We start from the raw sequence: 58,625 nt of genomic DNA, 5'->3' as shown, positions 1-58,625 counted from the left end.
TTTCTAGTCCTATATCTAGGCCGATCACCTGCGTCTATATTGACTTTGATTTATGTCCCATCTAAGGCACCCAAACAACTCTTGAATCATTTTCATCTATTATCTATTGAATTTTCTTATATGGGTTCGGGTTTTTTAAACAACAGCATATGTAATCTTAAAACATAATTCAACATAGAATGGAATTGTCTACCAAGTGTCTCTCCAGATCTTGCCACTTGATGCTTCATAATCTTATTTTTTGTATGATAGACAATAATGTGAAGGAAGCTAATTACTAGTTATTCTATTGACATATGTCTAAATGACTATAACCTCCCTTTTGTTTTAAGAAAATGAGATAATTTTGCAAAAGCCTTCCTGTCTATTTTAGTATGATATAGACACTATACATCACTCTAAAAACCATTGTGTTTAAGTTTAACTCTCTAATACTTAACTTATCGTAAGATGTTCCACCATAAACTAGTATACATCATTTTCTTACATTAATATTTAACAAAGTTACAGCAACAAAACATAACAAATGCAACAATGTCTCCATTTAGTTCAATTGCATCATAAGTAATGTAACTAATCTTATCTTTTTTCTTAGTGAAAACCCATCCATAACTGTTTAGAAGAAAGAATATTGTTAAAGTTGAAAACATAATAGAAAGCAAATCTTGGCATATGGTATATGGAATCTCACGAATATCATCAAATAAAATATAAACCACAAACAAAATATTGGAAGATTGGAAAGAGCTAAAAAATTTAACCATAAAACAAATAATATATATCAGAAATGCCTTTAATCTAGAGCTAAACGACATCAAAAAAATAAAAAATAAGTTCATTGGAAGGTAATATGGATTATACATTATCAATCAGAAAATATACTCATCGTTTTGTATAAAAAACGACAATAAACTTTAACAGGACGAAGATTAAATGACGAATGAGGAAGCTAAAATTTTTTCAAAGAGATAAGTAAATGTTATGAGCTAAGATCTCTTGAAATATAAATAAAAAATGTATTGGTCATTGAAACATGATGAAGACATCGAATAAGGCGTTCCATATATCAAACGCCATATTTGATATTTGTATTTATTAGCTCTTCTGCTTCACAATTAGATGTTAGAACGTTCATATTGTCAGAACACGGTCATTAAGAGGGAAAACAAACTTTTAATATAGGACAATTAAAGCAGTTGAAAGAAGAAGCACCTTCATTGATAACCAATTAAGGTATTTTTTTCAAACACACGCCTTAATCGTTTATTTATAGGCATATATGAAAAAAGATCATATTATAAAATTTTGATCTATGAATATAAAAAGATTAGTTTTTAATTATCAAATAAAGCTTTTCAATTGGAAAAACGCCTTAAGTAATTGATGCAAGAATTAATTGGGGTGAAATGGGAAGAATTAGACCAAATTAATTGATTTATTAAAGGCCTTTTTTAGGAGAAGATGCTTTAAATAATCTTGTTCAATTTTTTTGAGATTATTTAAGGAGTTTTCTGATAAAAAAATGACTTAAATAATCTTGTTTAATTTTTTGGGATTATTTCAGGCATATTTGACTAGAAAATGCCTTAAATAATCTCCTTAATAAATTGATCAGCATTATTTAAGACATTTTTTGGTAAAAAAAATACCTTAAAATAATCCAAAAAAAAAATGAACAAGATTATTTAAAGGCATTTTTGGTTAGAAAACGCCTTAAATATTCTAAAAAAAAATTCATCATGATTATTTAAGGTATTTTTGACTAGAAAACATTTTAAATAATGCTGGTCAATTTATTTAGGAGATTATTTAAGATATTTTTGGTCAAAAATACTTTAAATAATAAAAAACAATTGAGCTCAATTATTTATACATTTTTTATGCCAAACATCATTATTTGTAATATAAAATAAATTTTTTTAGCAGCATAAATCTACAGTTGATTTGCAGTAACTTTCAGACATGCTTTTTAAAATAATAACAACTATTTTATAATTTTTTATTCAGATCAAATTTGAAAATAACGTAATTTTTTTTTTCGGAATTTTATAATACTACAGGGATATATGAGTTTTTATTCCGAAACTTTGAGTATTGTTAGAAATCTATCATTTTTTCTTTGAATCAGATTACTTTAAGCCAAACGTTGAAATTAAATACTTAACATTAAGATTTTGATAGAAAATACATAGATTCTTCTTAACAAAACGCCCCCTAAGGTAAACTGCAACCTCAAATGGTGGTACTCTTTTTGTTAATTATGATTATAAGTGCAAACAAAAATGACTTGTAGTGTTTTCATGGTGAAATGAAGGCTATTCTTGGTGCGGGACCATGGCTTTGGCTTTCATTTTGGAGTAATGCTCAATTTGCTATTTCTGAAATCTGAAATCCTGAAATCTGGTGCCTCGTGGGATGGAACAGGTAGAGTCGTGGACATTTTGAATTAATCAAACTTCGTGATACATATTCTTGTACGTACGTTGGGTAATGCTATCAGAATAAGTAAGATCATCGAAGATGATGGAAGTCAATTGGGAACTGAGGATGTGGCTAATTGTGAAGAACAGTGAACAAATGATGAACTACTCAAAAAGGTTAAATGCCCGAAATAAGGAAAACTTGTTCAGTAATCTCATATCAAATCCGTCTGGCTGCAAAAAAAAAAAAAAAAAATCTCACATTAAATCCCACAGCAAATTGATATACTAGCTAAGCTACAGTCTGATTCAGACTAAACCAATGATCCTATAACTAATCCTGAGATTGATCCCATTGCATGCTCTATCATGAATTTGATTAATTAGAATTAGAAAAAGATGCTAGAAATACGAACTCCAATCATGAAACAGCATATTCGTTCCCCCTTTTTCCTGTCATTAGCTGACAAGCTGAAAGTAAAAGGCAAGGGAAAGGTAGGAAAGGGTTATTAATAAAGTCTTTTTTGCACTGTTTCCAAAGTATAAAGGCCAAAAAGATGCAATGGGAAGAAGGTTTTGAGGGCGACAAGCCCTCCCAGAATCCATTCTTTACTTTGCAATGCCCACACAGTCCCAACTTAAACTTGATATAAATAAACAAAGTGAAAAGCACCATCCGAGAGTTATGGAAAAGACACCAAAGTTTTATTAAAATCGAAATTGAAGAAAAAGAAAAAAAATGAGGAAAGTTAGCATTAATGGTTGCCTTTACTACACCGGCTGCTATATTTTTTTTTTCCTTCAAATTGGAGTGTATTCCACGTATACTAAAGGCCAAAATAACGTTATAATTAAACTCAGATAAGATTTATTCTTTTTCTTTAAATAATGTATAATATTTTAAATATTTTAAATTTGATTTGAATCCATAAGACATTATCTTTAAATTAAATTTATTTAAATCAAAATTTATTTTTTTATTTAATTTATTGATGTAAAACACTAATATTATCATATCGCAATTTGTGTTCATAAATTAAAATTAAAATATATTTTTGTAATTTTTATTAAATTTATATATAATTTTTGTTAAAATCTAAACCTTGTACTTTCATATTAAAGTTCACAGTCCAATTTTAAACTTCTAGCTAGTTGTCAAGCCTTGATTCTATTATGCTTTTGATCTCAAATGTATTAGGAATAGTGAATTCAATCTTATAATAGATTTATTTGAGATTAATTATATATTATTTGATGGATAAAAACATTTATAAAAAAATAATTTTAAAAAAAATAGATTTTTAATAAGTAAGTTTATATGTTTATAAATAGATAAAATTTTTATAAATTTAAGTATGAGAAAAAGATGTAAGAGAGATAAGATTTTATAAGATAGACATTTCATAAGACTATTAAATATTTACATCTTATAAGCATATATATTTGAATATTTGTTAGTAGATTAGAGGAGAACGAAAGGGTTTTGTTTGAGTTGAGAATATTTTATAAGATTAGAAGAGATTGAAAGTTTTATAAATATTAATTATTAGTGGTTGAATTGCTATATGTTTGTAATTTTTCACATCTAATACATTATTTTTTCATCTATAAACATAAGTTAATTGATTGAATCACATTAAATTATTATTTTTTGTATAATTAATTAATCATTTGATTTTATTTTTATTGGCATGAATGTTCAATTGGATTAGAGATTTTTTGCGCAACAAAATGCACATCCTAACCGAATGTATCTCACTGACAATTTCTTTTATTCTAATCTTATAATTACCAAATTAAAATAAAAAATTACATAAAAATCTATTATTTATAAATATAAATTTCATATAAAATATTGATATACTCTTGATAATTTTAAATTTTGATTGATTAATTATAATAAAATTATTGTCCTATCCTAACCAGAGTTATCATTGATTTCCGAGAATTGGAATCGAATTGATTGGAGTTGTCCAAATACAACGAACTGTTTTGTCGGTAATGGACTCTGGAAAGATGGGGAACAAAGATAAAGGAGGTGAGGACAAATGTTTCTTAACAGGGTAAAGTGTTTCCAAACTATTTTTGTTAATTGAAGGACGTATTCATGGGTTTTCATATTCGAATTTTGGTCACACTTTGAATAATGTTTTCTGTTGGCCACATTGCATTTTCCTTGTGCAGGATTCGTACTACAATTAGTAGAATATTTTGATCCAATCAGAAGATTTTGCACAAGAATTTTCAATTCAAGTAACACGTTGTTGGTTGCAATTTCGTGAATAAAAAATTCTGGTGCAAGTTTAGCAATCTGATGATAACCCAAACACAAGATTGCATTATTCCACCATGTGGCTGCAAGCTTTGCATAAGTGGAGTCTGACCCTACCATAAATGAATTTTGGTGAAAGTTAAAATTTTAATGGTGAATATATTAGTCATGATTTTCAACCTTGAAGACAATACAAGTAATCATTCTAAAAAATGGCTTTGAAATATAATTTCTAATTCAGTAAGCAAACAAAAATTTTTTTTGTACAAAAGAAGCCATAATGTGAAGATAAAAAAAATTATAAATATTAAAATTTGAATTCTAAATTTATTAATTTATTGGATGTCATTTATAAAAGTAATTATATAAATTAGTTGAATTAAATTTTAGACGAAATTTTTGATTGTTGAAATATTCTTGTATATGTACATTACTTCAACGCCTGCCTATTTTATCCCCCTAATTATACCTTAAATATTCACAATTTTTTTAGTTCTCTGCTATGTGCTTTCCTGCAACGGGAGAGACTGTTCCAATGAGTCTGCCTGGCTGCAGTTAACCGTTTTCTGCTGTGTTTTAGTCAGGCAGTGCCTGCATGTAGGGCATGAAGAATGTGAACTAAGCCACTGATCGATACAACAAACATGAAATCCGTGGTTGCACTTCGGCAAAATCCGCAGACGTTCCCCAGCAGCAAATTCCGACAAGCATATAACACAAGCTTTGTCCAAGCCAGGCAGTTTCAACTCGGTTGTGTATTTTACGGTTGGGAAGGCCTTTAAGGTTTTCTGCGCAACTCCTGCATTAGATAACTTAGCTGAAGGGTTCGCATCAGATTCAGCAGAACACTTGACAATTAAAAACAACCCCAAAGAAGAAATCACGCTGCATATGAGGACTGAGAGCACAATGATTACATTTGTATGGAAGTTGTTATTGATCAAGGTGTAACTGTTTTCTTGAGCTGGGGAAATTGCTGGGGATTCTGTTGGATAAAGAGAGGAATGTGGGAGAAATTTTCTTGGATGAAAGTTTTCGAGTAACTCTTGGGAGACTTGGATGGGTGTTGAAGAAGTTGACATATTTAATTCCGTAGTGTTTTATTTCAGATGGCTGAACTACTTGTTCTACTAGTTGGCTCCATTGAAGGATTATATATACATGAAAAAGTTAATCAAAAGAAGGGCCAGAGTCTTGTATTTTAAGATTAAGGGAGCCATCAGCCAAGTAAGTCTGAGAATAATTCTTGAAACCCACTCCAAAAAATTATTTTGGACTTGAACAAGTTTGATCCCTACAAGCTTTTTGTAGATCAATATATTATCTTTTTCTAATGGAAAAGGCGAATACAACTTTTCCGGAGAGCAAAAGGTGCCACGTGGCAGTTCCATCCATTCTTCTCATCAATGGATGCTCAATTCTGATGACCCTTCGCCAAACTAAAGAGATGACTTTGGAAACTAATAGACCCTTTCTCTGCATTCCTCAAGAGGACAGGCGTTTTGATTTCATTATTTGGCATTTTCTATTAACTATTGATTAATCTTGTTAAACTGATCATTGAGGTAAAAGTTCTCTGTAAGAGATTGGATATGAACTTCATGCCCCTTTCTTCTTTTTTTTTTTTCGCTATGTATGGATTTCGAATCTAGAGATATGAATCTTTACTGCTGTAACACGTAACTGCATAGATGCAGAAGGAGACAAGTAGGTATGATAAATTTTGTATTTTTGTTATATAAAATATTGATAATTATATATTTATATATATTTTGTATGAAAATTATATGTTATAATTTATATATTTTTATACTGTGTTATTATCTTTTAATTTGTTAAATCTAAAGATAAATTTAATAAATTACAGAGTACCATAAGTCTTTTTATATTTTGATATTTAGTAATTAATTAATTTTTTAAGTGTTACTAAGTAAATTAATTAAAATTGTATAAAGTTGAGATAAAAGACGAAGATACATGATTTGACAATCAAATTTAAAGACTCGTATCAACTAATCAAAATTCGTGAATGAGTAATTTTTTGTAGCTCTAATTAATTTAATTAAAGATAAAAAAAAAGATGATTTATAGTCGAATCTTGATTAGTTGAATTATTAGTTTTTAAATTTTAATAGATCAAATTATGAGTTTTTATTTTGATTTATCAAGTGATTTGATAAATTTTTAATTAATTTATTTAATAACAATTAAAAAATACAATTAATCACCAAATAAAATTAAAAAAATTAAAAGGACTTGTATCGCTTTGTAATTGAACAAAAATTTTCTTTATCGCTTTGTAATTGAACAAAAATTTTCTTTCTTTCTAGAGTAGCCACAGGAAACTTTGGAATATGTGGAACAAAGGGTGTTTATAAACCTGATGAAGCCAAAGCACCGAGCACAATGTTATAAATTTATTTTGAATCCTTAAAGGACCATGATAGGGACAGTAGCGGAGTTGGTTTCTAATCAGCAAATAAAAAGTACTATTTGCTGCCATTGCATATTTATTCGATCAACTTGTATGGCGTTGTGCAGGCCAGGTTTACAACCATAAATTAACAAATATTTTTACAGGGAAAGCTCAGCAACCCTACCTGTCACCGATGTATAGGTCAATGATGCTCGAATATATTACAACGCAAGTTGGCTTTTGCGATGGTTCGTGTTAGCAGTTGACTGATACAGATTGCTTGCACTTTATATTAATTTTTGGTGTGTCATCAGAAATCTACAGCCAACTCGCTGGCGGATAAGATCGATGTGGGTTTCTAGATCCATGTTCTTTAATTTGTTTATTTTGCTATCACATCAAGTCATTATCTTTCAGCCATGCAAGTAGTCTGATTTCCTTTGCTCAGGAAAAGAACTAAAATAAATCAGCTTTTACATGTGGCTCCAATTAGAGCAGAATTTCCTGTGAGATCTTTCAAAAACACTAGTGTTATTATTTTTATTGCCAACTTGGTCCTCCATGAAAGCAATAAAAGGTTAAAAAATCTATCAGGAAACAGCAGTTGTTACTTCGGAACCGTCTATCCAGCATGTAAAGTACAAGGAAATATTATAGATTTTGGACAAAAGTTGTCAAAAGAAAAGTGGGAATACTTCTTTCTTTACTTTTCTACCATGTTTGTGTGTTTATATAAAACTGATCAAGGATAGGCTAATCCTAAAGCGCGGATTTGTTTCTGTTTCATGCCAGATGGACCACTAAATGAATCCATATCCTGTGGGTTGGATTGCACAAAAGTTGGAGAGAGAAAACGAAAAGAATCACGTTTTATTTGGATATCTGTAAACAAATATTACATGTTACAAGTGGCCATGAAGTACTACATGAAAATTGAAGTGATGCTATTTGCCAGCAAATTTGGAGTAGATATCCAAAATTAATGGTTGTGCTTTCTACAGGAAAAACACCATACTATGGATGTAGTAGGTTCTTCTCATCTGTTGACTCACAACAGTCAAGAAATGCTGAGTACTTGACCTGCAGTCAGTCCAAGGACTTGGTGATCAGTTCCACAGAATCCGAAATCATCATGTGGGCATACCTTGGGGCAATTAAGTTATCGTTTCACCTTACGTACTTCAGTAACAACATCGGATTTGGTTAAAAAATATCTTCTTGGCACATGTTTTTTGGTAGTTCAGTCTAATGAAAATCATTTTCCCTTGCAATATGCTAAATTTAAACAATTCTTGTATATATGGCACAAATCTGGCCATTAGTTTTAGCAGAAAACAGTCCTAAGTTTTAGGAGGATTTGTTTGATCAATATGTTTTGGGGGTATTGCCTTGGAAAACATGGATGGCTTTAGTTTTTTTATTTAAACATGCGCTTCAGGATCCAAGTCTGAAAGCATTTCGAGAAGGGTCCTATTTGTCTCTTTTGAAGATTAAAAAAAGCAAACAATGAACAAGATAGAGCATGCTCTGGTCTTTTTATTCTTTTTATTTTTTTATTTTTTATTAAAAGCAATGAGTTGGATAATATCATTTGAAAATATTCTAGAAACAGATACCTGTAACATGCACAGTAAAAGGGAAAATTGCATAAAAACATCTTCTAAAAACATCTTATGGTTTGACGCAGATTGAAAATACCTTATGAGATTTAAAATCTGGCACTTAATCAGCCTATGTTGTGCTTCCGTTTTTACCTACATCGATGACGTTAACTCTTAATCACCTGAGTACGATAGCTAGAAAAACTTTAATGATCAATCGATTTTTTGTTTTTGCAAATAAAATTGATGCATGGGTTCAGCAAAGGTATGCTTAAATCAAGTTCTACAGTTTTTAATTGCATTAAAAATGGATTAAAACGTGACAATTATGAAGGAAAAGCAAAGAGACCCCAACGGGTCAAATTGTGTATCAGTCAGGTAGAGCACAACCCGGTTAGAGGTAGAAGAAGACTGGACAAGTTTACCTTCTTTTTAATTCCTAATTACCTTCTATTAATGTTCCATAAATCTATAACACTATCCTCAATCTTCCCAAGACCAACAGCGCCATTAATCTTGTTCTCAAGGACAGCTTGAAACCCAGCATAATAATAATATTCCCATGAATGACTCATCAAGCAAAAATTTTGGATTTACAGTAGCGGGATCAATTCCAATAGACATCAAAGCTCTATCTCTTTCAGCTGCAGAAAGATCCAACCGGAGACACTCAATTTCCAATTTCATTGCTTCAAGGAAGTCTAGCTTTTCCACATTGATAAAGAAGCAAGCAGCCGGTAAGAAAACATTTTTCCAAAAATTCGCCTGAGCCATAAAGAATGTGGTGGAGTGCTACCCATCAGTTGCCATGTTTGAAAGTCAAAATTTATTTTAGCTTAAAAATTTTCCTGAACCATAAATAAGCAGGCAACGGGTAAATTTTGCTGGAGCACTTTTACTTAGCTTATGCCCATCAGCTATCATGTTTGATAAGGAAGGAATGAAGAAAATAAAAAAAATTAAAACAAAATGGAAAGTGAAGAAGACAATCACATGACCCTCACGTGATTAAGAGTTAATGGCATCCAAGCGTATGCTAACAACGCATATGATTAGGTGTCAAATTTTAAATCTAAATAAGTACTCTACTCTGCCACAAATCACATGATGATTTTATATAATTTATCGATTATAAAACCATAATAAAAATTTATAAATTAGACGAGACTTATATTAAGATTTTTAAGTACAGTTTATGAAAATTTCATTAAAAATAATTTAATAAAAATTAAAATCAAAAACTAAAATCAAGATTTAAAATTGAATTGATAGAGTTTTTAAAAAAGATTAATAACATATAAAAAAGAATTAAAGTATCATTTATAATTTAAATTTGATGAGTAATTATTTAAAAATAAAAATTTTATCAAAAATTTTAATAAAATACTTATTTAAAAAATATATTAAATTTTTTTAATTTTTTTTAAATTTGCACGCTTATTTATATAATAAAATCTTTCTATCTATGAATTTTTATTTTTAAATTTAATTTTTATTAAATCATTTTTAATAAATAATTTCATAAATTTTACCCAAATCTTTCTCCGAAAATTGGTGTAAAAAATGCGGAAAGTTGCTTTAGCCAACAGCTTTAGGAATTAGAATCCCTCCCAACTCCCATTCATTATCATGCATGAACAATCTATGAAATTTCAGGTCCCTTTTGTTATCATTTAATTGATCGCTTTACATGTACTCATTCATAACCAAGAATATGGTCCGAATGAGGAGATCAAATATGCAATGGAGGCGGCCAATTCCAGACAGATGAACTTCCGATGAATTAAATTGGCAAATTAGTATTTAAAAAATGAGATAAATTTAAATAACAAGTGTTATGAGCATCTTATCTCTCTTTTGGTGCCTTCGTTTTGTCGTTGGCATTGGAATTTATCTCGCAAGGCTCAAGATAAAGCAAAATAGGGTCTCCATAATACGGTTAACTAAAGTTGTGTTTTCAGTTTCTTTGCTTTCCCTTTTGCTTTTCTGCTGGGGCCTTCTTATCAGGCATCTCTAACTAGTCTTGCACACTAATAAGCGAGAGGGAACTGTTTTTCTTTTTTTTTTTTTTTAATTTGAAATTGTCAGGATTTGAGTTCTGATTATTAGAATTAAGAGTTGAGTAGTCTATCAACAAATAATGTGACTTTTTAATCAACTTTCCATCATCAAATGTCTTTCTTAACGGAATTTTAAGGGGGGGAGGAAGATTATTAACTGTAGTAGAACAAAGTCCCTTTGAAACGAAGTTCATTATTGATATATAGTACACAACAAAATATCTTACAGTAAGTTGATCATTAAACTAGCTTAGATGAAGGGAATATTGGGCAGATCCCTTTATTGTATTTGAAGATTGAATAACTCAATATCCCATTGGCTCAATGAAATTAATAATGGAAAAAAGAGCGTTTAAAAAGGTTGAACTTCAGGTGAAGCAGCATCCATGAAAATGTTGGTGGTGAAAGAAGTTGATTCAGATCTCTTCCAAAGTGATGTCTGCAATTCTCAGCTTAAACTATGTTCACAGCAGCTTGTTTTTTGTTCCTTGGCAAGTTAGGTTTGCTTGATAAATTGAACTTGCCCAGGCCACTAGCGATAACAACAATGTTGTCAGTTTAGTGCCTTTTAAACTCCAAATTGAGCCCCCTTATAGAATATAGAACCTTCAGAGTGCCCAAGGGCTTTCCATTGGCCAAAAGAACAGAATCATACTCATCTAACGCCCCTATAATCACGTACCATACTTTCAGGTTCCAGTGGCAAAAGATTTACAATGCTTTCCTGAGCTGGAAGACATGATTCCGATGAGCCAGTTTGGTTACACCCCATGATTTTTTGGCATGTTTCAATCAAGTAATGCCTGCATTTTGGGATGAAGAGTGTGACTTAAGCCACTTATCAATGCAACAAACATGAAATCCATGGTTGCATTGGCACAAGCTTGGATAGGCATATGACACATTCCGTGTCCAGCCCTGGCTGATTCATCCCTGCTGAGTAATTTACCACAGGAAAAGTCTTGAGGGCTTTTTGCTCGATTCCTCCGTTGATTGTTGCAGCTGAAGGGTTGTCATTGGACTCGGAAGCTGCCCTGGTTGAGCACCTTAACGCACATCTGATAATGAAGTTCAACCCCAATGAGCAAATTACGGCACAGAGGAGGACTGATAGTACCATAAAAACATTTTCATCTAAGTTGGTGTTCTTAAGAGTAAGTGGGAGGTGCTGCTGTGACTGGTTGGTTGGGAGGTTTGTAATATAGCAGTAACTTTCTGGGTGAAAGTTTGCAAGAAAATCTTGCAAGAGTTTTGAGGACCTAGAAGAAGTTGAATTCATCCTTTTAGAGAGTTTGGATAAAATTAATTGCTAGAGCAGTCAAACGATGGAGATTTTATATGAGGAGAGGTAGTGTTCAACAGATCATTGATTTTATCTGTTACTTTTTCTATATATCAGCATCCAATAAGCCTCTGCCTGTTTCCAATTCCAAATCAGAACCCACTAAGTAAATGACTATCCTAAATATGCCCTGGAGCTGGATATCATGTCACATCTTTTTGTTATTATTGATTAATTTGAATTAAATCTTTTTCCCAAAAATGTGACAATTTGACAATTTCCTTTTTTTTTTTGTTTTCCTTTGTTATATATTAGAAAAAATTTTCATACACACTAGTATAAAGATATGAACTCTATATTTATTAGATATCATCTTTTAATAGAATAAAATGATGCACATTAGAAGTATATATTCTACAATACTTAGTATCAAGCTCGAATCACATATATGCTTGTTGTTGTTGGTTTTTATCCGATCACAGTTAGACACTATGATGCACCCCAGGGTCCATTTCTAACTCTCCAACATCACACAACCAAACAAAAATCCTTTGCATTTTCCATGAAATCAAGTTTGTGCTCTTCTCGCTTTGCAAGTAGTCTGATAGCCATCTGTTGAGTTCCAATTACAAAAAGGCCTGTCTTGTGGCCTAAATTAAAGTGGCATAATCTATGAGATCTTGCAAAAATCTGTGATACAATAATTAAGAACAATAACTTAGTTTAAGATTTTGAATTAAAAACAGTCAGCTATCCATAATCTCTCTGTTCACAACTGAGCCAATACTAAAAAAAAAATACTCTGCTTTGCAATAAGATTGATGCTGCCACTATACATACAAAATTAAAGTACGAAAACATAAAGGAAAAAGGTATGTAGCATAGTTTCCCCTTTTAATAATCCATCTAACAACAATCTTAAGCCATAGCCGAATCAGGTGTGTTTTGGACAGTCCATTTTTTTTATACAAATTTAATTAACAATGATAATAAGTAGTAAGTTGTAGAATATGATTATCATAATCAAGAGTTTAATTAAATTGATTTATATAATCATATTTAAAATATGACATTTAATAAGTCTAATATTTAAATCTCAATATTTACAAATATTTTTAAACTATAGCATCAGTAAATATATATATATATATATATTCCTTTTCTTTATCTAACATTGAAATTATCCTTGGAAGATTTATAATTAAGTCTAAGTGGACACATTAAAAGTGTATAAATATGCTGTAAAATTTTTAAATTCAACTACTGCCTACTCATGTTTAGGATTATGATACAAGAACTTATCAAAAATCAAAGTTGTACATTGTACATTAATCTATAAAAGGAAAACGCTGGCATTGAGTTTTGAGAGAAAATATAAAAGAAAATGATAGGAGAAACCATAAGAAAATACAGTCTAGGCTTGGGCTTGGGCTTGGGCTCACAGTTGTAGAAAAAGATCCCTAAGGGCTAAGGATTCCACAAATATTCTTCATTTGGGTTTTTTACATGTCTTGTTGGATTTCAACTCCAAATTAGATTTTGAGTTATAATTCTATTCTTCATGGGAGGGATTGTATATGTCTTATATAAATAAATAGGCAAAGGTTGCTACTTAGTTGGACATCAGCAACAAATTCTAAGACCCTACAAAAGGAAGGAAGAAGCGTGAATCCACTTGTGAGTGAGGTACCTAAATCTTTGATCTATAATTTTCTTATGATAAAATCCTTTTCTTTTCTGTTGAATAATAATTGTTGTTATTAGATTTCAAATTCAGTAGGAGAGAGAAAATTCAATAGCTCCAAGAAGATAATAATCAAACACATAGACACACATACACACACAAAAACAACTACCAATGATTTGGGCTTTGTTTATGCACACAAACCAGAACTAGGACCAGTCCAATTGGGATTGAAAATAAGGTAGCCCAGATAAAATGAAAACAGCCTCGCAACCAGGAGGAGGAGCTGACCAAGTAAGGAGGGCGCAGTGATAACGTGGCACGATCAAGCTGGGATGTTAGCTTCCGTGGGGTGGGGCCCCATCCTCTTCCCATGCTACTAACTTCACCAAGAAGAGCTCTTTTTCTTTTCCTTTCCCCTTAAAAAAATAACAAAACCAAAAAATTTTACAAAACTTCACTATTTTTACAAAACAAGGAGAGAAGCCACTCAAAAAGGAAAAAACCATGATTCAATTTTCCCTCTGTTAACAAACTGGTGAGTTGGCTTCCCTTTCAGTTTCCTTTGCCCTTTTTTTTTTTCTTTTACTTTTAATGTTGCTTTGTTTTATATTTTTCTGTCTTGCTATTTTGAGCTTTGCTTTGAAAGATCTTCAATCTTGCAAAGTTGATTTCTGGGAACAGTTTGACGGATGACGAGAAGAAAAACCCAAAAGGCAAAAATAAGATTAAAAAAAGAAAAAAAACGCACGCGCCCAAACGTGTTTCTTACACAACCAGGCCAGGTTAATTATAGAGAACATAAGAAAGCAAGAGTCTAAGCTGTTTTTTTTTTTTTTTTTTTTTAATTTAGTTTTCCCAGTAACTTAGATTTATGTTTAATATAATATTTGTATAGCTGCTTGTTGTATGTATTTTTAGCTACTTGAATTGCTATTTTCACTGGTTAATTTAGTTCCTTTCAAGTTATTTCTTACTGGGTTTTTATCATGAATGAGCTGTTCATTGTTTCTTATGGCTTTTCTATTTGCAGTGAGATGCTCTCCACAGGTGTTTCAAGTTTAAAATCTCAATTTCCCTTAAAAAGTTTGAGTGTTCCACTTTTAGCTAATTTTAAAATATATATATATGGCATCATCTCATATCAATACTCACACTAAAGCAGCCAAAATGGAGCAAGTTATCACTGAATTCTTCTATAAAAGTCTTCTTATAATACTTGAATCGAGGTCTCCTTATGTGTCATCACGTAATTATAGTGGTGAACAAATTGTGTTGTCTCCGTCTTCATCCTCATCGTCTTCGTCAAGTGTGAGACCTAGAGATAAATGGTTCAATTTAGCTCTTAGGGAGTGCCCTTCAGCACTAGAAAATCTTGATCTTTATCGCCAGAGTAATTTTGACCTGGTAGTGGTTGATGTTATATTGGAGCAGAAGCCACTTGATTGGGAACCTCTGACTGTTTCCCCCAAAAGGGATCTTGTTAGGAATTTGTCCTCAAAAGATAAGAATTCATTTTGCTGGAATTCTGATCAAGAAGAATTAGGCACTGAGACAAAAAATGAAAAGATTATAGAAAGATGGTTTGTTCAGCATGAAAGTAGAAAGGGCAGGGATAGTAGTTCAGGGAGTAGAAGGTCAAGTAGTAATAATTTGAGTATGTTATATAAGAAATTGATATTGCTGTTGAGGTCCTTATATGTGACTGTTAGGCTTTTACCTGCATACAAGATTTTTCGTGATCTCAATTCTACTGGTCAAATTTGTGCCTTTAAGCTTGTTCCCAGAGTATATTCTTTTGTTGAACCCTTCACTCCTAAAGAAGAGGCAGAAATGCAACGATTTTGGTTCACCCCAGTGGACACTTCTTGTGGAAGGCTTTGCCTTTCAGTTTTGTACGGTTCTTCAATTTCAGATATAAGCTCTAAGCCATCAACCCCTATGACCCCTCAATTTATACCAGATTATGTTGGAAGCCCTTTGGCAGACCCACTGAGGAGATTTCCCTCTCTACCTGTGTCGCATGGCTCTCCATCATCTTTGCCATTCTCAAGAAGACATAGTTGGAGTTATGACCATTACAAGCCTTCACCGCCTTTGGTTTCTTTCTCACCATCACCAACACATTCAGAATCGCATGCTTCAATTTCTAACCCAAGCTCTCGGCATTTGCCACCTATGAGTTTACCTCGTCATCCTCATGAGGCATCACTAGCTCATAAGAAGAATACAAACTTTGATGAGTATTGTCCTTCCCCCAATTTCTCCGCTTCCCCTTCCCCCTCCCCCTTACCATCACCCCCCATCCACTTTCCTGGAAGTCATATGTCAAAAGCTCTTTTACGTTCTGAAAGTGCTCCTGTTAACATACCTGCTCCTATTGCTAATTTCCCGGCATTGTCCTGCCAGAGAAATTTGCCACCATCGCCTACCCATAAAATTACAAGAGCTGGTACTTCTAGGACTGATAATAATATGGGTCCAGTTCAAACTGGTGCAACTATTGAGAAGGTTTTTCTTATACACATCATTGGTATGTTTTTATATCTAGTGTATCTTGTTTTGCTCCTTGGAATTTATTTATCCTTTTGTCTCTTGCAGCTGTTCTCTTTCGGAAAAGAAGACTGTCAGAAATATTCTGGAGTGAAGGTCTCTTCCAACAGTTCACCACGAATTTCATTTTCCAGAAGTTCCAGTAGGTCTTTACAAGATGATTTTGATGACTCTGAGTTTCCTTGTCCATTTGATGTGGAGGATGATGATATGGCAGACCCTGGTTGCAGGTAATGCATAGAACTCCTCATGTAAATTGTATTTTTAAATTAACCCTTTTGCATCTTTTGCGGATGATTCCAATGCATACAATTAAGTTACGAGTTTTACTTTTAACTACCTAATGTTATTTTTATCTTGGTGTCTTGAGGGTTTGACATCTTTCTGATTGTTCTCATAAATTTGAAAACCATGGCATCTTTTTTTTTCTCTTTGGGTCTTAACAATTATTGGTTCAGGACTTGATTTGGTTTTTTTAACTTACCCTGGAGTAATGTCTCTATGCTGCTGTGTCCTATTGCTCAAAATGGTATAAACTTGGTAGAAAAATAAGCCATCATGTGCATGCTAAGAGTAATAATTCTCCTTTTTGTGTGAATTTTGTCTTCAACTAGTTCTGATCTCTCAAGACAAGATGTTAGCATTACAATTGATGAACTTTCTTGGAAACTGAATGATCATTCTTCAGTGAAGAGACTGCATTATAAATATCAATAACTAGCTAGTAGGAGTCTAGGTAGTGGAATCTCTGGTTTAGGAATCGGGATAAGTATCTGTTTATCATCTAGGGAGAGTTACCAAATAAAGTTTGCTTTCTAGTTTTGAGAAAGACAACCTGGCTGGCATTATAAATTTCAATGTCTAGTCTAGATAGTGGCTGTAGTGAAATATCTGGTTCAGTAATAGGGACAAGTATCTGTTTATCATCTATGGAGAGTTGCCAAATAAATTTTGCTTTCTAGTTTTGAGAAAGAAAACCTGGCTGGCATTATAAATTTCAATATCTAGTCCAGGTGTAGCCATAGGCCCGTAGTGGAATATCTTGTTAAGGAATAAGTATAGCTAACTGTTTATCATCTATGCGGAGTTACAAAATAAAGTTTGCCTTATAGTTTTGAGAAAGACAGCCTGGCTGGTTAACTTTAAGATATTTAATTGATAGAAGACGTTCAGTCGTTTTACGATGCTGAAGTTTATAGTGTCAGTTGTATTTAGCAAAAAGCAGTGCTAATCCTAATTCAGCTGCTTCTTGTAATGTGCAACCAGTATTGGTGTATGAATCATATTTGTTTGTATATCTTTAATTTAACAATATTTATATAAGGAAAGTAGGAATCTGTCTTTGGGTTACAAGGTAGGATTGGAGGCCAATTTTTGTATGACTTGGCCTTGCTGTTGAGGAAGCCGAAACAAAAGCTGCCTTACTTATTCTCCTTGTTCATTGGTGAATAAATTAAATTATTCTAAAGATGGGTCATTAAGAGGAGGCCAAAAAAAAAGATGGGTGGTTAAGAATTTCGTGTTATTGACTGAAGAATGTGGTGGTTGCAGAAATGTTCTATATGTTCCTTCTTGCTTGTCAGTAATTTGATCCTTTCAGTTTGTTATGAGTTAAAGGAAAGCTAGCTTGTTAAAGGACAAAATTCGTTTGAGTTAACCTACATGATATTCGAATTAGGGAATAACTTAAATACTTGTTAGTTTCTCGGAGTTTTTTAATTATTGAGATGTGGGGCTTATGGATAATTGAAAATTTTATATTTTAGTTATTGGAGTTGGATCTTTCTTTCGTTATTTCTCCTTAAGTTCTTCTGTTTCTTTCACCTTTCCTTCTGATTCTCCATTTTTCTTGCTTTCTCCCCTTTCCGCATTCTTTCCAATTTCAGAAAATCTTAAAATGACTGATTGGAATTTGGGACATTTTCTTTTCTGCAATTGTTAGTTGGGAATGTTCCCTCAAGAAGATCCTTTAATCATTTAACTTAAGTAGGGTCCTTAATGGACCATATGTTCTCTATCATGGTAATTTGTCAATACATAATCTTAATTGGTACTGATTCATTTTGCTGGAAATGGCTGGATCGTCTTGTTTTACCTCTAAAATGAATTTGCTGCCTAAATTTTTTGAATTATTTGGGTAAACTGAATTGACCTGTTTTGCATACTATGTAGACCCGAGTCTTATGATAGAAGAGCACATCCGTCTGATCCAAATGAGGCAGGACTGTTTATGAATAGAAAATCCCAAGTTGCTGCAGTTGGTGCTCTTGTACGTATGCTGAAGAAAGCGCCTCCTCTTCGCCAAGACATCTCCAGTTCAATTAATTTTTCAGAAGCCTCCAGGCCAGAAATGTGGAGCAACAGCATGCAAGAGCAAAACCAGATCTCAGAGGCTGTAACTGTTGAACATGCTGCTTCTTCAAGTATTGCATCTTCTAGGCTTGTTGCATCAAAGACAACGGCTGATGCATTAGAGGAACTTCGAGGTTACAAAGAAGTGAAAAACCTGTTGCTTGGTGAAGGTAGTAAGTCGTGCACCTCTGCCAATTATGCCTCTGGAGCTGAACATTCCAGCCAAGGTCCAAGAGAATTATGAACTTCCACAATATTGGTATATTTGCACATATGTACAGTGCTGTGGTTCGAGGAGATCTATACATGCTTTACTGCTGAAGCCAATTGCCCCCTTATGTGTAAATTAAAGTATATATGATACAAGTTTTTGGATAAGATTTATACTCCAACAGAAGTGTCATCTGTTGGCCTGGAAGACTTTGTAAAATGAACTTTTTTTTTTCTCTAATCCTACATTAGTGTATATAACTTCTAGATGTTGGCTTAGAGCGACGCATACAAACATACAGGCTACATATGTACATGGTAGTACAACAAACATACTATTATCTTTTACTTGCTCACTGATGCTGTCGTCCATATTATTTCCCTCCTTTCATTTGTTTTTCTCCACCATATATAGATTTCCGGCAGGATGCTTTAGCCTTTTGTGAATTCCATGCACAACATATTGCACCTTTGAATGTCAGTCCATAACGGAACTGTAATTGCCCGACTGTCAAAATGCCTGACCAGCAGAATTGAAAATCTCAGTCCGCTGTCTTGTATATATATATATATATATATTACTTTCTTTTTAATACAAATGAGGCCACAATTTGAATATAAAAAAAAAAAAGTCGTGGGTGTTGTGATTTAAAATCCATATGTATGGAATGTTATCTTGTACAAGTAATTATATAAATTAATTAAATTAAATTTTGGAGTTCATATTTTTTACCCGTTTATATGCTATATCTTTTACTTATTTATTTGTAAGTAATCCAAGGGGAAATTGTTGTGCTCCAATATAATTGTTTTCCCGAGTTTGCTATTGAATCTTGTTTAGGTGTTTGATTTTGTTTGTATTTTGATAATTTTCTAGATTTGAGAAAATCTTTCATGTCCTAATTCAGGCAAACATCAACCTTTTCAATAAAGAACTGATAATAAGTTCAAATTTGTCTTTGGTATAAAGCAAACAGCAGCATAATCCAAGGGGAAATTGTTGTGCTCCAATATAATTGTTTTCCCGAGTTTGCTATTGAATCTTGTTTAGGTGTTTGATTTTGTTTGTATTTTGATAATTTTCTAGATTTGAGAAAATCTTTCATGTCCTAATTCAGGCAAACATCAACCTTTTCAATAAAGAACTGATAATAAGTTCAAATTTGTCTTTGGTATAAAGCAAACAGCAGCATAACAGACATTCCTTGGCTTCCATAGAAAGGAAACGGAAAACGTTTTTAGAAGGAAACTCCCGTTACGAAATTTATGGATTTTTCCGGCAGTATAAGGCTGTAAATGAACTCTTGCTCTTCTTTAAACGTTTTAATTAATGAGTTTTAATACATTCCACTTTCAAGTTATCAAATAGCTAAAAAAAAAAAAAAAAATGGAAAAACCAGCACAAAAAATATTTTGAGAAGTGAAAAACAAACGATTCTGGAAATTTTCTTTTCATTTGACGTTGTCAATGAAAACCAAACACAGAATTGTACCTTCATTAACTTTTGAAACATTTTTTTCAATCCAGTTCGCGAAGAGTCTTGCTTTGAGGGAAAGAAGCAATGCAAATTGCAAATGGTATGGATAACTTGGTGAAAAAGGGCAATTCAAAAGATATAAGATAAAAATCATTTACCGCATTACAATCGTATTTCACGTGTAATTTTTTTTATTACAATCCTATAATTAGCTAATTATAACAATGAATTATATAAGAGTCCATTATTTAAAAGTATGGACGTTATATAATTTTTTACAAATTTTATATAATATTAAATTATAATTGATTAATTACATTTTCAGTTGATATATTCCTTTAAACTACGTAATCAAAGTTATGAAAATATTTTATTTGTTATATAAATAATAATAATAATAATAATAATAATAATAATGATAAATAGAACACAATAATTTTATGAATTTTAAATAATTAAAAATATAATAAGAAAATTTTTTAATTAATTTTAACTTCAATAAATTAAAATGAAGATATGATGTATATTTTTATTGAAAAAATTTAAATCTAAATCGCATTGTTCATCTGATGACGAAAGCAACTCTCATGCAAAGCTGAAATCTGATTTGTGGCTCGCTTACCAAACAGAGGATCAAAAGCCAACATCGAACTTGATTAAATTTGGGGATTGCAACATCTTATTCTTTCATTTGATAGCTTCAAACAAGCACAGAAGTAGCTTTATTAAAATAAATTTAGGTGAACGATAAAGAAGTATTCAGCCCTGAGGATATCCAAGCACAAGTAGTTATGCATTTTACAAAGCAATATAGTGAAAAGTTCTTCCCTCGAGCTTTTAAAGGATTCAACTGCTAGTTCAAGAAATTCAGAGATGACCAATTGATGTGCTTATATTTTATACGTTATTTTTTTACCTTCTAACTTAAAATTTATGACATTTTATTAATTTTAAGTTTTGTTTAATGGAGAAATTAAAGAAAATTTGAGGATAATTAGATAATTAATTGTTTTATCTTAAATATTAATGAATAGGAAAATTATTAAATAAACTTATTTGTGGAGGGACGTTCAGGGTTGGTTATAATTGAGTCTAAGAAGTATGAATTAACCTTTCATCTTTTAATTTAGTAATTAAGAGACTTTGATGAAGACACGTGGGAATGAATTTTAACTCCGCCACCCCCGTTTCCTATAAGGATTTTGTTATTCTATGAAAAAAAAAAAAAAAAAAGGAAGCATTAATTAATTAATGTGGGCTGGGATGTAACTTGATGACGTCACTCGTAAAGTAATTTAGTTTGGATCGTGATCACTTCAGCTCGATTTTATTATTTTCAAGCTGAATAGTGATCAAGCTGCTCAAGTAACAATCAAGGTGAGTTCAAATGTTTGTAATACAAACTTGTTTTCAGCAGTTGAAGAATTATGAATACTTTTTTAAATTTTTTAATGTTTAATACGAATAATCAAAATTTAATATTATTTTTAATTTTATTTGAATTTTGAAATAGAAAGTTAGTATTTATTTGGTCAGCTATTTATTATTTTTTTAAATAAAAGGTTATCCGCGTATGTAACTTTTTACATTAAAATTCATAAATTTATTTTATTGGTGTTGCGATGTTATGATCTAAATCCAGAAATTATATATCATGAGTGAAGAAACCGACTGGCTAGAAGAATATGCTGGGAAGTAGCAAGCAACAGAAGATCACATAAAAATGTGAAGATATGTCAAAGGGAGAAAACTTAAAATTTTGAATACTACTCATAAACTTGTTTAAAATTTTATGAAAAAAAGTTAAAGGATTAAGTAAAGAATTTACAAAATCAATGGAAGCAAGTAAGAATAACAAAGAAATTGAATATAGGGTTTGACTTAAATGATTTATATAATCATTTATAATAGGTGATATTTAACATATTTAAAATTCAAATTTTACATTCCTACAACTCATTTAATTATTATTTTCAGGCTATGACCTCCTCTATAAAATTAAATAAATAAACTTGAAAAACTTATGAGATAAAATAAGGTTTTTCCAAAGCCACAAGGGGACCAAATATGCACACTTGCCCGAAAAACAGAAAAGGATAATTCAATAATTTATGCAAATAAAGTAAAAATTTATATTTGATGCATTATTTTAGTATATAAATTTTATATATTATTAATCAATTATATAATGCTATCTTATTAATGAACAAACATAATTTTTTTTAATCTTTAAAATAAATACACAAAAATTTAACTTTTGTATGCTAATTATGCATTAAATATAAATTCACAAAATAATGATGGTAGTACAAAAAATATGTAACTTTTCTTGATTTCTTTTCATATGCAGGTAAAAATTTGTTACATTGACCTTTTGTTTATATGGAAGCATTTCATTTATAATAATTATAGTATAATTAATTAATTATAATTTAGAATTATGTGCAATTCATCACAATATTTATAGATCTTATACTTATAAGTGATGGAATCTTACATAATTTTTATTGTATTTGACTAATTATAATATTATAATAAAAAAACTGTAAATGATATGCTCTCTGTCTATATTATTAGTGCCAAAATTTTAATTCTACTCGTATAATTAATTTTAATTCTTTTAGAAGATTTACTTATATTAGGTTCTCCTTCGATATTCAAAGCAGAAAAAAAAAAATAATAATAACGCAGAATTCGGAATAGGGATTGCATTGCAACACTTACTATTATTATTATTATTGTTATTATTATTACAAAAACTACGAAAAAAGGAAAGAAAAAAACACTAGCTACTCTGAAGTCAAATACTCGTTGCCCTCAATTTTTATCGCCTGCGTACAAGTAGTCCAGCAAAACCGAGAAACGGCCAACGAGTACGGATATATAGTATGAGGCATGTAAGTGGCAGACTTACTGATTTTCCATGCCTCTAAGGTTTATTAATTAGTTATGTTTTTTAGGAGGGTAGAAGTCATTGTCATGACATGGCGGGCAGTCCTCACGAAAACGACGACCCTCGCAGTAAGGATCAAGAGGAAAGCATCGTCGTCGTGGAGGCCTGCGTCGCGGTGGTGGTGGTGGTGGTGGAAGCTCTGGAATAGGTGGCGGTGGAGATAATTCAGTGGGCGGAGGTAGCGGTGGAGATAATTCAGTGAGTGGAGGTGGCGTGCATAATGGAGCTGATGGCGGTCATCTTGGTATAGGTTGGGGTTTGGGTTCTGGTGGTAGGAGGCGTCCATATCTGGTATCAAGTGGACAATATATGTGGTGTGTAGCTGAGACACTGGGCAATAAAGCAAGATAAACAACAGCAACTACTACTACTACTACTACTAATACTAAAAGACTACTAGTTTCATTCCCTGATCTTTGTCTTCCCATATCAATTTACTGCAAATTAAGTTTTGGAAATACCGTAATGCTTTATATAGGCAAGGCAAATCCCTAGCCCTGGGGGTTCTTTCTATTGTGTCGTGTACAATACTGATTTTCAAAATCTAAGTGCGTTTTAGGATCAGGCCTCCTTGTTTGAATAAAAAAATGAAAATCAAATGCTTGTCATGGTGGTGCAAAGTGTGGTGGCGATCACTAATTTTGATCCAACAATAACAACTGAAATTGGCTTATGTGTCAAAACCTACAGCCACAGATGAGTATGAGGTACTATTACTATCAGTGGCGTGTCGAGTAATTGACTCTTCAATTATATACTCGGGAAATAATTACTAGTCTGATTTATGATGATTATGTGGTTTGGACTGTATTTACCTAGATAATAATGAGAAAAAGAAATTAGACAACTCTTTTTGTATTGAATTAATGTAATGTAATCTGTCATAGACACAAAAATTGAAGTCTTCACCAATTATTTTTTTTATTTAGATGTGATTAATCATTTATGTGAAATTATTTTTTTTAATATTATTCTAAGGGAGCATTTGATTTAAGAGAACTGAGATTTTTTCCAAAATCTTGCTTGTGGGAATGTAATTCTCATGTTTGATTCATAGGTATATGATTCGTGGAGTTAATCTTAGATTCTTAATAATATTCAAAAGTTCTAAAATAAAAAATCTACCTCCTACAATTTTTTAAAATTTCGGGTAAAAATTTATTATTTTAACATATTTATTTTGAATAAAAAATTATATCATTCTATTTTACCTTTTTGAAAACCAATACATGGAATGAAACACAATAACAATTTTTTATTTAGACACGTTATATTAAAAAATAAATAGCTTAAATACTGCATTTATTGGAAACTTAACTTTATATTTAAGTATTATTTTTTTTTCAATGTCAAATACAACATTTGTAGGGAACTAAACACCCTAATTGTTGATTAATTTTTTTTATCATGAACAAAACAAGCAACCACATCACTTTCCATGAACAAAAAGTCATAGTTACATTCAACTATGATCTTTTTCATGAACAAAACGTCGTAGGTGCTTATAAAAAAAAAAAACAAACCATTTACCATTAACAAACTAGGAACCATGACATTTTTGTTTTCAAGATCGCATTTTTGACATAAAAAACGTGATAATTGTTAATAAAAACCCTTTTCAGACAATAAAGACCACTTTCAAAAAGTCAAATAACTCTTTTTAATAACGAAGACTACTTTATCTTTTTCAGACAACATTGTTGAGCTCTAATCAAAGCCTTTTCTTTTTTAACCAAATCAGCTTCAACCTTCGTGATTTCATCTTCGTTCTGTTCATTTTATCTTCTATTTATCAGTAAATGATCAATTTACTATCTATTACAAATGCTCCATTCTGCATTATTTGTTTGAATCAAATATCTTCCTATTTTGTTTGTTTAGATCTCACTTAGATCTTGACAATATTGATGTAGATTACGATGTTTCTATATTCAGAAATGATGTAGTATTTGATTTAATTTTTTTATATTAATTACAATATTTCTCTATTTAGAAATGATGTAGGAATTGTTTTAAACTTTTCTATATCAATTATAGTGTTTCTATTTTCCGAAACAACATAATATTTATTTGATAATTTATATCATTTTATTTTATTTTATTTATTTTGTTTAATATAAAATACTATATTTGAATTCAAATATTGTAGGTCAAACACTACTATTATATTTAACAAAAACTATGTATTTCACATAGTTTGAAGGATATTATTATAAAAAAACTTTATTAAGTAATGTGATTTTCCTCCCAACTAAACAAAGGAATCTAATAATCCCATACCATATAGAATCACCTCTTGCTAGGAATTCACATGTTCTTGAAAATCACTTTCCTTCTTGAAATCCAAGATTTTGTGAACAAATGCCCTTAAGTGTAAACTAAGTGGCTTTAAAAAGAATAAAGTTTTGCCTACATCAGTAGAACTAAATTTAGGAACTGGTTATGTGCAAAGAAAGTTTTAGCACCCCATTATGCCCAAAATTAATACCAAATTAATCACATGTTATCTTGTTTAAGCCTTAATAAAAAATGGTTTTTATTTCTTTTTATTTATTTACAAAATATTAATTACAAAAAATGATACAAGTATATTTACAAGTTTCTAATCATAAAATAATATATTTATACTTTTCTAAAAAATATAATTCAATTTTTATTTACATCAATTAAATAAATTAATAAGCCTAAAAGAAACATAAATAGAAAATAAATATGAATAAACAAATAAGTAAAAAAACTAGCAAAACAAAATTATCTCATAAAAAAATTATTATCACAAATATTACCCCAAACTACATTAAACACCAAATAAATATAACACCATAAAAGAAAGTGTACTTAACTGATGCTCTTGGACCAACCTGAAATAAATCCTATTGCCAAGCAAATTTTTGCTTGATTCTGTTTACTTTAATATTATGTATATGGCTCTTTTTTTTTTTTTTTTGGTGATTCTTCTTCTCCCTTTGACTAAGAATTTCTTCCTTAAATTTCAAAACCTTATGTTGCTTTTTCTTTCACTTCTTGATTCTTTGATTGTTGGTCATTTTTGAATAATCAATGGGCTCTTTATATTGGGATTGAAGAATCCCTTTTTAATTTGAAAAATTTTAATGCCAACTGAATATATCAAAATCTTGCCAAAATTTCTTTTCCTTCTTCTAAAAACTTGATTCCCAAGAAATACAAAAATCAAACTCAATCTTTAATTTTAAATCTAAATAAAATCATAATTTATGTTATTATTTTAACAAAATAAAAAATACTTTTGAGATTTAAATTTGGATTTAAAAAAAATAGTTTTTAAAACCCAATAATACAATTCAAGACCCTAGTTTTTAAAACCCAATAATACAATTCAAAACCCAATAATATCAAAAAGACCTTAAACAAAATTAGGTGTTTATAGCTATCTCTTTTTGCACATTTTTTATGAAATATGAATTATACAAAGACAGAAGACATCCATTTTGTTTGAGATAAGAAAAATAAAAAAAAGGTTCTTCCTCAACAGAGACTTTGAAACTTTTAGGTCGAGCGCCCTGAATGAATAAGAAATGGACAACATAGAGAATTAATGATTCTTATTCAACCAAGTTGAAGCTAGCAACATGTTGATTCCACATCAAACGTTGGTAAGAATTAAAGGACAATCCCCCTTAACCTACACAAGTCTACTTACGAAGCAACTGGTAGTTGATCAGGCAAGGGAGCAATTTGCTTTTGTGCAACGCCTTCGTAGCAGAAAGAGGTAGTTGTCATTTGAAAGGAAACACCTTTTGTATAAGGTTCTAGACCTACGCACCTTGATGAAAAAAATCTAAAAGGCTCTTTTTACCAGAGGTTTTGAAACTTTGATAATGTAAAATGCTCCCCTCACTAGAGTCTTTGAAACTTTGAAAATAAAATGCTCTCCCCCCACCAGAGCCTTTGAAACTTTTGAAAAATAAAATGGTCTTTCCACTAAAGGTTTTAAAACTTTTGAAAAATAAATGCTCCCCCACCAGGGCTTTGAAACTTTGGAAAATTAAATGCTAACTCATCGGAGGCTTTGAAACTTTTTGAAAAATAAAATGCTCATTCACTAGGGTTTCGAAACTTTTGAAAAATAAATCTACCCCTATTTAAGGCTTTGAAAAAATTTGAAAATTTAAAGTGCTCCCTTATTAGGGTTTTGAAACTTTTGAAAATTTGAAGTGCTCCCCCATTAGGGGTTTGAAGTTTTTGAAAAATCAAAGTTGGGATTTTTAAGATCATGCCCTAAGATTTTATAGATCACTCTCATTTTTTAAAAAGCTCATTTTTAATGAAGGCATTGAAACTTTAAAAAATTCTTACTTAAAGCAATTTCTTTCATCTCAACTGGATTATTATTGATCATCTTCTAATGTCTCTTTTCAAATTCATTTAACATCAATTTTCTTTTTCTTACTTTCTAAACATATGCAATGAATGTATGCAATGAATGAACATATTTTTCAAAATTCGCAAATTCAGTTTTAAAATTCAAATTTTGATTTTTCTTAGTTTTCAATCATGCACAACGAATGCAATGAATGATGATGTATGTAATGTTCTTTATGGATGTAATGAATGCAATGCATGAAATGCAAAATTTAATGTCATGTATCTCTACTTGTAGTAAATGGTCCTTAAGCTTTTCTCCAATTTCTTTTAACTTGAAGATTTCATTTTTCAAAACCATTCCTCTTAGCCATGGATTTTCTCCAATCCTTAAGCTTAGACATTCTCATTGTCTCAAAAAAGTCACTTTTTTTTTCTTGATAATTACATATTTCTTATCCCCACAAATTCATGTCAATTCAAATATAAATATCTTTACCACAAATGCCCTAATATGACAACAAAAGAAATTGCCTCACATAACTATTTTGAAAATATGTGATCGAATCTTTTAAAAATTGGAGATTACTACATAGAATGATAGAGGTAAATCCCAACTTGGTCTTTCCAAAAGGGCAAAATGGTTTGACACATCAAGATTTTAATTATCAAAAAAGATTTTGCCACTAAATGGGAAAAGTAAATAAATATTTCTTCATCTAGGCTTACAAATGAAAAGTTATTTTTTAAAAGCATAATCCATTTTTTGCACTCTCTTAATTTCTTAGTATGGTATTTTAACAAATGTTGAGACTGATTATGATAGGCTCAAAATTTCTGGGAAAGAAAAAAAGGCTCAAATTTTAAAACAAATTTTTAGATCAAGGTTCATCTTATTAGATTTGTTAAGGGTTTTCATTGTTCATTCAAAATACCTTCTTCTAATGAAATTGCCTGAGTTGTGTTTAAATTTTCAATCTTGCTCCAGACTGCTCTTTCGGGTTTTTACTTTAGAGCTTTATTCAATTTTTTTTTTCTTTTTTTTTTTACCATTCTAATCATGCATTTGAAAACTTAAAATTCATCTAAAATCAAAAAGTGATGGTAATTTCCTAAAAAAAAGTTATTTAATTTAGATATCCACACTTGATCAAAATGAGCTTTTCAAAAGACATAATATAGGCCAAGGTTTGTAGTTTTGAAAGAAAGAATAAATAGGTCCAAAAATGTATTTAAAGGTAATCAAACCAATGATCATTTCTTTTCTCAAAGACATTGTCCTTTCCATATTTTTTCATATTTCTTTTTTCATTTCTTTCATTTCATTTCATTTCATTTTTTTTCCTTTTTTCTCTTTTTCTTTTCTTTTTTCTTTCATGTTTCCATTTCTAACAAATTAAGCCAAAAATCTTGGAACTTCCCTTTCGATTATAGGCATTCTTTCCTTGTCCTTAACTTTGGATGTAATGCTTTATAATTAAATTATTTCTCATATTTGTCTTTTAATGTGAAAGGTGATCTTTGTTTGGTGTTTCTTCAAAAAGAATTCAATAGACTCAAAAGGGGTAGCAAATAGATATTTTCTTTTTGAAAATAGAATATGAAAGATGGTCATTTATCATATCAAATATGGATACTTTTATTGAAAACCAATTCTTGGAAAAAGTTTTTTTTTTCTTTTTAATTTTAAAATCATTTGAATACCTCATATGCATGATGTTACAATCAATTTTTTTTTTAATTTTTTTTTTATTTTTTTTTACAACTTAAGCTCAAAATGTATCATCTTACTACATCTAATGAAGTCTCAATGTAATAATTTTCATTTTCACAACCTACACCTAATATTCATATAATCTCTAATGATTGCCATCCAAATCAAAAGATATTGGAAGAATTGGATAATTTGGCTTTTTGATACATTTACCCTAAGATGTGGGTAAAAAAACTTTTTTAGGTAGTGAATGAAAGGAAAAATTAATGTAGCATAAATCAAGATGTAGAACAAGGGTATTGAGGGGATATGACCTTTTTAGTAATTATGGCTCAAGGGAAAAAATTGAAAAGTTTGAACTTTGTGAAGAAGCTTGGGTAGTGACGTGTTTAGAATAGTCTTGACATTTATTAAATTACCAAAATCTAGAATATGTAATAGAGTGCCTCATGTATTGGCTTACAAAGAATTTTTCAAAAAAGATATTTGCAAATTTCATTATTCATAGCCTTAATGGAGATCATTAACTTAGAAATTCTTTTTTATCAAGTGAAAATCATGATTGTAGGAATTGAGAAGTCAAGGATTTGAATGGTGTGATCCTTAACTAAATTGGGGTATGAAATGGTAAGTGAAACAACTAGGTATGATCATTCTTGACAATAATCACCAATTATCTTAAGATTATTTCCATAAAATTTCTTTACAAAAAATATTTTTCAAATCGTGAAAAAAAATCATGTGGCCTTTTATTGTCAAACAATCTTAAATTCAAATGGATGAAGAAAATATATACAAATATCTATATTCAAAACATAATGAAAAGCAAGAATTCATATTCAAAACTTGTGTACCAAAACTATATATATATAAAAGATTACCCATACAAATGAAATAATATACATACAAAAATGTTTACTTGGATAAAAATGTATATGCAAATATATGAATACAACACATAGTGAAACAAAATTTCATATTGAAAACTATGTACAAAACTAAAAAAGGTAAAGATACTCCAAACAAATGAAATAATGTACATATAAAGATATTTACATGGATATGATGTATATGTAAATACATGTATGTAATGTATAGTAAAAATAAGAATTCATATTCAAACTCAGAATAAAACTGAAAAAGCAAAAATTTTTCCAAACAAATGAAATAATGTACATACAAAAATATTTACATGGCTAAAAATGTATATGCAAATACATGTATATAATGCATAGTAACAACAAGAATTTATATTCACAACTATGTACAAAACTGAAAAGGCAAAAATTTTTCCAAACAAATGAAATAATATACATACAAAAATATTTACATTGATAAAAATGTATTATGCAAATACATATATGCAAATTCATATTCACAACTATGTACAAAATTGAAAAGTAAAAAAAAAAAATTTACTCTCTTATTTACAATTAGGCATTCACATTTTTTTATATATGAAAAGGTGAAATGAAATATTGCATTAATGAATAAACAACAAAAATATATGTACAAATGCATGTATGTAATGGATATGATCCTAGATTGTACAACAACAAGATAATATATTTCAAAATCTCACATATTTTCTTTCATTTTTTTGTTTTTTTAAAAATATAAAACAATTATAAAAACATTTTTATTTTTATACAAGTTCAAAATTATCTTGACAAAACATAATATAAACAAATATAAGGTGAATGGTAAAACATGTCCCTTCATGTGTCCTATTTTAGGGTTTCTATACAAAGGAAAATGGTAAGATTCTAACTTAGGTTTGGATCCTTAGAGTTTTTACACATACTGGGTTTAAAGACTTGACAATCTAAAGGCTCATAAATTGTTTCTTATATCATCATTTATTGTAGACTAGTAAGGCACTCCAATTCTCACTCATCATTATAAGCTCAAATAGAAAATGTTCAATTTGAGTGGGAGTTTCTGTTAGCTCACATGGAGGTTATCATCTCACGATAGAGTAAGTACTTACTCCCTTCAATAAAGGACAAAACTTGAGTCTAAAGCTTATGCATAGATACATGTATAGTGTCTATAAAGGGACATGCCAATCCAAATAATCAAATAAGTTTATACATATGAAAAATTAAAATCTACAAAATAAATAAATAAATTAGTACACATAAAAAATCATAAGCTGCAAAATAAACAAAAAGGTTAGTGCACATGAAAAATTATAAAGAATTACAAAATAAAACCATCAAAGCAAGGCTTAAGATAACACATAACTAATTAATGGCTTGACTTTTTAGGATCCCCAACGAAGTCACCAAACTATCATAACATTCAAGTATGAGAACTTACTCATTAGACAAAAATTTGGAGTCACCACCAATATATATATATATATATTATTTAGGTTTGATTGATCACCTATGTGAATCTATTCTTTTTAAAGTTATCCTAATTGTAAACTAAGGGTTCTTAAAAAGAATAAGTTCTAGTCTACATCAACAAAACTAATTTTAGAAGTCGGTTACATGCAAGGAAGATTTTAACATCCCATTACGCCAAAAATTGATACCAAATTAATCACTTGTTATCTTGTTTAAGCGTTAATCAAAGATAGTTTTTATCTCTTTTTTATTTATTTACAAAATATTAATTACAAAGAATGATACAAGCATATTTACAAGTTTCTAATCATTAAATAATATATTTATACTTTTCTAAAAAAATATAATTCAATGTTTATTTACATTAATTAAATAAATTAATAAGCAAAAAAAACTAAATAAAAAATATATAATGTATAAATAAATATAGAAATAAACAAATAAGTAAAATAAACTAGCAAAACAAAATTATCTCATAAAAAAATTGTTATCACAAATATTACCCCAAACCATATTAAACAAAAAATAATATAACACCATAAAAGAAAGTATACTTTACCAATACTCTTGGACAACCTACAATAAAGCCTAGTGGAAAATTTTTTTTCTTGCTTGACTTTGTTTACTTTAATATTATGTACATGGCTCTCTCTCTCTCTCTCTCTCTCTCTCTCTCTCTCTCTCTCTCTTTTTGCTTGGTGATTCTTTTTCTTCTTTTGACTAAGAACTTTTTCCTCAAATTTCATAACCTTTTGTTACTTCATCTTTTACTTTTTGATTATTTGATTGTTGGTAATTTCTAACTGAGAATTGAACTTTTTACAATTAGAAAAATTATATTGTCAACTGAATCTATCAAGATGTTATCAAAAAAAAAAAATTTCCTTGTAAAAAATTGATTCTAAAAAATTACCAAAATCAAACTCAATCTTTAAATTTTAGATCTAAATAAAATTAAAATCTTTTTAAAAAATCACAATTTATGTTATTATTTTTACCAAATAAAAAAAAACTTTTAGGCCTTTAAATTTGGATGAAAAAAAAAGCTTTTAATACTCATTAATACAATTCGAGACCCATTAATATAAAAAAGATTCAGATAGAATAGGGTGTCTTGTTTCCAAGGTACATGTCTTTTTTTCTTTGCTCTTCTTTTTTTTGAAACATTTGACTTCAATTATAGCATTCTACCTTTTTGAATTCTATCTTTTTTTTTTTTTTTGACTTTTTGCCTTGGATTTTCATCTCTAAGGTACATGTCTTTTTTTCTTTACTCTTTTTTTTAAACATTTGACTTTAACTTTAACATTCTATTTTCTTGAATTCTATCTTTTTTTTTTACTTGGGATTCACTTTTTGCCTAAAATTTTCATCTCCGAGGTGCAAGTCTTCCTTTTTTTACTTTCTTTTGTTTTTTGGGGAAACATTTGACTTCAACATTCCACATTCTTGAATTTTATCTTCTTTTTTTTACTTAGAATTCTAACTGAAACTTTATTCACTTTTTGTCCCAAACTTTCATATCTAAAATGCATATATTTCTTTCTTTGCTTTTTTTTTTTTTTTGAAAACATTTGACTTCAACATTTTACATTCTAGAATTCTATCTTCTTTTTTTTACTTGGGATTCTAACTAAAGTTTTATTCACTTTTTACCCCAGATTTCCATATCTGAAGTGCATATTAGATGCTTTTAATAGCAAACACTTTTATTGAAGTTAGGTTCTTAAGGATATTCTTATTTTGCCCCTCAATGTAAAAGATGATTATTGGCTGAGGTTTATTTTGGAATGAAAAATTTAATAGGCTCAAATGGGTAGTAAGTAGATAATTTTTTTATATATGAAGGATAGAGAAACACGGTCGTTCATTATTTCAAAAACGATCACGTAGTTAGAAGAGCAAATTATTTAAAAAATGAGATGAAAAGTTTCTTTTTGTTTTTGTTTTTTTCTTTATTTTTATGTTATAACCATCAATCATTTTTACATAACCAATGCCTCTTCTTGTTTTTCACTCAAGGTTCCTATGACAATGAAAATCAATTTATATGGAAAGTTTCAACTTTTTTCGCATAGTTCAAAAGAAACTCCTTTTAGTTCCAAATTGTTTGACATTTTTTGGTAAAATGAAGGGTAAAGGTGTTAAGGCATGAAACAAATTGTTTTAGGTAAAAAAATTTTGCTTTTCTTAGCAAATATGGCTTAAGACGTGAAAGAAATGTTACTTAAAAGAGAAAGTTTAGGTATTTTTTATGTCTATGGTTATCGAAAAAGTTTGGATGGTTCAATCATATTGGTAAATTTTTGACACACATTAAATTACCAATTAAAAATTTGAAAGAATATCTTGCCTGGTTTTCAAATTTTAAAATGAATTTTCAAAATTAGCTTATTTTGTTCATTGCCTAAGAAAATATTATTATCTTAATATATCAAATGATGACAAGGTGCGCAAGTTAAAGTTCATGCCCATTAAAGGATAATGACTGGTGAGTGAAATTATTTAAAAGGATTGAAACATAGGGGCAATCAAGGAAAAGTGTAAAGGTATTAGATGAGTTTAATTTTTAATAGTAATCACCAATTACTTTAAGATTCTCACCATTTAAAAAACGTATATTTCCTTTTGAAAAGGCTTATTTTTTTCCAAAAAATTATGATAATATTGAAAATTGCTTATATGAGACTTTATTTTCAGACAATTGCAAATCAATTTTTTTTTAATTTATATCACACAAAATTTTAAAAAAATATTTACAAATAAAATCTAATCAATCAATATGTTATCATTTAAAAAAATACAAAAAATTAAAAGCCATTTTTTTTTAAGAAACAATGATTTACTTTCAAAAATTGGTACAAAGCTAGAAAGGCCAAAGATTGTATGTGATCATCAACCATGTTTTTCATGTCCACAATGTTATCTTTCATCTTGGGCTTTTTCATTTCAAGATGCTCAATCCTCTCCTATATTCAACCTTTTGATGCTCTTACCAAACTCATATGAAAAAAAGGTAATTTGAAAAAAAAACTGGCCTTCATCAAACTTTCTTCCACATGATTTTTCTTGGAAGAGCTTTAGGACCCCTTTTTTTTTCACCCATAAGGAGCACTTTTTATTCATTGAATGATGTGATGTTATGAGAATACATGAATGGCATGATGTTTTCATGATGAATTTGCGAATGTATATACAAAAAAGATAAAGACATACCTAACTGAAATGCAATGCATGCACCATTAAAGTTTGATGAGAATTATATTTTTTTCACATATGTTCATCAAGTAACAGGACATATTTATATGAAATGAAATGTATATATAATATGAGTACAATGGGAATCATATTATTTTTTAAGTGTATGCGCTTAATGTAATGACCTAGTATATGAGTGACGAAACACATTTATACGAAATGCATTATATGCGCAATAGAAATCATGTAAATGTCTATGCATGGAATACAATGTCCTATTTTACGTGAGATGGTGTGCTTGCATGAAATGCTATTTGTATAATGCACATTTTATATAGAATCATATCATTCATGAATCTACATGTATAAATTACAATGGCATACTACATGAGTAACGAAAGGCATATATATGATTGATGAAACATACTTATATGGGATGAACTAACATATTTTACGCATGTGATATAATGCATGTACAATGCAAATCCAATGAACTTGACACTAATATTTGGGTATGAGATGAAGTGCATGTACTACTTTTTTTATTTTTAGGTGCGAAACATGATGGAAATAACCATAAAAAGGATTAAATGAACTACAAAAAATAAAATTCAAAATCACAACTCTTTTTTTTTTGCAAATTCCTACAAACGCAAATCTTGAATAAACACTAAACCAATAAAATAATATGCCCCGAGAAAATTTATTGGTTGTGTCTTTTTATTTCAAGTTTCGTTGCCAAGACATTTTTGCAAGGCCCACCAAATAGTTTGATCAGTTTTAAAACTTCTCTTTTTATTTCTATTTTTAAATCTGGGAATATAAAACAAAAGGAACACATAAAAACTTGATTCTAAATTTAAAAGAAAATTTTGGTTAGAGCAAAAGGGATAAAATCTCTCTTTTTTTCATGTTTTTGCTTTTTATTTGTCTAACAAAAAAATTAAGAAAATCTTTTTCTATTTACTTCTTTTATTTTTTTAGAAATTTTTTTTTATTTTTTTACAAGAAAAATAATAATAATAGTAATAATTCAAGAAAATATTTCCTATAGAAAAACAAGCACATAAGATTACCAATACTGAAGAAAAAAAAGAAATAATAAAAAACCCTCTTTTTTTGAAAATTTTATTTTGGTATTTTCGTTTATTAGAAAATTCTAAAAAAAATCCTTTTTTTTTCTTTTAGAAAATATTTTTAGAAGATGCAAATTTTAAATAAGCACTAGTTAAATCAAACTATATGTCAATTTATTAAAAACATATTGTCTTGTATTTCTCCTTTTTTCTCCTCTTTATTTTACATTATTTTAGTCTTATTTACACTATTCATACATCTAAATATAAATTGTATTGGAATGTTTCTCTTAAACTCTAATTTGGGTAATTTCTACAATAAGGGTTGGCATGACTCTACCTAGAGCTTGTCCCTTAAGGCTCACTACATGGTGAGTAAGGATTTATACATCTAAAAGGTTCTCAAATTATTCCTTACTGACATCTACATAGGACTAGTAAGGTATCTTAATCCTCACCCATTATAGGCTATAAACGAAAAAGGCTCAATTTGAGTAGGAGTATTTCACTTGCAATTACAGAGGTTATTACCTTGTGAGAGCATAAGTACTTTACTTTCTTCTAAAAAGGATAGAGCCCAAGTATAGAGCTCTAGCATTATATGAAATGTGTCATCCTTTATATAAGAGAAAATAACATCACAATCTATATCTTACATGCCTCACAATTTATTGAGAATAATATATAAAATAGATAATGAACAAATTCAAATGAAATCCATGTAAATTTTTTGTTACTATTGTTATTTAAAAAAATCAAAATCAAAATCAAAATAAAAAAATTAAAGTTAACTACTAATTAAAACCATTAAATCAAAATTAAGGATAACACATAATTAATTCTTAGCTTGACTCTCTAAAAAATGATATTCCTAGTGGAATCAACGAACTATTATAACGGTTTTGATAGGTTTGCTAGATGAATTTGAAAACAAAAAAAAAAAAAGTCATTACCAATCTTTTTTGGTTAGGAGTGATTAACCATCTATTAAAACTTACATTTTTAATAAAATTTTAAAATTAATTAAAATTTTTTAAAAAAGATAATTTTTTGGTTTGCGAAAAAGTTTGGGTTTGGGAGTTGATTACGTGTGAAGAAGGATTAGCGTCCCTACAGTGCCTATTAAAAATACTACCAATTAATTATGTGTTACCTTTCACTTTTGACAAAAAAGATCTCAATTTTAGTATTTAAAATTAATTTTTTGAAAAATTTTTATTATAGGAAAAAATCATATTTTTATTTTTAATTTTTTTATCTTGGTTGGAAAAAAATAAATAATAACCTTGTTTATTGAAAAATTTTTGAAAATATTTCAATACTTTGACAATATTAAAAGGAATTTTCTCACCCAAGGATTTTTTAAGAATCGCTACTCGAAATTCTCAAAAATTTCATCATCAATGGGTTATACTTATTTTCAATATTTATATTTATAATGCATCTAATAAAGTATGATACCTATGATTTATAAAAAAAAAAATATTTCTTATTTTATTTATTAAAAAAATGAGAAATCATTATAAAAAATTATACTAAATGTTTCAGTACATTAGCGGTATTTTAAATAATTTTTTTATGAAAATTTTTTAAAGAATCACTACTCAAACTTCTTTAGGATCTCATCCTTAGAGCTTGTGTTTACTTTTTACTTTTTTTTAATAATTATTAATATTTAAAAGTTATGTAATAATATAATTATCTATAAATAAATTTATTTCCTAATAAATGCATATTCTTATAAACATTTTATGTTTTTATTTCTTTTAAAAAATAAAAAATAAAGAAAAATAAAAATTTTTGTATTAACAAAAGTTTCTAATTATTCCAATACTTTGGCTATGCTTTTAGAAGTCTTTTCTTACTTAGAGATTTATCAGGAATCACTATTCGAACTTCCTGGTGTTCCATCATCGTAAATATTTTTATTTTTATTTTTATTTTTATTATTTTGTTATTATTATTATTTTTTATATTAACAAAAGAAATTTTCACTCAACGATAAAATTAAACACTAATAATAAAATTTTAAGAATATGTGTTTTCATAAGCATTATTAATTATTTTTAAGCATGCATATTTTATAAAAATATTATGGATATGAGTAATGTAAATATTTTAAGAAAAAGCCCAAAAAGTATAAAAATTATGCATACAAAACTTTGATGCTGAAGCCTAAAAGTATTTAAGCAATGGAGTCCAGATTTATAGCCCAAAATGAGCCTATGTGGATTGGGCCTCTTCTGGGTCACAGATCGAATTAGAAATGTTGGAGTGTGAGGGTTTGTCTTTGGGCCAGGTCAATAGATGGGTTGGGCTTGACTTGTCTAGTTCTTTTTTTTTTTTTGTATAAAAGCCAAATATATATATATTTAACATTTCTAACTTTTTCTTAAAAAAAAAAAACTAAATCTTCATTTTTTTCAAAAAAAAAACAACAACCTCTCCCTTAACCTAGTTTTTGATAGCTTTGTTCCTGCGCCGTTGCCCACTCCATTGTTGGCTACCACTGACCGGTGTCTACTGGTTCTCAAATTTCACCACGAACCTTCTCTCTTCTCGTCATTTTCTCATTTTTAGCCTTTGTTATCTATAAATCTCCTTAAATCCTCCTAGATCTGAAGTTAGAATCTTGACTTCAAAATAAAAAATACCCCATTTCATCGATTCTACCTCCTTTGCCCCATGCTATATTGTTTTTCTAGTCTTAAACTTCCTACTCACCAAAGGTCTTGGCTTGAAACCTTCCCCATATTAACAAATCTAACTTTCAAAATTTTTTTTTTATATATTTGATTTTTTTTCCTCTTTTTTTTCTTATATACTTTTACAATGCCACTACTTGTTGCTCTAGTAAAATTATGACTCAATTTTCTTTATTGTTAATAGATTGTTAGGATTTTTTTTTTTTAGGTTCGGCTATAACCGAATTTTGTGGTTAGTTTAGCTTTTGTGTTTTTTTGGTTTTTGTTTCTGTAGGAGATTTGGTGTTGGGTTATGGCTCACATTGTCGAATGGTGATCACAGTGTGGCACAGGTAGGTACTGGGGCTATTGGGCAAGGACTGGTGTTTGAGTTTAAGGGAGTTTGGGGATGCTAGGAGTGGCATTGGGCTAGTAATGGAGATGGATGAAAGGGCTGGGTGTATGGCTATCCTGGGGTAGGTGTTGCAGCTTTTGTGAAGGATCGAGGTTGGGTTGGGATGGCAAGACTATTTTGGGAAAGAGAAACCATGCTGGGGTTAGTGTTGGTGCTCGTTTCTAGGATGGTGTTGAAGGATTATGTTAGGGCTTTAATAGTGGTCGAATGGGGTCTTCTATTGGTGAGGCAGAGTAAGTGTCAGTGCCTAGGTGTTGGTGCCTGGAGGTTATTATATGGGTGTTGGTGCTTGAGGGTTGTCTTGCTAGATGGTTTCGTTGAATAAGGTTTGAGATGTACAAGGGTCAGTTTTAGGGGTGGTGAAGGCTAGTACTTGAATTGATGTTTGTTCCGGTGATAGTGGGTGCTACAGTAGGGGTTTAGACTGGGCTCAAACAAGGGTTTTTTTTTTTTCTTTTGTTAGGTGTATGGTGAACTGGGATGGTGTTGAGCTCTAGTGAAAGGTTCCAAGAGAAGGAAATGATCCTGGATTTGAAAAAAATTTTGTTGTTCCTTCTGTGTGATGGTCAAGTGCTCATCTTTTTATCAGTGAATTTTTTACTATGACTTACAAGTTGGTTATAGGTCTGATTTGCAAAATGGTGAAGCTTGTTACCTTTTTGAGAATTTTTGGCTTGTTATGGTAGCTTGCTCCCCAGTGTACAATGGTTGTCGGCCACTTCTTCATGTTTTTATTTTATTTTTTATTTTCTTACACTTTTTTGTCATTTTTAATTAATTTAATTAATTTCAAATAAATAAAAATAAATTTGAGATTTGAAAATTAATTTGGGTCAAAAATTAGAGCTTAATACCTAAAAAATTGATTTGGGTTTCTATTAGGCCTTCAAGCCTAAGTGATTGAATTTTGATCCGAAATTGAACTGAATTAGACTTAAGGATTCAAAAAAAGGTCAGTTCTAGGGTTGGTGAAGGCTAGTGCTTGAGCTGATGTTCGTTCTAGTGATAGTGGATGCTATAGTAAGGGTTCGGACTAGGCTTGGGCAAGGGTTTTTTTTTTTTTCTTTTGTTGGGTGTATGGTGAACTGGGATGGTGTTGAGCATCAAAGAAAGGTTCCAAGAGAGGGAAGGGATCTTGGAACTTAGAAAAAATTTTGTTGTTCCCTCCATGTGATGGTTGAGTGCTCCCCTTTTATAAGTGAATTTTTTGTTGTGACTTGCAAGCTAGTTGTAGGTCTGATTTGTAGGATAATGTAGCTTGCTACCTTTTTAAGAAATTTTGGCTTGTTATGGCAGCTTGCTCCCCATGGTACAATGGTTGCCGGCCACTTTTTCATGTTTTTTGTTTTTTGTTTTTGTTTTCTTGCACCTTTTTGTCATTTTGTCATTTTTAATTAATTTAATTGATTTCAAATAAATAAAAAAAAATTAAGATTTGAAAATTAATTTGGGCCAAAAATTGGAGCTTAAGGCATGAAAAATTGATTTGGGTTTCTATTGTGCCTTCAAGCCTAAGTGATTGAATTTTGATCCAATATTGAATTGAATTAGACTTTAGGATTCAAACTTTAAATTGAACTAGAATTTGATTCATATAAAATAATTCAAAAGCAATTAAGCTAAGGTAAATTCAAAATATATTAATTAAATTATTGTGCTCAAATTATTTCATATTAAATTATTTGAATTGAACATAAAAATCAAACAAAAGTTGAATCTATTTGGACAAAATTAAGTGTTTACAATATTATTTTATAATTTTTATAATTTTTTAAGAATAATATTTAAGAAACTAAAAATTAAATTTAAAAATAATTTTTTCTTCCATTTATCAAAAATTAAAGGATAAAAACTATAAAAAGCCCTTGAACTATAATTAAAAAAAAATCTAAACTCTTTTCTTTTTTATTGCAATCAATCAATCCTCTAACATGTAATTGCATCTAATTAAACTTCCATTTGTATGAAAAAGTTAACATTATTATTTTTTTACCACTTAAGCTAAAATTTTATGTGACATCAATAAAATAGAGAAAAGTTTACATGTGATATAATTAATATATGTAAAAATTAAATAAAATAAAATTTTCTTCTTTTTATTGATTTATATTTCTGTTTCTCTTTTTAAAATCCTTCTATGAATTTAATTGACTGTAATTCGAAGATTATTTAATTAAATTTTATTACGTAATTAGATTTCATCCATTTAAAAATTTAATTAAATTAAAAATTAAAAATTAAAAATTTAATTAATAGAAATAAAATAATAAAAATTTAAATAATTTTTGAATTATAGTTAAAAAACATTTTTAACTTTTAGCTAAGATTATACCTTAACCAATGAATTTAAAAAACTAATATGGTTGTGGATTCGTTTCTCTAACTATATTATTTATAATAGAATAATAAATAAGAGGATGTGTTGGGTTGGGCTCAACTTTACTAAAAAGAAACTTAGACACATTGAATACTCCTCTGATTCATACATTACACAATTAAAATTATTTTAAAGTTCATCTTTCAAGAAAAGAAATATTTTTTTTGTGATGGCCACACTGACAAAACTTAATGTGAACTTTAAACAATTTCTCAATTAAATAAAAAAATTTTTCTTCAGACCAATAAAAATTCCCCACCTAGTGAGATGTTAATTTAAATGTTTATGAATAGCAAGCATGTAAAAAATTGATTAATCTTTGAATCAACTGCTATAATATCAAAATTACAAATATAAAAAATTTATGTTAGATATTATGGCTAACATTTCCTTATTCAACTTTAAATTTTGTTTTAAAAAAACGATATTTATGGTTTGACAATTAATGAAAGGTATTTCCCTTGATCAAATTGAAAAAAGTGTTGTTTTACTAATAACTCATACGTTGATGGAACGTATAAACAAATGCCATTAGAGAATGAATGAAAAATTGGTCCTCTCTTTGCTTATATGTTGACACTTTCTATCTATCTAGAAAGTGCATAAAAGAAAATTGGACAAGAGAGAGAAAAAAAAACGATAAAACACCATTTCTAAATTAAAAAAAAAAAAAACAAAATTATAGTTAAGGTATGATTTCTCATTAATTAAGAAATTGTGAAAATCATTTTGTTTTAATAACTTAAGCATTAAGATTATGCAAAACTAAGATTTATTACGTGAGACCAAGAAATTTCTCTCTAAGATTTTGAAATGAAAGATATGATTGAGGCATCCTATGTAATGGAAATTGAAATATTCTATGATATATCACAAAGATTGTTAGGATTGTCTCAGAAAACATTTATCAATAAAATTCTAGAGGGATTTAAAATGAAAAAGTTCTAAACAAGTGTTGTTTCAATTCAAAAATGAGATAAATTGGGCCTTATGCATTGCCCTAAGAATGAATTGGAATACAAACAAATGGAACAAATTTCTTATGCATATATTATTAGAAGCTTGATATATGCCCAAACTTGTACTAGAATAGATATTAGTTTTAGTGTCAGAATGTTAGGCAGGTATCAAAATAATCTAGGATTTAGATCTTTGGAGGGCTGTAAAGAAAGTATTAAGATACTTGTAAAGAACAAAAGATCATATGCTCACTTATAGAAGGTTCGATCATCTTGAGGTGATAAAATATGCAAATTTAGATTTTATTAGGTGTATAAATACAAAAAAAATCTACATTTAGCTATTTGTTTTTTTTAGTCGGTAGAGTGATCTCATGGAAAAGTGTAAAGTAGTTTGTCATTGTTGCATCCACTATGAAAGCTAAGTTTGTGGCATGCTTTGAGGTCGCTGTTCATGGTTTATGGCTACGAAAACTTTATTTTAGGACTTGAAATTGTTGACAATATTGTCAGGCCACTGAAAATTTATTGTGATGATGTAACAACAGTCTTCTTTTCTAAAAACAAGTATTCAAAAGGTACAAAACTCATGGAATTGAAATGCTTTGCCATTAAAGAAAAAGTCCAAAAATAAAGAGTATCAATTAAACACTTTAGCACCAATCTTATGATTGCGGATCCGTTAACTAAAGGTTCGTTGCCAAAGGCATTTAATGAACATGTCAAAAGAATGGGCATTATTGAAAACTATTATTGACATTATGGTAAAATTTTATGTTCTTTATGAATTTGATACTTTGAGCTCTCTTTTAAGTATTGTTTTTGACATATTAATGCATCATGTTCTATTATGTTAGTATATGTATATGATTAAATTATGTGAATATGAACAAGATTTGTCTTTAACGAAGACATTATTAGAACATTAGGGCATCACTCATTAAATGTCATATCGAATATAGAACTACTAATGTGATACATATAAGGAACAATGTCAAGCTAATAACATACAACTACTATGATTCTTATTAATTTTTACTCTATGATGATTTATTATGTAATCAATTAAAGAAAAGATTTAACTTATATTGTGCACATTATATTTTGTTATTAAATCATAAAGTTGAATAACTCCATGTAAGTTAAGTGAGAAAATGTTAGATATTATGGCTAACGTTTTGTTATCCAACTTTAAGTTTTTCATAAACCCGTGCGATGCATGGAAATATATCCATATATTAATAAATCTTTTATGCATATAAATTTTTTAAATGATAATATAAGTTATGAAGTTTATGAAAAACTCATAACTTATATAATCATTTTTACTTAAATTTATATATTTTGATATGATAAAATAAATTAATTACATATTGAATATACTTATACAATTATCATCAATTTATAAGCAAACTCAAACTATAATTTATTAAATCCAAATAATCCCTAAACAAAAGACAATAATATTTTTTATTTCAAGAGATTAAAAATTTCAATTTCGCATACAAACTTTTTTCATAGGAGATTCTTCCATAAGTTGTTGAAGTGAAGATGAATATTTTTTGCTACCTTTGAAGTAGGTGTCATTTTACTTGATAAACCAATAGATTTCATAGATGAAAGTACAGAGATAGATAAAAAAATAATTTATAATTTGACAACAGTTGAGTTATAATCTAGACTATATAACTTTATAACAAAAATAATCATTATAATCATTACAAATCTAGACTATTTGTAGATACCTCTTCTAATAATTTTTTTACATTCAAGCTTAAGATCAAAATCATACACTTTATTCACTGTAAGTTTGATATTACTTATCTCAAAATTATACTTGGTTACCTTTGTCTCGAGTACACAAATTTTACTTTTGAGATATTCAAGTATTTCTTGATTTTTATAATCTCCATTTTCCTAAATCATAAGTATTAATATATCATTCAATTAATTTGAATATTAAATAATATTAAAATAATTTTTAACTTAATAAGATATTTCATGAAGATTGTCAATATCTCTATTAATTAAATTCTTAGCTTCTATATTAAATTGTACAAACATAGTCCTTCCAGAATTATCATATGCCTTAATATTCAACTTGTACCTATAAAAAAATGTAAAATTCTATAATTATAAATATAATATAATAATTTAAAATACTTTTATTATCATTATGGAATAATAATTTTTTTATGTATCAAATATAAAAAAATATAAATACTAATTACCTTGGAGTTGGATTAGGGACATCAACATTGTAGGAATAACATTGAAATTTTCCATCAATTTTAGATAGTTTCTTGTACATCTTCATGACATATAGTACCAACAAAAAATGGTATCAACTTTTATAATAGTGACTCTACTGGTAAAAGATTTTCCCTATATATACCTAATCATCGTTAAATCAATCATCAACAAAAAATATTTAAAAAATGAAGCTAATATCATAGTTAAAGAAATATAAAATATAAATTTAAAAAGAGAATAGCCTTTGAGTAGCACACACCAATAAATAATGCAAATTAAAAATTAGAGAGAAAATTAAAATAGATTTGAGTAGTGATAAAAAAAAATAAAATTAGTAAAAAGTGGTTAAATATGTATTATGCTTAACCTAGAGTTGTTCATACAAAATATGTGTTGTCAGTTAATTAATAAGATAATTTTAAATTATGCAAGTTAATATTGAAATAATAAAAATTATGATTGAATCATGGTCTAACAATGACAAGTTTATTGATATTGTAATATTTTATTCTGACATTAACATTTAAAGATTCTTCAATTTAAACAATAAAATAAAATAAATTTATTATATTTAATAATGGAAATAAAATAAAATAAATTTTAATTAAATCAATGTACATTAATATCTAGATTTTAAAATTATAAAACATTACAAATAAAATCAAATAAAATCCAAGTGCATTAATATTTTATCAAATGAAATCAAACGTGCATTAATATTTTACCAAATGAAATCATATTTAATGAAATATAAATCTATCAATCAAATATAAATTAATGAAATAACCAAATGAAATCATATTTAATGAAATATAAATCTATCAATCAAATATAAATTAATAAAATACTTTATTTCATTAATTTAATTATGTAGAATTAAGTTGATATATTTACTTTCTATATTTACACATAAAATACATCAATTATTGGATACTATATTTAATCAAATATAAATGTATGAAATAATTGATTGAAGAATCAATTATTTTATAATTATAATTGTAGTATTTATTAATTTATAAATTATATATTGATTGATTTAATTTGTCAAATTAAGAAAATTTTAAAATTTTAATACTTTTAATATGAATTGAATTGAGAGTAATTTAAGGTTACTAATAAAAATATAAATATAATCAATTTAGTAATTGATTTAATTTGTCAAATTAAGAAAAATTTTAAATTTTAATATTTTTAATATGAATTGAATTGAGAGTGATTTAATGTTAATAATAAAAATATAAATATAATCAATTTCGTTTTTTAAATTATTTTAAAATTAAAAACGTATTAAATAGAGTAAAATACATTTATTAGATGTTATATGATGATTTTTAAAACCATTCACATATTAACATTTTAAGTCATCCACATAGGATTTTTTCGATTTTTACTAAAAGCTTTGACTTTTATATATTTGTATAAGATGACTTATGTTTTGTTATCCAACTTTAAATTTTGCTTTAATTAAATGATATTTATGATTTGATAATTAATGAAAGTTAATTCTTTTGGTCAAATTGAAATTAGTATTATTTTACTAATAACTTATACGTTATTAGAACATATGAATAAATGAAAAATTACTTCTGCTTATATATTAATGCTTTTTATCCATCAAGAAAACTTGTAAAAAATAAAGGTCAAAAGAGAGAGAAAAATAAAATTTTAAAATATCATTTAAGAAAAAAATTATAAATCAAGATATGATTTTTCATTAATTAAAAAATTGTTAAAAATTATTTTATTATAAGACTTTGGATATTAAAATTATGCAAAATTAAAATTTAATTTATATAATAAAAAAATTAACAATTTATGCATATAATAGCTCATGAATAAAAATAAGGATGTAAGGAACAGATTAAGAATAATCAAATAATAATAAAGTACTTAAAAAGACCAAAAAAAAACAAAAGCATTATTAAAACATCACTGAATGGACGCTACGAGTCTAGCAACTACTAAAGCGAAAGAGTCGTAAAGTAGCAGCATGTAAGATGCCTAATGGAACCTGAAGCCATGCCCTGTCTGTCGGAACCCTTCACAATCGGAGACTATGTATTAAAATCAAAGTTAGGAGAAAGTTCTGTTTCCACTGTTTGGAAAGCAGAGAGCCAATCGAGTGGAGAAGTAGTGGCAGTGAAGCAAGTTTTCCTTCCCAGGCTCAACAAACACCTCGCCAACTGTTTAGATTGCGAGCTTAATTTTCTCTCCTCTGTCAATCACCCCAACATCATCCGCCTTCTCCTCGTTTTACAGGTTTGTTAGTATCTTTGGTTTTCTCTCTCTCTCTCTCTCTTTTGGATTGCAACAGTTGGTTGGTTATGATTTTCAGGTGTTTTCTGGAATACCCATTTGATATATCTCTTGAATTGGACAGTTTGATGGATTAACAGATTTAATTTCTCTGTGTTAACTTGCAAATTTGGTTGTTTAATTTCATGCCTGCGTTTGTTCTTTCACATTTGTAGCAATTTCTGGGGATTGGGGAATTTAATAGTCAATATTCAATCATTTAAGTCTCGAATATTAATGATAATTTGCATTTAGATGAAACTGAAGAAACATGCTGCTACTTTCTCCGGTCCTCTAAAGCTTAAATGTTAAAGTCAAGTACCAAGTGCTGATGGTTTAGAATTTGTTGCTTATTTCTTATCTGTTTTGCTACTCTAATCTCTACAAAAGAAGCAGCTGGTTTTCTTTGATTTTCAGTCTGAAAGTTGTTTGTTCCTGGTCCTTGAGTTCTGTGCTGGAGGAAATCTAGCCTCTTACATTCGGCATCATGGAAGAGTTCAAGAGCAATTAGCCAGGAGATTCATGCAGCAACTTGGTAGCAACTCTTTTTTGATCTAGGTGATAGGCTGATGGCAAGGCTTCTTCATTTAAGATTATATTTGAGTGGTGTCGTTTGTTTCCTTATTGCAGGAGCTGGTTTGGAAGTTTTACAGTCCCACCATATCATTCACAGAGACCTGAAACCAGAGGTATGAAAAGCAATATCTTTGGCATGGTTGTTATATTTTGCATTTGTAACCTTACATAGAAGTTTTCTAGGATGCACCCTGTTTTGCAAGCAACATCTTTTACCATCTTGTGATCACATGATACAATTTCTTTCTTGGTGCAACCTTTATCTCCCAGTGTGCCTGGTTAACCAACTGCAAGGTAGTGAGAGCCTCCTTCTTTGCCCTAATGTGGCACCCTGTGGCTGGTTACTGACAAAGTAAAGAACAATTAAGCTAATGTATTATTAATTCCCATGATGTTATGATGTAAACGTATGCAATTTGTCAGGTTAACCTCATAATAAGTGACCTTAATTCGGTGCCACATAGACTTTGAGGTTAAAAGAGAATAGATATCTTGGAATAATCACAACTCCATAGAATACTAGAACTACTGTATCTTGTTTAAAATTGCAGCATTAAGTTTTTGTAATTGATCAAGAAATGCAACTCACAGTTAACTGCAACTACGTTTGGCATGTGACATATGATTTTAAAGTTATCAGATCAGTAATTCCTTTAATTCAGTTAACCATGGTGCTTTCATTGGAGTAGAACATTCTACTTTCGGGCTCCAAGGATGATGCCATGCTGAAGATAGCTGATTTTGGTCTTTCAAGGTATATTTCATTTTAAGGGAGCTAATGGGTTGGTGTAAGACCAGATAGTATTTTAGGTTCAGAACTTGTTCAGAAAAAATTGAGGAGAATGTGTTTGGAAATCCATAAAATTTTCCCCAAATTGTTATGGAAGGTTTAATGGAATTTTTATTACTTTTCTTTCTTCATTTTCCTTTTTAATTGCTTCCCCACTCTTTTGTCAAAAGCAGAAGTGTAGATCCAGGCAATTATGCTCTGACAGTATGTGGGACCCCATTGTATATGGCACCAGAAGTTCTACAATTTCAAAGATACGATGAGAAGGTAATGGCACCTTTTCTTCTTCTTTACTGAACTCTTTTTCCTCTCTGTCTCTCGCATTCTCTCTTTTTCAAATTTGTATTTGTTTCTTCATTTAAATAAGAACATACTAAAATTTAGGGCTTAGCCATAGGTTGACATGTGGAGTCTTGGTGCAATTCTTTTTGAGCTTCTTCATGGTCACCCACCTTTCCGCGGTAGGACTAATGTTCAGGTAGGAGATTTGACCTAACAAAGTCATTGACTTGCTTTAATGTTGCCTAAAATTTCTGTTGATCTCAGCTGCTGCAGCATATCAACTCATCTACATGCCTTCCATTTTCTAAGCTCATTCGTCCACAATTAGATCCGGACTGTATCGACATATGTTCAAGACTTCTTTCTGTAAATCCAGGTCTAGCATTACTATTAACTTCATACATATTGATTTAGGTCCTGACCCCTGGGTTTTTTTTTTTTTCCTCTTAAAATTTCTTGGTTGAGTTGTAACTCTGCATGGTTGCAGTTCACCGCCTGTCCTTTCAAGAATTTTATCAGCATAGATTTTTGAGAAAAAAAGGAATGGGGAAATAAAATCAACTACCGTACTTGAGAGTTTGAAATACAATTCATCCCAAGATAAAAACTGATAAGTATAGCATATTCAGAAGAGAAAGTGACAAACATAGCATATTCAGAAGCTTTAAGTCAAGCTCACTCGACATCATCCTTGGCTTGGAGCTTCAGGTAAAGTCTTCTTTGCTTCTCTCACAATGAAAGAAGTCTTGCATTGAGAATTTTCTCAGGTGTTTCCCTGCTGCATTTGGTCCTAATTTCAACAAAGATAAAGTTTTTTTTCATTGCATCTTTTGGTAGTTATTTCATCATTTCAAATGGTGGGACTCCATTCAAATCATTGAACTATTGAGATTAGGATTCCATTTTCAGCATTTCCATTAGGCCAGATTAAGAGTTAGTATTCTGTTTCCAATGAATACTTCCTCGTTAATTTTATGGGTCATTGTTGGATATGCTCATAGATTATTACAGTATCCCGGAACTGGAAATGAAAATATGTAAAACAGTCTCATATTGTAAACCATGTTAGTGATGTTGCATTTTTTATAGACAGCAAAAATAGATCTTGTATAATCATCATGTAGGAACCTGTTTTATCCATCCCTCTTGAACGGCATTAAAATGCTTTCTGATATGGTATTAGCATGTGTAATAGTTTTGTTCTTGATACTCTATTTTGAATTATTAGACATCATATTGAAGTTGAACCCATCCTGTGCATTACAGAAAAAGAACAAATCTTCTTTCCATATTGCAGTCACAATGTTATGACCAGCTTGAAGTCAGTTTTGGAAGAGGCATGAATCTCCTAGAATACTAAAACTTGTTTACTAGGGATTTAAAGGGATATGTTAGTGAAAAAAAATTTCCCCCACTCTTTCTATCAGTTAGAGACCTGCTGGATGTGATCTTGGCTATGAGATTTCTTAAATGAGGTCCATGGGATGGCAATCACCATAGTACCTCGAAAGCACAATGGCGGTTAAAGCAAACTGAAGGTTATGTCAGCACTGCAGCAGTAAATTGCAACCATCACAAGTTTGGTTGGGGAGCCAAAACAGAGGGCCTTTTTCACTCTACACAGCAGCGTTTTGGGGTGCCATAAGGCACTGCTAAACTGATCTTAATATCTAGACATCTATGACAGGCTTACACCCTACTTTTTAGTTGAGTTCAGTCAAGCTTTTTTCATTTGTATGTTGGTGAGTTTTGAAAATTTCACCATCATTATCTCAGGCTTGATCCTTTAATTCTTTTGAGAGACTTCATTTAAGAATTTCTACACTGGACTAGCTAGCAGCTATTTCTGAAGTAGTAGCGCATGACATTTTGAGGGGTAGCTATTTCTGTTTCTTTTGTTCTTACTTTTCATGGTTTTCTTATATATAAATCTGTTATCGTACCTAAGGCTATAACCCAATATTACCAATAATAATTTGCAACCAACATCGTTTTGGATGGTTCTTGTGCCGACAATGTGGGATTCCCTTCTTTGGAATCAGGTTTAAGAGATGGAGGGTTAATTTTGATTGTGTATTTGTTCTATTGTACCAAAAAGGAAGTAAAAAAAGGTTGAAGCTTTTTCTTTGGTCGTCTTTCCAATTCTTAAATTCTATATATGCAGCCGTATTGGTCTTGACATTGAATGAGCTTTGCCTTGAAACTCACTGGTTAGCACATGTTTTGGACATGCATTAATTGACTTGCCTTTCCCAGTTAGCCCCTCAGGCTGTAATGCAAAGAAGGTTTGGGGGGGCATCTATGTCAGCAGAACTTTGGGCAAAGTCAAGTCTTCTTGAGCAAAGCAACTCAAGCCACGCTCTACAACGTTTATGAGGAGGTTGGAAGTTAATGAGAAAGCAGGTGGAGCACGTCACAGCAGTTTCTAACAAAAATGTTGTCTCCTGTCTTTGCACTTATTGGTTTTAGTTGAACCTATGCTTCGGTCTTGAAAGAACTTAATTAATTCATCGAAAGTATTTAACAACCTAGTAAACATTCTATTCACTAGCAATCTAATTCTAATAAAATTGTAAAGTAACTAAATTATTATACCCATAAACATTCAATTCATCTAATAATTTAACTGACATCCAACATTTGATATCATACATTGAATTATATCTATCTAACACAAATAAAAATTTAAGTAATAATAATTAAAAAATCTAACATTCTAACTTATCATTCAAGCAATTATTAATATAAAAATATTTTCTTATTTAAGATTTGAAATATTTGCACATCTCAAGTGTATAATTTGTTTGCCTTTTGACCTTATTTAAATGCATCAAAAATAATCTTCACACCTTTTATCTTCTTTTTTATTTAACCTTTTTTTTTTATGATTTACGAACCATCAAAGGAAGCAAATGTTTTTTTTTTCTTCATTTTCCTGTGTCGCTCTTCTTTTGTTTTCTTCTTTGGTTTATGTTATGATTCTTCAGGTTTCATTGGCAATCCAACGGTTAAAAGAGAGTTATATGGGGGAAATTTTTATTGTTCTCTTGTAGCGGTAGTTTGTTAATGATTGTAACCCGGTACACAAAAGAACGTTGAATTTGGTCAATTCTACAAATACGGAGTGCACTTGGGTCTATATATGTTTAGTTGAAAAGGAGTTGGATATGCTTGGTGGTGTATAAGAAAAAGTTGGAAAAAAAAATTGATGATGGTGGCACTTTGGTATATTCAAGATGAACCAGCACTCCTTCCATAAATAGTATAGTGATGATGCTTGGGGATCAATAACTGATATATCCATTCCTCCAACTGCTTTAGTTTCCTTCATGTAAGGCAACAATCATCTTACTGAAATTGCTGCTGTAGTAATTGTACGTAAGGATTGCTTCATGTATTTTCTTTTCCTTCCAGTATAAATTCAAAATGAATTCGTGTTTTGTAACTTTTTCTGAAGACATGGGTGGAAGTTATTTTGTCAATGGAATTAAGTATAAAACCAAGAACTTATTTACTTGAATCAAATCAGACTCTAAACGAGAATCAAGATAGAGTTAGAAAGTTTATTCTTATTCAAGTAGTAGAGAATGAGGGAAGGGTTACTTGAGTTTGAAGTTTGAACTTTGCTTTCTACTTCAGTAAAAGCAACGTTAAATAAATCCATGCCTTGGAACTACTAAAATGAAAAAGCAGCAGCATGTAATGGGAACCTGCATCTATGTCTTGTCTGTCTGAACCTGTGACTATCGGTGATTATGTATTAAAACCAAAGCTTGGAGAAAGTTCCATTTCCACAGTGTGGAAAGCAGAGAGCAAATCGAGCTGAGAGATAGTCGGAGTGAAGCAAGTTTTCCTTTCTCGATATCCAAGCACAACGAACACCTCGGCAACTAGGCTTTGGATTGTGAATTCAGTTTCCAGTCCACTTTCAATCACCCCAATCACTCTGCTTCTCCAGGTTTTTCGGGTTTCTTCATAGATTTGATTTTTCTCGTGTTTTATTGATTGGCAGTTGGTTGGTCATGTTTTTAAAGGTGGTTTCTTCATAGCCTGGACTTGACTGTTAGATGGGTTAGCGGTATATTTGTAAGTTGGTATATTTATATTTATTTATTTCGTAATTAGTACATATAAATATAAAAATTATTATATTATAATTTATGTTTATACCTCAGATACGAAACATTTTTTTAATCTTACTACAATCCAATTAAAAATTATATTATTATATTATAATTTTTTTTAGCTACCAGACAAAGGTCAAGTCACTAAAGCTTTCGAAATGCCAACAATGACTATTCTTATGCAACAACTCTCTCTCGTAAGGGAAAAGAACTACAACGTAGCATTAAGAGAATCAAGGATTCCCACGTTGAAGGAACTGAAACGCAGCTAAGGATGCAGGAACAACGTCAAATAGGAAAGTCATCTCTTATAGGGATTCACTGCTTGGGGCTTCCTATGGAGGTTATGAGCAACTTTTCTTCCCTCGGGAAGAAGAAAGCATGAAAATAAACAAAAATTACCGCTATTTTCGTTACGCTGTTTTTTAGCAGTTACACATCGTTTTGATCGTGATTAAATTTTTTATGTTATTGTCGTTATCTCATTTTTTTCGTTCACACTTAACTGGTCAACACAAATTATAATAATAAAAAAATATATTTCAGATTTCAACAGTAAACATTTAAGATTCTCCATAATTAAAATAAAATAAGAAGACTGCAAAAATAAAAATAAAGAAAAAAATCTCTGTCTAGTGCCCATAATTTAATCTCGTTCTCTCTTTTTTCAGATTCAAAATTTATTTAAAAAATCTTAGATACTATCGATCATTTAATCGGTAGTTATTCAAATTCAAATTAGCTTCAAATCATTCATCAATAATCAAAATAAAAAAAAAAGTAAAAAAAAATTAAGTTACTTGTTTGTTTGTGAAATTTTAATAGAATAATGCTGATATTTATATTTGTGATAATTTAATCTGTTGAGAGAGATGAGGGTATATGAGAAAGAGAGATCAAGAAAACATAGAAAGTTTGGTTAAGTTTATTTATTGATGCCATCAAAAAATGAAGAACAGTTAAGAATTTGGGGTTGAAAGAGAAGGGGCGGTTTCTTAATTTCTGAGATAGGGTAAAGGGTGAGGGTGGGACGTGAGGTTGGGTGGGGTGGGCTGTTTGGGGTTTAGGGTGGGGTGGGGTGAGATTCGGTGGGGTGGGGTGCATTGGAGGATAGGGTGGAGGGGTGGGGTGAGATTGGGTGAGGTTGGGTGCATTGGAAGGTAGGATGAGGTGTGTGTTTTTTATTTAATTTTATAATTAATTTTATTAAAATCTACATTTAAAATTTTATAATTTTTAAATTTTTTTTGATAAAATTTAGTTAGAGGATTAAGATTTTATAATTGAAAAAATTAAGAATTTAATAATTTAATATGAAATACATAGGAATTTTAGATGAAAAATTTTAATAAATTTTTTTGTATAAGGTAGATGAAAAATAATTAAAATTAAATATTATATTTTGATTTTGTTATTTATTAATTTATAATTTTATATTTGAAATTTAATCATTTTTTTGTTGTTTTGATATTTATATTACTGTCAATTCTTTTGCTATTAAATTAATTCTTATTAATTTATTTATATTTTTTTGTAATTATTAAATATTTTATTTATTATATAATATATTGAAAGTAAATTGTAATCAAAATTTTTTTACATCAATTAGTATATCAAAAAGATTAAATTACTTAATAAATTTAACATTTCACGATCTATTACTTTTAAGATTAAAACTAAAAATTAAAAAATTTAATGTAGATTCAATTTTTAATGATAAAATAAGTAACATTAATATTTCTAAATATAAGTTTATTTTGTTTTTATACAAAATAATAAATATGCCACCACGTGAAGAGTTCCCAAGCAAAGGAGTAGAAGGCGCACTAAGTGATGATATAGGTTGACATTTTTGAACACTCGTGCCAAATATCAAAGGAAATGTTTTATGCAAACTTTGTGTTAAAGTTGTAAAAGGAAGAATAACACGTTTCAAGGAACACATTACTCATAAAACTGACAATATTGCACCATGCCCCAACATTACTAGTATGTTATGTTTTTATAATTCCTTTGAAAATATTATTATTAATTTCTCAATAAAAATTACATAAACATGTACAACTAATTTTTTCTTTTTTCTTAACTATATTATTAATAGGTTTAGTAAGAGAAAGTATGATGAAACTTCTTCAAGAAAGCAAATCAAAGAAAGTTGAGAACAAAAGGAAAAATGATGAATTCTTATCACAATTAAAAAGGAAAGACTATGACTATGAAGGTTTTATTGATGAAGACATTGCTACTAGACAAGCCATGCGAAATAGTATCCAATCATAATATGAGTGGCACCAAAGACAAGAATTCAGACAAAAAACTGATGGTTGGAGTAATATACATGAAGAGGGACGAAGCTCTCATGGCTTAGTTACTGAATATTTTGAGAAAAAAAAACAAGGAAATCAATTCCAAGTAAGTTTGAATTTTCATTAAGAGGGGCTATACTTGAATTAGTTAGAAGTAAGAGTTCAAAGCAATAAAAAATAAGTGATTCATTTTTAAAGACATTAAGAAGGAAGATGGGTGAATCGGTATCAAAATTTTTTATATATGATCGACTTTCTTTTCAGTTAGTAAACTCTCCATGGTTGCATAATTTGATTTCTGTGGCAGCAAAAATTGGCCAACATATGAAACTTCCAACACTCTATGAGGTCTCAAATGCGTATTTAGAGTATGAGTATCAACAAATTCATGAATGGGTTAATGGATTAAAAGCTCATTGGAATGAAATGGGTGATGGTTGGACCAACAGTTTGAATCAAATGCATATCATTAATTTCCTTGTTTATTGTAGTAAAGGGACTATTTTTTGGAAATCTATAGATGTTTCAAATGTTTGTAGTAGAGATGCAAGCTTCTGCTACAGATTATTGGATGAAGCTATGGAAGAAATTGGAAAAAAATATATTGTTCAAATAGTCACTGATAATGAGGCAGCACTTAAGGCTGTAGGAAAAAGACTAATGAAGAAGAGACATCATTTGCATTTGACAGCATGTTTAGCTCATTGTTTGGACTTGTGCCTTGAGGATATTGACAAGAAAAAAAATGTGGTAAAAGTTTTGGAGGATGCAAAAAAAGTGACTTGTTTTATATACAATCACATTTGGACTATTAATTTGATGAAGAAATATACACAAGGAAAGTAAATACTTCGTCCTGCTTTTACCCGATTTGTCACTCATTTCATACAGTTAGAAGAAATAACAAGGCAAAAGCAAGGTTTGAAAGATATGTTCAATTCAAATGTTAGTACATAGTAATTAGTACAACTATTTAAATCTAGCATCTTTTTTATGATATCATTGTTTAAAATATTAATTTAAAAATATTGCTCTAAAAATTTATTATTTAATATAGAGGAATTTAAAGAATCAAAATGGAGACAACAAAATTCAGGGCCTGCTTATGAAGCCAGAAAAATCATTTTAGGAAAAGATTTTTGGAAAAAAGCAAGTGATATATTAAAAGTTTATGAGCCTTTGGTAAAAGTGTTACACCTTGTTGATGGTGATGAAAAACCAACAATGGGATTTATTTACGAGGCAATGGATAGAGCTAAACAAGCAATTTAGCAAAATTGTCATTATTCTGCTGAATACGAAAAGATTATTGATAATAGATGGAGTTTCATGCATTCTGACTTACATTCAGTTGGTAAGTAAACGAAGAATATAGATTGTATTTAAAAATATATGTTTATTTTTTATGCTTAAATTGCTTATATATTTATTTTTTATTACTTTCATATAATATTGTTATAAATTATTGGTAGGTTACTATCTAAATCCACAATTTCAATTTGCAGTGGAGTATTCTAAAAATGTATTTAAAGAAACATTAGATGGTACAAGAGCAATTATTGAAAGATTAGAACCTTATATAGATACTCAAATCAGAATGATTAATCAGGTTAGTATTTAATACTATTTTATAAATTTGACATTTATTTTATGTATTAAAAATAAAATTATTTTTTATTTATTCATTTATTATTGTATTTTCAATTGATGTAATTGCTATTATTCCAAGACAAGCATGAAACATTTGGTACTCCACAGGCACAAAGAGCTTGAAAGCAAATGAATCCAGGTAATTAGTAAATTAAATAATTATAATTTATTTATATTATTTAATTAAATAGTATATTCAAATTTAATTTAAATAATTTTATACAGCTGAGTGGTGGATGATATATGGCACTTGTGTTCCTAAATTACAAAAATTAGCAATCAAAGTGCTTAGTCAGATAACATCTGTAACAAATTGTGAACGTAACTGGAGCACATTTAGCTATATTCACACCAAAGTAAGAAACAGATTAAAGTTTGAAAAACTTCATAAACTTATATATACCCATTATAACATGAGGCTGAAGATGAGACATAAAAAATGAATGAGCATTAACGAGATAAATAATAGTTTTAATCCCATTAGCCTTGACCATATTTTTGAAGAGGATGATCTACTAACAGAATGGCTGCAGGAGAAAGAAAATCCTCTATTAGATGATTAAAACTCTAATTGGTTGCCTGCAGATAATTCTGATAAGGAAATAAATGTTGAACAGTCACACCAATCTCAAGAAAGGAATGTGTCTCATTCAAGTTCAAGTCCAACACCAAGTCAGAGTGATGATGGTGGGGGTTTAAGTCCATATGATGCTGATGGCGATGGTAATGGTGATGGTGACGGTGCAAATTTTGGTGGTAATATTGATGCAAATCGACCTTATAGCCCACTTGGAGGAGAATTTGGCCTTACTGCTACTGGTGGATTTTTTATTAACATGGCAAAATATGGAGTAAATCCATCTGTTGAATCTAGTGGGGGTCAAAGTGCACATACAGCTGGATCAAAAGGAAAAGCCAATAAGCACCACTATGATATTTCTAGAGTTTTTTCATCTTCGAGTAAGAGACCAAATTTTGGTAACTTTGAATATAGTGAATCATCTGCTAGTACTCAAGGACGTTACTATCTATCAGAACAACCTAATTTTCAACATTCTCATGGTTATCCACCTTTATATAGTTATTATCCACCACAAATGTATCCTCCACCTCAAATGTATCCCCCACCACAAATATAATCCTCAAATATATCATTCACCTTAAATGCATCAAGAACAAAGGTCACAGGGATGGGGATGGAGTCAACTTGACTCTCAAAATGAAAATAGAGAATTTGATCATCCTCGTCATTCTACCATGTGGTAAATTTTGAAATATATATATCAATAGTTATAGTTGATAGAATTTGAAATTATTATATTTTTAAGTTTGTAATTTTATTAAATATAGATACTTGGTATTAATATATTATGTTTTGTTAATATCTTGATTTGTCTAGAATTAACATTGAATATGAACTTGGCTTAAGCAAAAATATTGTTGGTTAATCAAATATGAATGTTTTATTATAATCTAACTAAATTGTGAATACGTTTTTTTAGAAAATAAAAAATATAGTATGATATATTTTAAAAATCATTAAATAAGAGTTTTTATGATTATAATTATAATTATTATATTTTATAAAAAATTGTGCAAAATTAAAAAAAATTCACAACCACAATGACTTTGATGACCGCAATGATCTCCGTTATATCCGAAAACGCAATAAATATGATGTGATCGAAAACGTGATTGCAACCTCTATTTAAATCCCTGGCAACAAGCAAACCGCAGAGCCTCCCTCCAAATATCTTCAACCTCTCTTTGGGCTTATTTGGGACAAAATCATGACCCACTATGGCGAGCCTTGAGCGAGATTGGGACGAGGGAAGATTTCACAGGTCCATTTCCCCCAAAGACAAAAGAATTCATGCAATGGATGCAAGAAGTTAGGAGAAAATCTCTAATAAGACTATGGTCAACCCCACCATTGCTGATCTC

General features: G+C 29.5%; 2 protein-coding genes and 2 pseudogenes across 5 annotated transcripts; 2 read left to right on the top strand and 2 right to left on the bottom strand.

The window, feature by feature from the left end:
- Positions 1 to 4,980: 4,980 nt before the first annotated feature.
- Positions 4,981 to 5,878, bottom strand: LOC111316086 (RING-H2 finger protein ATL78 pseudogene; annotated as a pseudogene).
- A 5,210-nt stretch (positions 5,879 to 11,088) lies between these two features.
- On the bottom strand, positions 11,089 to 12,048 carry LOC111316382 (RING-H2 finger protein ATL78 pseudogene; annotated as a pseudogene).
- Positions 12,049 to 14,103: 2,055 nt separating this feature from the next.
- LOC111316896 (autophagy-related protein 13b-like) lies at positions 14,104 to 19,449 on the top strand. Its single transcript, XM_022919131.2, has 4 exons — positions 14,104 to 14,273; positions 14,769 to 16,246; positions 16,337 to 16,518; positions 18,461 to 19,449. The coding sequence occupies exons 2-4, from the start codon at positions 14,864 to 14,866 to the stop codon at positions 18,882 to 18,884; spliced, it is 1,989 nt and encodes a 662-aa protein (XP_022774866.1). The 5' UTR covers positions 14,104 to 14,273; positions 14,769 to 14,863; the 3' UTR covers positions 18,885 to 19,449.
- A 27,121-nt stretch (positions 19,450 to 46,570) lies between these two features.
- Positions 46,571 to 50,597, top strand: LOC111316895 (protein kinase family protein). Of its 4 annotated transcripts, none has more exons than XM_089753803.1 (9): positions 46,573 to 46,917; positions 47,371 to 47,488; positions 47,584 to 47,642; positions 48,219 to 48,283; positions 48,493 to 48,586; positions 48,717 to 48,797; positions 48,866 to 48,977; positions 49,089 to 49,309; positions 50,029 to 50,597. In XM_089753803.1, the coding sequence occupies exons 1-8, from the start codon at positions 46,663 to 46,665 to the stop codon at positions 49,154 to 49,156; spliced, it is 852 nt and encodes a 283-aa protein (XP_089609929.1). In that variant the 5' UTR covers positions 46,573 to 46,662; the 3' UTR covers positions 49,157 to 49,309; positions 50,029 to 50,597. The 4 variants fall into 4 exon arrangements, with proteins under 4 accessions (XP_089609930.1, XP_089609929.1, XP_089609928.1 ...); XM_089753802.1 differs by having other exon boundaries at positions 49,899 to 50,597; XM_089753801.1 differs by having other exon boundaries at positions 49,868 to 50,597.
- Positions 50,598 to 58,625: the final 8,028 nt, after the last annotated feature.

Source organism: Durio zibethinus, chromosome 24, assembly GCF_047325235.1.
Source record: "Durio zibethinus cultivar Kanyao isolate XHJ-2024 chromosome 24, ASM4732523v1, whole genome shotgun sequence".
Classification (NCBI taxonomy): domain Eukaryota; kingdom Viridiplantae; phylum Streptophyta; class Magnoliopsida; order Malvales; family Malvaceae; genus Durio; species Durio zibethinus.
The sequence above is the reverse complement of the archived record's forward strand: the minus strand, read 5'-3'. Positions and strand labels throughout refer to the sequence as shown.

Bases quoted from the DNA above. Each gene is read 5' to 3' on its own strand.
- LOC111316896 (XM_022919131.2), top strand. From the start codon at position 14,864: ATGGCATCATCTCATATCAATACTCACACTAAAGCAGCCAAAATGGAG. The intron at 16,247-16,336 runs GTTTTTCTTATA...TGTCTCTTGCAG, and splicing joins CTGGTGCAACTATTGAGAAG to CTGTTCTCTTTCGGAAAAGA. The intron at 16,519-18,460 runs GTAATGCATAGA...CATACTATGTAG, and splicing joins ATGGCAGACCCTGGTTGCAG to ACCCGAGTCTTATGATAGAA.
- LOC111316895 (XM_089753803.1), top strand. From the start codon at position 46,663: ATGGAACCTGAAGCCATGCCCTGTCTGTCGGAACCCTTCACAATCGGA. The intron at 47,643-48,218 runs GTATGAAAAGCA...TCATTGGAGTAG, and splicing joins ACAGAGACCTGAAACCAGAG to AACATTCTACTTTCGGGCTC. The intron at 48,284-48,492 runs GTATATTTCATT...TGTCAAAAGCAG, and splicing joins GCTGATTTTGGTCTTTCAAG to AAGTGTAGATCCAGGCAATT.